Below are 68997 nucleotides of genomic sequence, written 5' to 3'. Positions count from 1 at the left end.
TCAAAACGGAAAGGGTAGGTACCCTCGGGTGACATGAATTGTCGCTGATTGGACTGGTGGTCCTCTGAATCGGAAAGACATGGCTTACATGTTTTCAAAATATGAGCGCTGTTAGTGACAACGCACGCGCTGCTATTAAAGAATATTTTAATGCACAACATGGATACGTGATACTACGGAAGTGCATTGCATTCACTGGATAAAAAAGAAATTACACACTATCTCGTAATTACGAGAAAAGATCTCATAAAGGTGCCTCATTGTCCGGGATCAATAACCTTAAGTGAAACGTTTTTAAAACACAAAACACATATTTTCAACTGTAGTAAGACAGACAACGAGCTACAACCTAATGTTCATCACACCGAGCTACAACCTAATGTTCATCACAACGAGCTACAACCTAACGTTCATCACAACGAGCTACAACGGAGCTACACCAACAACATTAGTGTTTACTAGGACTTTTTATCATTTCTGGGATTTTTTATTAGGAATATTTATCAATAACTTCAATATGATACAGTACTGCAGTAACGCTATCTACACTTCAAAATCTAGTGCCCGACTACATCGGTTTGTACAGTAAAGCGTACAAACCGGTGCCTCGGAAACTCAGAAATCAAATAATAACCTCTTTTCTAAGATACATATGCAGATTTAGAAAAGTCATTAAATAAACAAATCAAATTGTTTTCTGACAACTTCACCTGATTCTTGTTCTACATGTTCCCAGCTACTTCTGGGGTGATTTTCAAGTTCTTTCACTGCACCTGCACCTTGTACGGTAAAGCGTCACTGTGAAGACGCTTTACCGTACAAACTGATGTAGTCGGGCACTAGAAGTAGGTAGCTGGGAACATGTAGAACAAGAATTGTCAGAAAACAATTTGATTTGTTTATTTAATGACTTTTCTAAATCTGCATATCTTAGAAAAGAGATTATTATTTGATTTCTGAGTTTCCGAGGTGCACTTTAAGGCATCATGAAGCACTCACACGCTTTACCGTACAAACCGATGTAGTCGGGCACTAGATTTTAAAGTGTAGATGGCATTACTGCAGTACTGTATCATATTGAAGTTATTGATTAATATTCCTAATAAAAATTCCCAGAAATTATGAATAGTCCTAGTAAACACTAATGTTGTTGGTGTGGCTCCGAGGATGGCTTGTTGTGATGAACGTTAGGTTGTAGCTCGTTGTCTGTCTTACTACAGTTGAAAATATGCGTGTTTTGTGTTTTAACAACGTTTCACTTAAGAGTTATTGATCCCGGAAGTGCCAATATCTTTCTAACTTTACCGAAGTGCAGTGGCCAATGAGGCACCTTTCCTTATCTCGTAATTACAAGATCTTTTCTCGTAATTACGAGATAAAGTGTCTATTTTTTTTTTTTTATCCAGTGAATATCATGCGTTTCCGTAGTAACACGTATCCATGTCGTGCATCAAAATATTCTTTAATAGCAGCGCATACGTTGTCACTAACAGCGCTCATATTTTGAAAACATGTAAGCCAAGTCTTTCCGGTTCAAAGGACCACCAGTCCAATCAGCGACGATTCATGTCGCCCGTGGGTACCTACCCTTTCCGTTTTGAATTTGCTAATGTGTTATTTGATTTGCTATTGTGTTTTTGAATTTGCTGCTGTGTTATTTGATTTGCTATTGTGTTTTTGAATTTGCTGTTGTGTTATTTGCTTTGCTATTGTGTTTTTTGAATTTGCTGTTGTGTTATTTGCTTTGCTGTTGTGTTATTCGATTTGATGTTGTGTTATTTAATTTGCTATTGTGTTTTTGAATTTGCTGTTGTGTTATTCGATTTGCTGTTGTGTTATTCGATTTGATGTTGTGTTATTTTATTTGCTATTGTGTTTTTGAAATTGCTGTTGTGTTTTGCACTTCAGGGCCACCGTACAATATGAACATAGTATGTTCAATATATGTTACTGCTACTGGATGCTTGAATTTCCTTCGTAAAGTATCTATCTATCTATCTATCTATCTATCTATCTATCTATCTATCTATCTATCTATCTATCTATGCTCTCATTACAGGGATGGGTGTGGTGCTGTGGAGCTGTCTGCACACACCTGAAGCTGATCATCTCGAGCAGTATTTACAGGCTGGCCTCCTGCATGCTGCTGCCAGATTGTCACCGCGTCGTGGTAGATCAACTAGGCTCCTCATAAGACTTTGTAAACTGAGATTTATCTGAGTATTGACTTTTATTTCTGTCTCCAGACTCCAGCTCTTCGCCCTCCTCACCACCAGGCTTCTGCACCAGTCCGCCCCAGCCTAAACCCCTCGACGGCCTCTCCCTACCTCGTCCCCGGCTCAAGCTCCCCCCGTGAGCTCCCCTGCCCCTGCTGCCTTCCTGGCGCCCGTGGCACCCCCCTGCCCCTTTTTCCCGTGGTCTAATAAACGGCTGCTTATTTGGCAAACTCTGCTCCTTTGCATTTTTGGGTCCACTACCAGCGAGACACAACACTATGAGGAATAATGAGGCGTTATTTGGAAAACTTGCTTTTATAGCCAAACATTTGTGTTACAGAATCGGTTATTATTGGCCATAACCACGCCAAACCACGCCATAACAGGTCCCACTCTCCAGCCTCCACGTGTGCCATACTCCATCCACACTCGCTCACACACGCGCTCCGGGGGTGAGTTAAGGAATGGGGAAGAATGTGGGGAGTTGGGCTGAGAGACAGTCATTGAATCTGGGGGCGTGGCTGTCCTGTTCCTCCGGGAAGGTGTGGAGGGCCCAGGGTGCTGATGAGGGCGTACATCACCTCTGTATGGGGCCAACTTGTCTCTGTGGAGGGCCACCCGTCTCCCCCTTGGCGGCAGCTGGACCCTGTAGACCACCTCACCCAGCTTCTCCAAAACCTCACAAGGCCCCACCCAGTGGCCGTCTAACTTGGGACATCGGCCCTTCTTTCTCTTTGGGCTATACACCCACACCAAGTCCCCAACCCCAAAGTCATAGTTTCTTTTCTGTCTCATGCCTGCTTTCTGCAGCTGGTCACGTGCCGTGCACAGGTGGCAGCGGCGACAAAAGTCCTCGACATCTCTCCTCATCTGACCCCAGCAGAAACCCTGCCGGACGCGACGGAGGGTTTTTGAGACTCCAAAGTGCCCCGCCCCAGTAATACCATGAGAGGCTCTCAGTGCTCTGAGGACCACCACCTGCCACGTCTCTTCCCCTGTAGCTGGCTCCTTCCAGGCTCTCTGGAGCCCCCCCTCCTTCACCAGTAGAGCCCCAAACGTTGTAAACAGTCCTTTAGTGGCAGGGGAGCATCCAGCAACCTCGTTCCACTGCGGCTGTTGTCCTGACTCAGCATCCTGCTCCTGCTGCGCTCTCCATTCAGGTGAGTCAACAACCTGCATCTCTCTGCAGACAGGCCTTTTTCCATCCTGCATGGAGCCTTGTTCCTCCACACCTGCTGTGGGCTGCTGATCAGGGGCGGGGGGCTGTTCAACAACTGGTATGCGGGATGTGGGGAACAGGGGCGTAAGGGGAAAAGCTTGGGGCTGGGGGTCTGTGCCCCGACGTTCCTCAGCTGCTCGAGAGGTTGGCAGGTCTGGCTTTGGGGCCTGGGTGGGGAGCACCATTACAACTGTGGGCCCCCCTGGGAATGTCAGTGTGTTCTTCCCCAGGTCTAACAAACAGTGGGCAGCCCGCAGGAAGTCCAGTCCTAATATACAGAGGTCCTGGACCACTGCAACCCACACTTTACAGTTCACTGAGAGCCCCCCCACTCGTATAGCCACCACCCCTCTTCCAAGCATAGGGGCTAGCTCTCCAGTCACTGTCCGCAGCTTCACCACAGTAGGTTCCAGCTGTATCCCTGCTGGGACCTGGTCGGGTCTCATCAGTGTTGCCGTGGAGCCGGTGTCGACGAAAGCCACACATAGGGCCCCCGCCAGGGTGACTGACCACACACCCAACACACAGGAGAACCCCGGCGCGGACGGTTGCTGCTGTGCTGCGGTTGCAGTGACGCAGCATGGACTAATTCTGTCAGCTCATCTGTTCATGCCGGCTTTGCTTTGTCTGGGCCCTCCTGCACCACAGTCCTCACCACAGGGATGCCACTGCTGTCATCACTTGTGGTCTCTCCGACAATCTCTCTCTCCAAGGCCAGCTCGAGCGCCTCCTGCAGACTATGAGGGTGCGCTAGTTGGGTCTGTATGCGCAACTCTCTAGGAGTTATGGCCCGGATGAACTGGAACTCGCTCACACACGCGCTCCCCCTCTCACCTGCTCCCCCGCCCCCATTTAGGTGCATTCACGGACCATGGGAAAACACAGAACTGACATTGTAACACACAACACATTACTGCAGGGTCGCTACACTATTTTACAGCGTAAATTGCAAGTCAGACTCAGATTTAGCTGATTCATGAAATAAACAAAGCCAGAACACAACAGGCAGAGTATTAGAGTTCAGATAGTAACGTTAACGTTATGTTTTGTTTGTCCTGTGCTAGTGAAGGTTCAGTGGCATCAACCTGGCACCCTGCGTAAGCATCGTTAGGGGAAGGGGGGCGACTCGCTCCACTGTTTGGAATTCGAGCTTGGAATTCAGTCTTATGTAACCTGCCTCAGCTCTAATAGTGTGGTGATAAAGGCTGGGAGATTCAGAATATTTATTTATCAGTGTGCACTAATTTACCTTATGGACCAGTGGCTCAGAAGACTAGACCGAGATGAAAAAAAAAGGAGTCTCAGCAGTGAGCATTGAGTAAGCAGAGTAAAGAAGATCACAACCACAGGTAGGTTTTTTTCCTGTGTTATATTGCATTGAAATAAATAAAAATAATAATAATGTTTCGGTGTATCACACACAATGAGATGTCAATCACAAGGGAAAAAAACACAGTCTCTCAACAATTCTATGTTCTTTTTGTTGGGTGGCTCACCATAACCACTGCGGCTCCCCCTCTACCTTACAGAGATGGAGGAAAACCCAGCAGAAGAAGAAGTTGTCTTGCTGATCTCATCACAGGATTTCAAAGAAAAAGAACCCAGCCAGAGGCTCATACACCAAACACACACACTCCAGGCAAGGCAGAATACACGGCTCAGTCCAGGTTCCGGTTCTCCTCTGCAACTGTTGTTAAAAAAACGTTCTGCTCGGCAACACACAAGGAAAAAATGGTACTCACTCTCTGCGTTGCTGATAAAAGTACTTACGTGGTGGAACATCTGGCTCTCTTGTACAAAAATCGCTAAAGTCTGCAGCAGAAGCTATGCATGCAGCCACCTCTACGAGGGACCGGCAGAGAGAGAGAGAAAAAACGCCACAGCACGTACACCTTGACAGCGTCTGATTGGCCGAGGCCATGTGAACTCTTTATGTCACCTGAATCTTGTACACTTTGAGAAAGGCACACATTGAAAATAAAACACACATATAAAACACTTTTTAAAACAGATAAATAAATTTGTGCATATTGATATTTTTTATGTATTTATTGACCTATTTATGATTTTAATCATTGATTCTATTTATGTAAGATTATTACAAATCAACTATTTATTTATTTATTTATCTGTTTGTCTATTTATGTGACACAAAAATATGAAATATTAATTTATTGTTCTAATTAATTAAATGATGACTGGACTTTTATTAAGAGCCTGTTAATCTGGGTTACACCCTCCCCTTCTAAAGGTGTGTATGTTCCATTACACCCACATGACTATGAATTGGCCTTGGGGTTACTTGGGGGGTGTCTGTATAGCCATGGTTTTGGAGTGCATCGGCAAAAGCAAGGCTGAGGCCTTGGAAGAGGGACTGAACTGTAGACAGCAAGGGGTTTCCCAGTTGACCATACTGTAGTCGTTCAGGTTGTTCTCTTAGCCTCTGCGAACACCTGGGAACATTGTCACTCTCACTCTCTCCCATGATGACCGGAGAGGTTCCTCTTCCAGGTGTCCCAGCTGCAGTTCCCTCATTGGTCCTGTCCCTACAGTTCTTTTATGGTGCAAGAGTCAAAATCTCGGCCCTCGTCACTCAGAAGCTTTTCCGGAAATCCATAATGCACCAGGAAGTTTTTCCCTTAAGCAGTTAGCCACAGTCTGTGCTTTTTTGTTTCGAGTTGTTATCGCGTCCGTCAGTACCAATATATCTTTTGTGTTGCTCTGGTCAGGCTCCACCAATAGAAAGTCCATGCAGACCAGCTCCAAGGGCCTGCTGGCCATGATGTTACACAAAGGAGCTGCTCTTTCGTTTGGAGTCTTCCGGCGCATACAACGTTCACTCATCTTGATCTTCTGCTCTACATATGCGGACATTCTAGGCCAATAGAATCGAGGGTCTGCTCTATGCCTAGGTGACCTAGATCATCATGTAGGCCTCTCAGTGCTGTGTTAAGTTCAGTTGGTAGAACAAGCTGGCGTGTGACTCGTCCATGTTCTTGCCATGCTCTGTACAACACTCCACTTCTCAGCTCTAGATGCTTCCATTCTCTGAGCCACAAAACAAGATCAGGGAGCTTGTGTCTCAGGGTAGGTGAGGGCATGTCTCCAGACTCCTTGCGCTTGATGACTACTCTGAGATCAGGATCAGCCCGTTGTTTTGCCCCCATCTCCTCTTCAGTCTAATGACCAATAACAGGGAGTCCATGATCGTCTTCCTGCTGGAAACCACTGGGCAGAGCATCGGAGTGGACGGCGAGAGACTCAACAAGTGTGACTGGTGGACATGTGGAGTCTTCGTGAGACCACTTGACATCATGCCTCTCACATATGGCCTTCACCGCATCTAGAAGAACAACATCAGGGGTCTCCTGATCCTTCAGGTAATGCAGAGTGAACCGTTCAATCCTTTCACGTTCTTTCCTCAACACAGCATCATCCTGGAGCTCTCCATGTGGTCGACGAGAAAGAGTTCCTACTCTATACTTGAGTTTGAAGTTGTAAGTCGATAGAGCTGCCAACCACCTATAACTTGTGGCGTCCAACTTTGTGGAAGTCAGGATGTAAGTTAGGGATTACTGTCAGTGACAACAGTGAAGTCGGTACCATACAAGTAATCATTAAACTTCTTAACTTAAAATCATTAGCTGTGACAGCCCACTTTAGAGCAAGAAATTCCAATTCATGAGCAGGGTATGTCGCCTCACTCTTTGTCAGTCCTCTGCTAGCGAAAGTGATAGCCCTCATCTGTCCGTCTTGTTCCGCACTGCCGCACTGAGCCCTGTCGTGCTTGCATCAGTGTGAAGAATGTATGGAAGTTTGGGATCTGTGAATCCTAAGACAGGTGCAGTAGCGAGCTTGTCAATCATCTCCATCTCCTCAAACGCTCTCTGACATTCTGGAGTCCACCTCTTCCCAAAGGATTCCTTCGGATGGAAGTACAGGTGAGTTTTTTCTCTTCCTTGACTGTGTTTCCTGAGTGAGGTAATTTAGAGGTTTGGTGATCTTTGAATAGTTCCTCACAAACCGTCAATAGTACCCCGAAAAGCCCAGGAAAGAACGCAGCTGCTTGAGGTTCTCAAGTACTGGCCAGGTCTTTAAAGCCTCGATCTTCTGTGGATCCATCTCAACCCTGTGCTGGGAGACAATATGTCCAAGATACTTAACGGAGGTCTGGAAAAACTTACACTTTTCTGATGACAACTTTAAACCATACTCTTTAAGTTGGTTGAGATCCTGTAGAAATCTTGACTTGTTGCTCCAAGGTGTCAGAGAAGATTATGAGATCATCGATGAAGACCAGCGCCTCCCAGCGGTTGAGATCTCCCATTCATCTCTCCATCAATCGCTGAAACGTACTTGGTGCATTGGTAATGCCCTGGGGCATTCTATTGAATTCCCAGAAGCCCAGGGGGCATACGAATGCTTCTGTTTTTCAGCCTCTTCGATTTCGACTTGGTAACAGCCAGATTTTAAATCAAGGACCGAAAACCATTTCCTCCAAGTTTGGTAGAACGTATGCATCTCTTATGGTCTGTGAGTTGAGTTTCTGGAAGTCGATGCACAACCTCACAGAACCATTTTTCTTCCACACAACAACGATGGGAGATGCAAAGGGGGACTCAGACTCATGTATGACACCAGAATCTAGCAGCTCTTGAAGATGTTTCTTGACTGCATCTACATTGTGTGGATAGATGGGTCTGGGTCGGTGCTTGAAAGGAGTGTCGTCACTCAGCTTGATGTGATGCTATACTTTGTTGGTATGGCCAAAGTCCATGTCGTGCTGAGAAAAGACTTTGGGCATGCTATTTAGCAGCCGTGATTCGCTCTTTCTACTCTAATGGTAAAGGGGAATCCCCAAAATCGAACTCCATCCTCTTGGTTTCAGGAGCAGTCAAATTGGCTGGGCTCCTTCCCCATCACCTGCTGAACAGCATGAACCTCAGCCAACACTGTCCTCGGAGGGATAGTGATGTTGTGTTGAGTCTCATTCCTCAGCAGGATTGACATTGAGCAAGGGTGTTTGACAGGTAAGGTGCACAGAGAGCTGGCAACCAACAATCCGCCAGGAAGGGACGACACAGATGTGGCCTCTACAACAACCCACTTATCCCAGTGAGCACTACTTATGTGAACCTGCCCTTCCACAGCAACTGTGCCACCCGCTGGTACTGGTACCAGCCCAAGAGCTCCAGTACTTGCCTGCTGTTTCCGTACTTCAAGGATTTTGAAAACCACTCTGTAGCCAGGAAGGAATGACTGAGGGCGACAATCGTGCTTTTCAACATAGTTGGAATAGAGGACGTCTAATGAGTTGGTGCCGATGAGGATTTGGGGCACACTGTTCACATCAGGGACAACTAACACCAACGTAGGGACTTCAAATTTCAAATCAAATTTTATTTGTATAGCCCAAAGTCACAAAGTACATTTGCCTCAGAGGGCTTTACACCCTCTGTCCTTAGACCCTCGGTTCGAGTGAGGAAAAACTTGCCCACAAAAAACCTTTAACAGGGAAAAAAGGTGGAAGAAACCTCAGGAAGAGCCACAGAGGAGGGATCCCTCTCCCAGGTCGGACAGACGTGCAATAGATGTCACGTGTACAGAACAAATCAACACAAACATACTGTACAATTACAATGACTGACAAAATGACAATGAATTACAATGAATGATACAATGACAATTAACTACAATGAATGATAAAATGATTACAGTAACAGATATGGTAGCAATAATGACAGTAATAATATATATAGTGGACGTCATGCAGGACCACGATCCACGAGAACCTGATGGACAATAGAGCACATCAGTCTCTTTGCCCAAAAACTCTTCTGGAAACATGAGGTTGAGTTCTACGTACCCAAGGTAAGGCACGGCCTCTCCATTGGCTCCTTTGATTTGCAGCTCTACATTCAAAAGATCATCTAAGAATTTCAAGGAATGATGGGACAGGTGAGTCTGGAAAAATGACAGTGGGATAGTGGTCACCTGAGGGTTTTAGTCCCTGTTTGCCCTGCAACAGGGGCTTCTAGTAGTTTAACTGCTGGATACCAGTGCCACCATTTTGTTGATCCCATTGCTATTGTTTCTCTTTTCCTTAACCATAAAGGGATTGTGTTCACTCTCACAGTTGAGCGGAAACAGTACCATGGACGGGGCCTACTGTTTGCTGTTGACCCTGAACTGGACTGTCCGTTCACTCTCTTGTTAGGTGACTGATGTCGAGCTGTCATGGAGGAGTCTCTCGAGAATGCAGGAAATGGTATCTGATGACGAACTTGGGCTGGAGTCACCTGTGCTTGAAGAAGAGCAAACTGATGTTTCAATGCTTTAATCTCTGTTGCTTCTAGGTTGTCATTTTTAGATATATGAGTGGCTTTTTTCATATCAGCTACCTGTGCTTGAACACCAGCAATCTGTTTTTTCAATGTGCTGATTTCAGTCGTGTCAGGACAGTTGACTTTGGCTCTACATGGAGTTGCAGTCTGCATGACAGCGACCTGAGCTTGTATCACATTAAGCTGTTTCTTCAAGACTTCCACTTCAGTAACCTCTCTCTCAGGTGTAGCAGGACTCCAAGCAGTTAACTGTTGCGCTGCAGCTCTGAACTTTGGGACAGCAGGGCTTGGCTTGTTTAGTCCAAGGTGTTTTTTCATGCGGTTGTGTTTACTTGCCTGTCTGTCTTCCTTTGTTCTGATGAGAAGCACTAGTTCAGCGAAAGAGGGCGGTGCATTACTTTTCCGCTCCAGCTGGAGATCAGCGATCAATCCATCATTCCAGACATGGAGGGATCTGTCAAGAAAAAATCAACATTCACTTTCCAGGTATCATAGTCAAGTTCATTGAATTCATTGAATTCCTGACACATTCATGGTGATTACTTAATGTGTAACTGTAGCACTGTCATCGTTACCACTGGCTTTGATGGACCCTGGGTGTTGAGTGTTCAAGTTAGCAGCCATCAGTCAGGCTGCGACTGACTGTTCACACTGGTCAGTAATGACGTTACCTGTGGGCTCTGAGCAGCGGCCTCGAGCCTTTGCAAAACTGGTGTTGATGCTGCTTGGACATCACCTCTCAATCCACACTGACTATGCCTGGGTGAAGGAGACGGTGGGAACACCGCTGGCAAGCTCCTCACAATCTCAGGTCAGACAGATCCAAGTAGGAGAGAAGGCTGTGGCATGACCTGTGATGACACTGTAACATTTTCAATCTGCTCACCAGATGCATCAGAAGTGTTCAATTGAGAGTCTTCAGCTGGTGCAGTGTCAGCAGATAGATTCACACCTTTCCCTGCACTTATCTTCATTAGTTCTGCTTGGAGTACACTTTCAAATGTCTTCCCAGTTTTTCACTTTAAGATACCCCTTGGTGGCACTACTGCTAGTAGTGCTAGTGTAAACACTATCTAAGGAGCACTCCTTAAAGGTAACATTTGCTGAGCTCTGATACTCTTTCGGCAAAATGGGTCTAAATGTTTGCACTGCGGCACTATTTGCAAATTCCACAATGAGCAGAGATGATACTCTGATTTTGGATCATCAATAACTAGTACTCTGTTAATAGAGCCATAGCATTTTAGGTGGCTCTCAAGCTCCTTATCTACTTCAGTTTAAATTAACCCATCAACAATGACTGAGTTACGAACATTTATCTTTTCAGCTTCTACTATATTCATTGTGCTATGTTGCTTACCCTTTTTACTCGTGTAACTCAATAATACTCCACTTTTTCCTGGCTGGCTAGCTCGCCAAGTTTCTGTAACCGGCCTCAGGCTGGGAGACTCAGAATATTTATTTATCAGTGTGCACTAATTTACCTTATGGACCAGCGGCTCAGAAGACTAGACCGAGATGAAGGAGAAAGAGGTCTCAGCAATGAGCATTGAGTGAGCAGAGTAAAGAAGATCACAACCACAGGTAGGTTTTTTTCCTGTGTTATATTGCATTGAAATAAAATAAAACACTCTTTTTAAACAGATACATGAATTTATGCATATCTTTTTTTAAATCTATTTATTGACCTATTTATGATTTTAATCATAGATTCTATTTATTCATTTTATGCAAGAGTATTTCAAATCAACTATTTCTGTTTATCTATTTATGTGACACAAAAATATAAACTTATTAATTTATTGTTCTAATTAATTAAATGATGACTGGACTTCTATTAAGAGCCTGGTAACCCGGGTTACACTTACATATTGTACCTTTAACCAGACACAAACAGAAATAGAGAATTGGATTTGATGTTTAAAGGTAATTCAGTTCACAGCGTCCTGGACTCATGACAGAGGAGATGGTGCAATGCTGTATATCTGGAGAAATGAGATGACTTACTTTGACTAAGTACTTTCATAGTAACAGAGATACTGGGAATAAAATAATAACTCAAGTTCTACTTACTAGCTTTTTCTGTAGCTTTCAACCACGTGTCATGGTCTGTGTATGTACATTTGTACCTGTGTGTGTGTGACCTGCACTCTTGATCAGTTTCATCCAGTCAGTTAGCTGTTAGCTTATCCTTGTTTTTCTTGCAGCATCACTGTATGTCAAGAGAAACTTGAAACTTTGGTTTTATTGAAGCAAACAAAAATGGCTTAAAATTTGTTTATGAATGAACAAACATGGAATAAACTTCAGGAAGAAGTTATTTATTGTTATGACTACTGTTAGAGCCAAATCAACACATAATGCATGTTAACACAAGGAGAACCACTCTATTTGGCATTTATGCCTTTCATTTGATAATAATGCAATTCTAAATGTTGTTAGTATTAATAGGTTCCTTTCTTTCTAATGATTCATCAAGTTGACAGTTTTACAGTCCATGTTACAAGTTGTACTGCTTTTAGAGCACTTTTTCTGGAGGTTGAAAAATCTTCAAGGTGTTGCAAGATTAATCAAAGTGATTAATGTGAGACGAAAGGAAAACATTTTCCTAGAATAAGACCGTTCTTCCTGACTTTTCCCAACAAAGTCTGTATAAAGCCTGACTCATTGGGAAGTGTCATAGCACCTATTTACCACCATGGTCCTCTATGTTCAGTGCTGCACTACTGTATATACATACAATAAAGTCTCTCTTAGTAGGCGTTCAGACAGGGACAGGCAAACCGGACGCTGGTGGCTTTTTTCAATTCATTTCAGCGAGGGTTGTGTGCTGCCACAAAAAAACGTAGCCGGCGTCCGGGAGAGAAGTTGAGCCAGATTTAACTTTTGGAAAACCAGAGCTCCACGTCACGTGCCGCAAGCCAATCAAATCAAATTTTATTTGTATAGCCCAAAGTCACAAAGTACATTTGCCTCTGTATAGGGAGTGACACCCTCTGTCCTTAGACCCTCGGTTCGAGTGAGGAAAAACTTGCCCACAAAAAAACCTTTAACCCTAACCTTTAAAAAATGTGGAAGAAACCTCAGCAAGAGCCACAGAGGAGGGATCCCTCTCCCAGGACGGACAGACATATATATATATAACATATTGTACAATTACAATGACTGACAAAATGACAATGAATTACAATGACTGATAAAATGACAATGAATTACAATGACCGATAACAGACACACCACTCATATAGCAGAATAGATTATTTCTTTATTGACAGGATTCTTCTTCCCTCTGTCACAAAAGTTGAATATTTAACTATAGTTGAATCAGACCATGCCCCTGTGCTTAAATCTTGCATTTCCTCTTTTCAAAATGGAACAACTCCCTTGGAACTTCCCTTGGAAATTAGACAGAAATTTATTAGCTGACTACTGAACCAAAAAATCGATGACTTTATAGAATTGAGACAGAAAAGACAGAACGACTCCTATTAAAATCACGAGGTTACGTCTTTGAACATGGCGAAAAAGCGGGTCGCCTTCTAGCTCACCAACTTAATTGCCGCTCAGCTTCTCAACATATCCCACAGATCAGGAAAGACAATGGAGAAGTAACTGTCGACCCAGAGGAAATTAATGAAACATCTACCTCATTTTACATCATATATACATCAGAAACCAGTGAGAACAATACCAACATGAAATAATTCTTTAATGAACTTCGGCCCCCTACCATAAGTGCAAAACATCGGAAGGAAACTGAACTCCCATTGCAACGTATAGAAATCATCAATGCAATAAAAGCAATGCAAAATTGTAAGACGCCTGGCCCCGATGGGTACCCAATAGAGTTCTATAAGAAGTTTTCTAACAAACTATCTACAATTTTACTTGACATGTTTAATGATTCCCTCTCTCATGGGTTGCTTCCAGGTATGCTGACTGAAGCATCAATCATCCTCTTGTTAAAACAGGGTAAAGCTAACACGGAATGTGGTTCGTACCGACCCATCTCCCTCCTAAATAGTGATGTGAAGATTTTAGCCAAAGCTCTTGCCTTGCGGCTGGAAACTGCTCTGCACTAGATGCAGAGAAAGCTTTTAATAGGGTGGAATGGGAATATTTGCTTGAATGTTTAAAGAAATTTGGATATGGCCCTAATTTTATTTCATGGATTAAACTCAAATTATATACCTCACCTAAAGCATGTATAATTACAAATGGTAAGCAGTCCAGTATTTCCAGTTGTCAAGGGGGACCCGTCAAGGGTGCCCTATTAGTCCACTATTATTTGCTTTGGCTATAGAACCCTTATCTATTATACTAAAATCACTGCCATCAGTGAGCGGAATTCATAGGGGGGGAGGGGAGTATAGGGTATCCCTATACGCAGACGATTTATTGTTATATTTATCAGATCCTATTTCAAGTGTACCCCATATTATCCATGCCTTAAGCAGATTCGGTACATTTTCTGGATACAAATTGAACCTTGGTAAAAGTGAGTGTTACTCTGTGAATGATCTGGCTCTTCAATTACAGGACAATAATCTCCCGTTCCAGATGTCTAGAGGCGACTTTAAGTACTTGGGCATTAATATTACAAGAGACATGCAAAGGCTCTATCAAGAAAACTTCTGTCCGCTATTTGATAAAGTCAAATTAGATCTGAAGAAATGGAAATCACTTCATCTCTCATTTGCAAGGAAAGTGAACTGTATTAAAATGAATGTTCTCCCCAAATTTTTATATCTGTTTCAGTGTATCCCACTCTTTCTTCCCAAATCTTTCTTTAAATCTATTGACAAAGGCTCTTATCGCATTCATATGGGATGGTAAGAAACCTAGAACAAGATTGGAACTGTTACAGAGACCTAAATCAAAGGGTGGGTTAGCTCTTCCAAATCTTTGTCATTATTATTGGGCCTCAAATGTTCAAAAAATTATTTACTGGCTCCACACTCCTGACACAGATTGGTGCCACCATGAAGCTGCTTCTTGCGTCTCGACATCTCTTGGAGCCCTGGTTGTTTCCAGTCTTCCTCTCTCTGTCTCAGATTTTACCACCAACCCTGTTGTGATAAATACCCTCAAGATATGGTCTCAATTCAGATGGAATTTTGGGTTCAACTGCTTTCTCCACATTAGCCCTTTACATAATAATCACCTTTTTCCCCCAGCCAAACTAGACTCTGAATTTAATCTATGGCTAAGACAAGGCATTTATGAGTTTAAGGACATGTATATAAACGGTGTGTTTGCAAGCTTTGGTAAATTATCATTAAAATTCGGCCTCCCTCAGTCCAGCCCGTTCCGGTATTTCTAGGGCCGCCATTTTCTTCAGCGCCATGATCCCAACTTTCCATATATACCTTCAGTTTCTGCTTTAGACAATCTACTAGAAACCCCTTTCAGAATCAGAATCAGAATCAGAACAACTTTATTTATCCCGAAGGAAATTAGTGTGCCAGAGTTACAAGAAATAAAGAAGTATAAGCAATAAAAGAAGTATAGGCAAAAAATAACAATAATAAATAATAGAAATACAATAAGAAATGCCATATGAAACAAGTGATAAGATAAGGAGTGCAAGTTAAACAAGAGTATAAAAGTATAAAAATATTTCACGTGGTATGAGAATTAAATATGAAATGTAGTAATATTGCACATTATAAACAGTGTGTTGTAATATTGCACATTAATGAACAGATAAGAAATTTACAGTAAGTGGGTGAGTTTTTTTTTTTTTTTTTTTTTTTTTATTAAGATTCCCTGCGGCTGAAGGGAGAGGAATTATAAAGTCTGATAGCCTCAGGTAGGAAAGATCTCCTGTGGCGTTCTGTGGAGCTCCTCGGTGGAATCAGTCTACGGCTGAAAGAGCTCTGACAGGACGTCAGTGTGGCATGCAGGGGGTGATCAGCATTGTCCATGATACTGAGGAGTTTCCTCAGCATCCTCCTCTCAGACACCTGCACCACAGACTCCAGTTCAACACCCAGGACAGATCCAGCTCTCCTGATGACCTTGTTCAGTCTGTTAGTGTCGGTTGTCTTGAGCCTGCTGCCCCAGCACACAACAGCGTAGAAGATTACGCTGGACACCACCGAGTGGTAAAATATCTGCAGCATGGTCCTGCAGACGTTGAAAGATCTGAGCCTCCTGAGGAAGAACAAGCGGCTCTGACCCTTCTTGAAGATGGCGTTGGTGTTCACAGTCCAGTCCAGTTTATTGTCCAAGTGGACACCCAGGTATTTGTAGCTGTCCACAATGTCCACCTCTGTGCCCTCAATGGTGACTGGGTTCCGGTGGGTCCTCTGTTTCCTGAAATCCACCACTAGCTCCTTGGTCTTTGTTACATTGAGCTGTAGGTGGTTAAGTCCACACCACTCCACAAACCTGTCTACTACACTCCTGTACTCCTCCTCCTGGCCTCTTCTGATGCAGCCCACGATGGCAGAGTCGTCAGAGAATTTCTGCAGATGGCAGGACTGCGAGGAGAACCTGAAGTCCGAGGTGTAGAGCGTGAACAGGAAGGGAGACAGGACCGTCCCCTGTGGTACCCCCGTGCTGCTAACAATGGTGTCAGATGTGATGTTTCCCAGCCTCACGTACTGCGGCCGGCCTGTGAGGTAGTTATTAATCCAGGCCGCGAGTGGAGCATCCACCTGCATGTCCAGAAGTTTTCTGTTCAGCAGTGCAGGTCGAATTGTGTTAAAAGCACTGGAGAAGTCAAAGAACATGATTCTCACAGTGCTTCCTGCTTCCTCCAGGTGGGTGTAGACTCTGTGCAGCAGGAAGATGATGGCGTCTTCCACTCCTATCAGGGGCTGGTATGCGAACTGCAGGGGGTCCAGCGAGGGTCCGACGACTGTACGAAGGTGCCTCAGGACGAGCCTCTCCAGCGACTTCATGACGTGCGATGTCAGGGCCACTGGTCTGTAGTCACTGTGTGTGCTGGGATGCTTCTTCTTGGGCACTGGAACCAGGCATGAGGTTTTCCACCGGTTAGGGACAACCATCTGGGCCAGGCTCAGGTTGAAGAGGTGTGAAAAGATCCCGCACAGCTGAGAGGCACATCTTTTCAGCACTCTGGGGTTAAGTCCGTCAGGGCCAGCAGCTTTCCTGGGACGAAGGTGACTGAACTCACTTCTCACCTCCTCAGCGGTGAAGATGACCGGGGGGGGAGGGGATGGTCCCAGTGGGGGGCAGGAGGGCTGAGGTGTTGACGAGACGTCGTTCAGGGGAGCCGGAGAGGTGCGTGGGGGAGGGGGAAAAGTCGTTGATGTTAGAGGTGAGGGCACAGGGGGAGGAAAGTCCTGAGCGGAGCTGGGGGGAGGGTGGGCAGAGGCTCCTTCATCAAATCTGTTGAAAAACAGGTTTAGATCGTTGGCCTCATGCAGGTCTCCTTCCATCGTCTGGCTCAGATGTTTTCCATGACCGGTGATGGTTTTCAACCCACTCCACACCTCCCTCATGTTGTTCTGCTGGAGTTTGCTCTCCAGCTTTCTCCTGTAACAGTCCTTGCCCTCTGCTATCTTCTCCCTCAGCTCAGTCTGCACCTTCTTCAGCTCCTCTTTGTCTCCGCTCCTGAATGCCGCCTTCTTCCTGTTGAGCGTGTCCTTGATGTCCTTAGTCACCCAGGGTTTGTTGTTTGAGAAACAACGCACAGTCTTGGTGGGGATGATGTTATCAGTGCAGAAGATGATATAATCTGTAATGCAGTCAGAAAGCTTTCCGATGTCCTCTCCCTGATCTTCGCAGAGTACATCCCAGTCAGTCGTCTCAAAGCATGCCTGAAGAGTCAACCCAAAAAGGCTCATTTCAAGAATTCATGACTGTATTGCCTCTTTTAAAAATACAACACTTGTAAGGATCTAGAAAATTAAATATAATACAATTCAAGGTTTTACATCGTACTCACTACTCTAAAGCAAAACTGGCAAAAATATATCCCAACATAGACACAGACTGGGACAGGTGACAGGTGTCATAACACTCCTGCCAATGTAACTCATATGTTTTGGTCATGTCCGTCCCTGACAATTTTTTGGTCTGCAATTTTTAAAACTCTGTCAGAGGTGCTCAACATCAGTCTCCAGCCCAACGCTACAATGGCTTTATTTGGTACCACAGACAGGAGACAGGAGACAATCAGGAAAAGGCATAAAAACATAATTGCTTTGACAACCTTACTTGCACGCAGAAGAATATTACTCCACTGGAAATCCAGAAGCCCACCTAAAGTGTCTTGGTGGCTGAGCGACCTGATGCAATTTATACAACTAGAAAAGATTAAATATACACTCAGGGTTTCTAGGGATAAGTTTTTCTCCGTCTGGAATCCAATGTTGGCATACTTAAATGGACTCAAAACTATGCCTCCTTAGTGTTACTGTGCAGCAATGTCACTTTACAGTAAACAGTGTGTGGTTAACCTATGGCTAACATCCTCCTCTCACCCACTTTTTTTCTTCTTCTTCTTTTGACCTTTTCTTTCAAGTGTCCCTTTTGTTCGTTAATGGGTGGGTGGGTGGGTGATTTGTGTGTATTAGTTCTAGATAAGTACAAAAAAGAAAATATGTGAGCATTGTTCTGAAATTTGTGTTTTGTTTTGTTTTTCTCTCTCTCCTCCTTGTGCTATTTGTGTTTATTGCCAATGCTATGTATTTGTATTGCCAATGCTAAAAAAATGCACTGGGACATGAACAGGAGACTCCAACATGATCAGGTGGTGCAGGTGTTGTACAGTCTCACAGCAGCAGGGATAAAGGACCTGCCGAACCTCTCCTTCTTACACCGTGGGTGTATCAGTCTGCTGCTGAATGAGCTGCTCAGAGACCCCACAGTGTCATGTAGGGGGTGAGAGGGGTTGTCCATGATGGATGTCAGCTTAGCTAACATCCTCCTCTCACCCACTTCCTCTGTGGAGTCCAGAGGACAGTCCAGGACAGAGCTGGCTCTTCTAATAAGTCTCTTGAGCCTGCTCCTGTCCCTGTCCATGCTGCCCCCTCTCCAGCAGACCACAGCATAAAGGATGGCTGAGGCCACCACAGAGTCATAAAAAGTCCTGAGGAGAGCCCTGTACACTCCGAACTCCTCAGCAGGTGGAGGCGACTCTGGCCCTTCTTGTAAAGTGTGTGGGTGTTATCAGTCCAGTCCAGTTTATCATTTAGGTGAAGACCCAGGAATTTGTAGCTCTGCACCACCTCTATGAAGTGGGATGTTTTCCTCCGGAAGTTGAGATCATCTCCTTCGTCTTGCTGGTCAGCAGACAAAGTCCCTGATGACCGTCCTGTATTCCAGATTGCTCCCCTCAGATGGCTGTGTCATCAGAGAACTTCTGGATGTGGCAGTGGGCGGTGTTGTGGGAGAAGTCCGATGTGTAGAGGGTGAAGAGGAAGGGGGAGAGCACAGTACCCTGAGGGGCACCTGTGCTGCAGAGCACCACGTCAGACACACAGTGCTGGATCTTCACAAACTGTGGTCTGTTAGTGAGGTAGTCTGTTGTCCATGCAGCCAGGTGTTGGTCTACTCCCACACTTCCCATCTTCACTCTGAGCAGTGAAGGCTCGTGAAAAGCACTGGAGAAGTCAAAAAACATGACCCTCAAAGTGCTCCTGCTGAATCCTGTGAATACATTTAAATATGTTGTTGTATTGACAGTGTACATATTGAATATTTATATTTATATTATATTTAAATGACATGATGTCACTACTGTAACTGGATATATACACAGATATTGTATCTATCCACTAAAATAGTTTGTGACGCATGAAATTTAAACAGCCTCACAGCCAGGCACCACATCTGGTCCCATGTATTAAGGAGAGACAGCTAATATTAACTACCCCAGCTCCTTTCTATACACATCACTAAATGTTAGAGCTGCAAATGACTAGTGCTGAAATAATATGAGCAAAAAAATAATGTCTGTGGGGAATCATAATGCTAAGCAAACTAATGAGTCCTCCCAAATGATGAATCCTGCAAATCAACTTACAGCCGAAATCACTAATGCTTAATACGGAGCCCCTAAAGGGACATGGTGAAAGAAAAAAAAACGGAAGTGTTTCTAGTGCGCACGAGAAACTTTCTAGTGCGCACCAGAAACTTTCTCGTGAGCACCAGAAACTTTCTCGTGCGCACCAGAAACTTTCTGGTGCGCCACTACAAACACTTCCGTTTTTTTTTCTTTCACCATGTCCCTTTTTTTCTTTCACCATGTCCCTTTAGGGGCTCCGTAGCTTAACAACTAATGCTGAAACAATATATTTAGGTATACAATCAATAGCACAAGTTCAGTGCTGCCACAGATGCCACTCTAATGCTGTCTCTACTCTTTCCACAAATGTGTGCTAAAATTAAAGTTATGCAAATGTAATAACATTGACATGTAAAAAAGTAAAGGGAATTCAAATTAAGTTTGACTTTAAAGAGCCAACAACCCTCAACCAGTGTTTTAGGGGAAATGTTTGTATTTTAGTAAGAAACATAATGCAGCAACAGCAGGAGCGCAGAGGCTGATGCTGCAGTTCACACTTGCAACAGCAGAGGACAACAGAGCACAGATGGTGCATATGCTGTACAGCAGTCTTTGTGAGAGGCACCTGGCTGCAGACCTCCACTGTCACGCACCTACCTCCACTGTCACGCACCTCCACTGTCAGGCCCGGAAATGATGACGTTTTTGGGGGGGTGGGGAGGTGGAGAGGACATTTTGAGAGGGTCATTTTCATTTTCAGATGAAAATTACCCTTTTCATTTTCAGATGAAAATGATTTTCAGATGCCTCACTGAGCCAGGTTGGTCCGTTGCTGCGTTACGTTACCGCGTCCGCCATATTGGATGTGGCAGATCTGCCCGTAAACTAATAACAGGAATGGACTGAACTTCATAAAGCGCCTTTCTAAAAAGTTCTTTAAGTTAATGCTCTTATACACCCATTCACACACACACTAATATATCTGGGAAACAAACAGGCACCAAAAACAACGTATGTAACTTTTAAAGTGATGATTATAAATGTTTACTCCTTATGTAAGCACCAAACCAAGTATGTATTTTTCTAATGCTGAGTGTTTACAGCTACTAATGTGTGTAACACTGTTACTGTGATGATAAATATTGAAATATTTATATTTAACATTTAATCTGTGTCTATAATAACCAGATCCCGAAATAGTTTACTATAAAAACAATATATACAATAGACCGGGAATTGAAAGATTTTATGTCATTGTTTACTAATTAATTAATTTGTGAGGAAAACAATTCAACCGGAAGTGCATTCACAAATTCACGATTTTATTTTGAAATGTGTCCCTTGCATTTCCGGGCCTGACAGTGGAGGTGCGTGACAGTGGAGGTAGGTGCCTGACAGTGGAGGTCTGCAGCCAGCATCTCTTGGGTCTTTGTACAGTTTTGTGACTCCAAGTTGCCAAGTGAACCATGAAGCTGTATATCAACCAATTCAAATTCAAATTAGTTACATAAAGGGAAACCGCCAACATTGTGCAGAGCCTACTCTTTACTGTACTGTAGTACTTCACTGGCCACTTTTTCCTGTTGCTCTTCTCAATTTAAAACAATTGGCACTATCAAAAGGTCTAAATATTTTTTTGAGATAAGAGGGCCTTCAGACAACCTTTGTTCTCTCACCCTCAGCACAAGCACTGGGTCCACCATACATACAGTCGTATATATGTACAGTTTACATACCCTTACAGAATTCATGGTTTCTTGGCCATTTCTCAGAGAAAATGAATGATAACACAAAATGTTTCCTTTCACTCTTGGATAGTGGTTGGCCAAAGCCATGTATTGTGAAATATCTGTGTTTACTCTTTTTAAAGCACAATGACAACAGAAACTGTCCAAATCACCCTGATCAAAAGTTTACATACCCTTGTAATTTGGCCTGATAACCTGCACCTAACTTGAAACAGTTGGGATTGAATAGTTATTAAAGGTAACTATATTCACGTGTGATCTGTTAGCTTGTAATTAGTGGGTGTGTATAAAAGTCAGTGAGTTGCTGGATTCCTGAGAAACCCTTGTATCCCTCATGTGGTGCTGTTCTGATGTCTTGGATGCAGAATCATGGGAAAAGCAAAGCAATTGCCAAAGGATCTGCGAGAAAAGCTAGTACAACTGTACAAATCAGGAAAGGGATATAAGAAAATTGCCAAACAGTTGATAATGCCTGTCAGCACTGTTCAAACACTAATTAAGAAATGGAAAGTAAGAGGAACTGTAGACAAGCAAAGTTTCCCCCACAACTGCAAGGAAAATTGTTCGGGATGCGAAAAAAAAAGAGCCTCAAATAACATCAGGTGAAACTCAACTCTCCCTCGAAGAATGTCATGTGGATGTCTCAAGCAGTACTGTAAGAAGGCACTTGAAGAAAAATGGGCTGGGTTCCGGTGACGTCACCATCCTGAATGGCAGCCTGAAGTAACAGCTCCCTCGCGAAAATAGTTATTTCGCCCCTTTAGACCGGCAAATACCAGATCTACAGATATTGCTCGAACAGACAAAAGGGGCAAAAATGGGGAAGTCGCGTTTAAATAGAGAAGACACCACCGCAGAAACTACAAATGCAGAAAATCCGGGGAACAGCTCTCCTACAAAAACACAAGATGGCGAAGCTAATGCTAACCCAGCTTTCTCAGGTGACGCCGCAAGTCTGGCAAAAGTTTTGGAGGAGATTCGGGAATTCCGAAAAGACACAAAAGAACAACTGAACGATATTAAATCAGAGATTACCAGCGTTAACCAAAAAATAGCGGAGGCAGAGGTACGAATTGAAAAAGTGGAAGACCGTGCTCAAAACATGGAGCAGGTGCTGAATAAGGTCCAGCTACTGGACCAAGAAGGAAGATCCCGACAGGAGAATTTAAGGATTTACAATGTTCCCGAACGAGCCGAGGGATCGACTACGATAGACTTTGTGGAAAAACTACTACGGGATACGCTGGAGATAGACCCAGCCACGGCGCTCGACATCGAGAGGACGCATCGGGCGCTGGCACCAAGACCCACCGGAGACAGACAAGACAAACCGCGGTCAATAATAGTCAAATTCCTACGCTATAGGGCTAAAGAAGAGATCCTACGCAAAGCCTGGGAAAAGAAGAAGGTTTTTCTGAACGGGAGGCAAATATACTTTGACCAGGATTACCCTCAAGCAGTACTGCAAAAGAGGAAGGAATATGCAGAGGCGAAGCGGGTGTTAAAGCAGAAAAATATCCGCTTCCACACTCCGTTTCCGGCTAAACTACGAGTGTTTTATGAGGATGAAACACGTCTGTATGAGACAGCGGAGGAGGCGACCACAGACATGAAGGACAGAGGGCTACCAGTCAGTGTGATTACACCGAAGGAGAGCCTGGCTGAGCAGTTGTTTCGCACCGCGTGGGAAACAGCGGGGGGACCGACTCGGCGAGGGACAGGTGAGGAACGAGAGAAAAACATCAAGGAAAGACTGCGAACCTTCAGAAGACAAACCACACCCTTTTCATAGGAGATACGGTATAAGTACTGACTGAAATCTAAAGTGAGATAAAGCTAAACAGAACTTAAAATATGCGGTGCTACATTCACCTGTAAATATGTGCATATAGCCTATATTCCCCAGTTGGATGAGAGTATAAAAACGAGGGATGCATACACACTTTTAGTGTAATGAATAGAGACATTTTTCCTCCTTTCTCCAAGTGCCATAGTGGGGGCCCTCAGCCCACAGTTGGGAGAGGCTTTCCCTCACAGCTAGACGTTTTTTCTAGCTCAGTTCAGGGTCATCTACTAGAGACCCCAGCCTTGGAATCACAGTTGTGTTTCTTTACTTGTTACTCACGTTTGATGTACTGGATTGTTCAGGGAGTAGACCTACTAAATCTCACTCTGCTTATCTTGTTGACACACAATGAATACGCATGGCTAGTGACAAAGTAAAATTTATCTCGTTTAATGTCAATGGGCTGTTAAACCCAATTAAACGCAGCAAAATCTTATCTAAAGTGAGGGCAGAACAAGCCCATATTGTCTACTTACAGGAGACCCACCTGACAGATAAGGAGCACCTAAAACTAAAAAGAATGGGCTTTACTAAATTGTTTTTTTCTTCATATAAATCAGGACATAGGAGAGGAGTTGCAACTCTCATTTCAAGCAAACTAAATTTTGAAAAAGTATCCGAATTGGGTGATAAAGAGGGCAGATTTATTTTAGTAAAGGGAAAGATAGATGGGAATCCAATCACCCTTCTGAACGTCTATGCCCCCCAGGGAGTGATATTAATTTCTTTCAAAAAATCACTAATATTATGGTAACAGAAACAGAAGGCCTTTTGATTTGTGGAGGGGATTTGAATATACACCTACAGCCAAAGTTAGACTCCTCTAGTAGGAAAACTCATGATATGAAATCCCTATATAAGAAAGTAAATACACTCTTTGAGGAGGTAGGCTTAATTGACATATGGCGAGACCGTTCCCCTAACAGAAGAGACTACACTACTCCACTACTCTGCTCCTCACTCTCTCTATACAAGGATAGACTATTTCATAACATTTGGCAAGGATAAAGATAAAATACATACTTGTGGAATTGGGACGATAGATCTAAGTGACCATGCGCCGATATACCTATCCACTGATTTTGACCTACGATTAAAAAATAACACATGGAAATTGAACTCAAGCCTGTTAAATGATCCATCTTTTAAGACACAAATTAAATCAGAAATTAGTCTCTTCTTAGAGCTCAATGATACCGGAGAGGTCTCACCTCCCATATTATGGGATACTTTGAAGGCTGTACTAAGAGGAAAAATTATAGCAATATCATTATTCAAGAAAAAAAATAGGAATAGAAAACTAGAGGACCTAAAAAACAAATTAAAGGAACTAGAAGGAAAACATAAAATTGATTCAGCACAGGATACATTAAGAGAAATTAAATACACTAGGAACGAAATTAATAATCTGGCCACACAAGAAATCCAGAAGAATCTCATGTTTCTGAAACAGAGACACTATGAAAGCGGCTCTAAGTCTACAAAAATATTGGCGTGGAAACTGAAAAAAAAGATAGCCGAAAATACAATTCATAAAATTAGAGACCCAAGAACAAAAGTGATTAGAAATAAATTAAATGAAATTCAGGAAGCTTTTGAAATATTCTATAGAACCTTATACTCTGAAGTCCCTGGTGGGACTGTAACTCAGATTGACAGCTTCCTGAACTCCCTAGACCTACCCAATCTAGATGAGGAACAAAACCAAACAATGACCGCGGACATAACTGAAGAAGAACTAAAAGCTGCAATTAGTAGGCTTAAATTAAGCAAGTCACCAGGATCTGATGGTTACACATCAGAGTGGTATAAAGAATTTAAAAAAGAACTAATATCCATTCTACTTCCCACATTGAATTGGGTTTTGAAAAAGGCACAAACGCCACCTAGCTGGAAGGAGGCAATAATCTCAGCCATACCAAAAGAAGGCAAGGATATATTAGAGTGTGGATCTTTTAGGCAAATTTCTGTTCTTAATGTGGACTATAAACTATTTACGTCCATCATGGCCAAACGATTATTACCAATTACCAATATTAATACATAACGATCAGACAGGTTTCATATATAAACGCCAAACCCAAGACAATATACGAAAGACACTTCATATTATGGACCATATACAAAAAAATAAAATCAAAGCCATTGTGATAAGCTTAGACACTGAAAAAGCCTTTGATTCGGTTAATTGGATTTTTCTCTACAGGGTATTATATAAATTTGGCTTCCATGATACAACTATTAAAACTATACAGGCACTATACGACAAACCTACCGCTAGGATTAAGATCAATGGATACTTATCAAACAGATTTACGCTAGAAAGGGGTACCAGACAGGGCTGCGCATGGTCACCATTACTCTTTGCACTATATCTGGAACCACTAGCTCAACACATTAGACAAAACAAAGACATCAAGGGAATCACTATTAAAGGGGTGGAATATAAATTGGCCTGTTACGCGGACGACATTCTGGTCTACCTTGGACACCCAACGTATTCTTTACCTAAATTGATGCAATCAATTGAACAATACAGCCAATTATCAGGGTACAAAATCAATATAGGTAAAACTCAGCTACTTTCATATAATTATAGCCCACCAGAAGAAATAAAAAGTAATTACCCCCTGGCATGGCAAACAGAGTCTTTTAAATACCTAGGCATCAACATACCAAAAGACCTTACAAAATTATTTGAACAGAATTATCTACCCCTACATAAAAAAATAAAAGATGACATAGCAAGATGGAACTTAATTCCTTTCTTTAGCCTCAGCTCAAGAATTGACTCTATCAAAATGAATATATTGCCAAGATTTTTATATCTATTTCAAACCCTGCCAATAGAGATTAACCTAAATCAATTCAATGAGTGGGATAAAATGCTATCTAGATATATATGGCAAAGTAAAAGACCAAGGGTTCGCCTCAAAACTTTACAGCTGGCTAAGCAGAGGGGTGGATGGGGCTTGCCGCACCTCAGATATTATTATATTGCAGCGCAAATGAGAGCAGTGATATACTGGTGTAACCCGTCCTACATTGCCCAATAGAAAAACATTGAGGAAAAAATGCTGTCCATTCCCATTCAGGCAATTTTAGCTGATAATAATTTACAAACCCACATAAATAACATTGATAACCCATGGGTGAAATGGACCCTTAAAACATGGAAAAATATCATAAAGGAACATAAACTCGAGACCAAAATCACAGCTCTTAAATGGTGTGCTTATGATGCAGAGTTTACACCTAATAAATTAGATTCTAGATTCAAGGACTGGATAGCTAAGGGTATAACGGCCCTATGTAGTATAATGAAAGATGAAAAATTGCTCAGTTTTGAAACCCTTAAAAGGACATATCTATTAGAAAACCAAGACTTCTTTCGATATCTACAGTTACGGCATTATGTTGACACAAAAATGAAAAATGTAACAAAGACAAGCACACGCCTGATTGACTTGTTTATAAAAAGCCATAACTCAGAAACTATTGATAGAATTATCTCATGCCTGTATAAGAGTCTAATGGATTTGAAACCACATTCAACTTCATATATCAAAATAAAATGGGAGAATGAAGGAGGGATAACTATATCTGAGGAAGAATGGATGGCAATATGGAAGTATCAAGGGACGTGTACTAGCTCACAAAAGTGGAGGGAATTCGGCTGGAAAAGCTTAATTAGGTACTTTATAACACCACCCCAGAAGTCTCACTATGACAACAATTCTCCTGTATGCTGGAGGAACTGTGGAGATCAAAGTGCAAAACACTACCATATATTTTGGGACTGCTCTGTCCTGAGGAACTACTGGAGAGAAATACGCAATGCCCTACAGGATATCTTCAAATGTGAAATACCCTTTGAGAGTAAGACTATGTTTTTTGGACTCATACCTAAGGAATGGCCGAAAAGAGACAAACATTTAATGAATATATTGCTGGTGGCCTGCAAAAAGAATATCACCAGGAAATGGTTATCACCAGAGAGCCCAACCATAAATACATGGATGGATATTACAATGGACATTTATAAAATGGAAAAGATAACAGCTTTTGTTAATCACAAAATGGAGAGATTTACATCTTACTGGGAAAACTGGGTCAAATATGTCACACCCCATAGACCAGACTTTATTTTCACAAACAAGTAACAAGATGTATGAGAAAGATCACTCCCTACCAGTACACAGTTCTCCTTTATTTCATTTTTTTTTTATTCTCTTTTTTGTTTGTTTCACTATACTAACTTGGCATTTAAGGCAGACAACAGATGTAAGAAGTCTGCTCATATGACGTATATGCTATGAATGTCTATGTCTGAATGTCAATAAAAAGAATAAATTACAAAAAAAAAAAAAAAAAAAAAGAAGAAAAATGGGCTGCATGGTAGAGTTATCAGAAGAAAGCCACTTTTACGCAAATGCCACAAAGAATCTTGTCTCAAATATGGCACACTGCACAGAAATAAACCCCAAACCTTCTGATGAAACCAAAATCTAACTTTTTGGGAAAAACCATACACGCTATGTTTGGCGAGGCATCAACAAGGCCTATGATGAAAAGTACACAGTTCCAACAGTGAAACACGGTGGTGGATTCCTGATGTTTTGGGGATGTGTGAGCTACAAAGGCACAGGAAATTTGGTCAGAGTTAATGGCAAGATGAATGCTGCCAGTTATCAAAAAATACTGGAGGAAATTCTACACTCCTCAGCCTGGAGGCTGCGCATGGGACGTACTTGGACATTCTAGCATGACAACGATCCCAAGCATACGGCAAAAACAACCAGTCAGTGGCTACAACAGCATAAAGTGAAGGTTCTGAAATGGCCATCTCAGTCTCCTGACCTCAATATTATTGAACCACTCTGAGGAGACCTGAAACGTGCTGTTCATGCAAGACAGCCCAAGAATTTACAATAACTGGAGGCTTTTTGCCAGGAAGAATGGGCAGCTTTACCATCTGAAAAGATTAAGAGGCTCATTGACAACTACCTCAAAAGACTTGAAGCTGTTATTGATGTTAAAGGGGGAAATACACCGTATTATGAACTGGGGTATGTAAACTTTTGATCAGGGTAATTTGGGTAATTTCTATTGTTATTTTGGTTTAAATTGAGTTCTCACATTTGTTTCACAATAAATGGCTTCAACTGTCCACTAACCACGCATGGAAAAAAAGGTTTTTGTGTCATCATTCATTTTCTCTGAGAAATGGCCAAGAAACCATGAATTCTGTAAGGGTATGTAAACTTATGAGCAGCACTTTATACATAAACACAACAAACCTCATTGAACATATGGAGGAGAAATGATCATACTTTAAACAGACATTAGGTCAAACAAAATTATTAATTAATAACAATTTCTTAGAACATAAAACTCACCTGATGTGTTCATTTGTGTTCATTCTGGCCTTAATGAATCTTAGAATATATATTTATTGATCCTTTTAATTCCAAGAAAATAGGCTGTTAAAGTACATCTGTCATTCTCTGCCAAGGTGGACCTCTACTTTCAGCTTTGCACACTGACAGAGAATCATGTTCCCACTCAGCTGATAAGTGAAACACAATCTAAGTGTGTAAAATACTGCTGACACTGACCCTGGTGAAGACCTTTGTTGGTAGGACATTTAAAATACAGTACATGCTGTAAAAAAGGAAAACAACCCTACAGTGTCAGTGTCAACTGGGTTGTTTTTTAAGGAGACTCTGCATTTTAGTTTTCTGTTGAGACCATATTTTACCCATGCAGTGAGCCCTCCACAACAAAATAAATGACCCATTCTACCACTAATTTTGAGCCTGTTTACACATGCTATTGTTATATGTCTTGGGTGATGCTGTCACAAGTAGACAGCTCTAAATATATCAGTTTACACCTAGCATTAGAGGGAGTCTCCACACGTGTCTCGAGTGACCACTTGTAATCGGATCTCACCTCTGTGCTCTGTGCAATTAAAACAAGGACATCATTTTAGTTTGAGACCAAATTTATTGTTTTTAACTAGCAGTCAGCTGGGACAAACAAACAACGACAATGTATTTTACACAAAGAAAGGAACTTGCATTTGCCCATATATAAATAATTAAGAATTTGTTTTAAGTTCATTACATTTCTCCCAACTCAATATCTGACTTTCTAGTCTTCCAATCACTCAAAGTGCTTTACACTACATATCTCATTCACCCCATTCACACACATTCATACACTGATAGCATTGGCTGCCATGCAAGGTGCCAACTGAGCTAACCATTCATACACATTCACACAGCCTTCAGGAGCAATTTGATGTTCAGTATCTTGCCCAAGGACACTTCGACATGCAGACTAGAGGGGATCGAACCGCCGGTCTTTTGATTAGAGGATGACCCACTCTGCCTCCGATAGTGCTGTTAGTATGTGTTCACAAACACATGCTGCTTATCTTGGCAGGTAAGAGAGCCTCTAATTTGCATTACAGTAAGAGAAATGGAAATCAGTGCAGTTTGTGTGTTGTCTGTTTTTTTCAATGTAGCCCAAGATGCATTAGCATTTACACTACAAAAGATGTGTCCCAGTTCACTTCTGCAAGTGGTCTGAGTAATCTGATCACCGCTTTACACCTCAAGTATCCTGCAGGATCTTGTATTCAGGTGCAAGGTTAAGTCTAGGCATCACAATTTACAAAGACAAAGGGCGTTGGTGCCTTTTGGAGGGGGGAAGCTATGTATCACTATTTACAGAGACAAAAGGAGCTGGTGACCATATTAAAAAGAGGGGAGGTTGTGCCTCTCCAGTGACTGAAAAAAAGACATTAAATTTACTATTACAATAGTAGTTTAACTCACCTGATTAATTCAGAAACTATGAACTCTGCAATTCATTATTTGAGAATTGCTGTACAAGGCTGTGAACCACAGCCCACTCAGTTTGGTCAGTGGGCAGATAAGTATTAAAGAGTGCAGTGTGCTGAACACAAAGACTTGAACAGTAAATTTCAAACAATTCATTTTATGAATTCACAATAATCACATAATCTTTTATTTTGTGTTTCATCTCTTTTTTGCCAAATGACTTACTGTCACCTTCCATGAACCACAATATACTGTATGTATTATTAATACAATACTAATATTTCACTTTAAATATTAATTGTCAATACCGGTTTGTTGTGACATCCTTAGAATTAATTATTTGAATTATTTACTTGAAGTTTGACAAAAAAGCCAAAATTGAGGAGAAAAAAAACACAACTTAGGCACAGACACAATGCTAAACTTCATTCATTCATTTTGTTATTATTGTTCAATCACAATGACAACTACAGCATGCAGATAGATGTGCACTAAAAAACACTGGGTCAATTTTTAATCAAGTACCAGTGGGGTGCCTTGACCCAGTGTTATTTTTATATTACTGTTGGGTTACTAGATCAAAGTAGCATTTCTGATGGGTGGCTTTTTACCCAATGGCATTGCAGCATTGCAGAGTTGCTATATTGATCCACCACTGGGTCAAGTGTGTGTTTTAGATACCAGTTCTTATACTAATAATATAAACTACTAATAATTAATACTAATAATAATAATAATAATAATAATAATAATAATGTAATAATTCAAATATCAAAGCACTATAAGAAGTAGTTTAGATGGTTTAGAGGCCTACCATATGACTGTAACAGGAAATGTTCAGCTGAATGGTCAATGAGATGTAGAACAGTATGAGGTACATTAATGTATATAAGTGACCCAGGAGGTCAGAGCCATCCTATGATGGGAATTGGGAGAGCACTAATGAACTAAATTACTGTTTTAATCAATGTGGACTGTGGTCCTATCAGCAGTGTGGACCTGTGCAGAGACATTGATTACACAGATCAATACATTACCTCATACAAGGTTCCACTGGTTGACATCCCAAGCTCTGTTATTAAAAGGTCTATGGGGTCGGAGAGGGAGACATTGTGCATTGCTGCTATGCCACAATAGTGCTACAGTTTTCTATCCTGCCCATACTTGCTGTGTGGTTATTATTTGAACTGAAATGGTGAAGGTCTTGAAACCAGCTTCTGACAAACTGACCCTCTCCAATACAGGGTCTCAGTATTAGTTCATATGCAGGAGAACTGTCATGATGTCAGTCAAGTCATGTCAGTTAACTCAGTTAACTCTTCAATGAAAGCAGCACTCTTGTTGGCAATAAGTAAGACTGAAGCTTTTCAAGCCTGCAGCAGTTGTCCACATTGTCCAGTTGATCCAGTGTTAAATATGGCAATCAATTTACAAATAATCCTTGTTCTTGAAAGCACATACGCGTCTGATGAATCATCGTTTGCCATTTAAGCATCATGTACAGTAAGCAGCTGTGAGTCTGTTATCACTCACTGACTAATCTGTATCTCCACTGTGATTTAAAATCAACAATGATAACAAATTCAATTCAGTTTTGCACCAAATCATAACAGACATTATTTCATGACACTTTCCATATAGTACAGATATGTACAACAATTCATCATAGTCATATGAGATGACAGAAGAGAAACAGAAAAAGTCTGGTGAAGAAGCCAAGTTAGTAACATGCATTGTACAGTTGGAAAGGGAGAGTCTAGACAAGTCTAGGCCTAAAGCAGCATAACAAATGGATGGCCCTAACTATAACCTCTATCAAGAAGGGATGTCTTAAGACTACTCTTTCAGATGTGTAGAGGGGGTCTGCCTCCCTAACCTTTCCACAGAAGAGGAGCTTGATTGCTAAAGGCTCTGGGTCCCATTCTACTTTTGGAAACTGTAACCCAAAGTATATATATATATAGGCTAGTTGTGTCCTGGACCGACCCCTATCCATAGAGGAATTGGGGGAGAGGAGGAAAGTTGACATCCAACATGAACAACTCCTCTCACCCCCTGCATTAGACTGTGGGGGTCCAGACAACTAGTTTTAAGACAAGATGCGCCTGATTTCTTCAATGTTACGTAGGTGAAAAAAGTCAGTCCAGCCCTGTTGGGATGGGGTCTAAGAGACAGGTTGACGGCTTAGATGAAGAAATCAGTGGAGATAGTTGGTGAAGGTTGATGGGAGCACAGAATTTTCAAGTCATTACTATTGAGACTAAGAGGAATACATGACTTAATGGACTGTGGCTCTGGCTACAGTGCTGAAGAGAAACCTGGGGTTGTTCTTATTCTCCTCTATTAATTATTAGTAGTAGGCTGCTCTGGCATTACGGAGAGCCTTCCTGTATGTTTTGAGATTATCATGCCAGACTAAACGAGATTCTTCCAGTTTGGTAGCATGCCATTTGCTTTCAAATTTCCACAGCTTTGCAGTAATTCATGGGGGGAATAAAGGTAGCAAACAAGTCCTCTGTTAAACAGAGACATGGTATTGAATTACATGCTGATGGAATCACTTTCTTAAATTTAGCTACAGCACTATGAGATGGCTTGTAAAGGCTTGTAGTCAAGTAATATGAATGAAGTTTTTTGGCACTTACAGCTTTAGGCTTCACTTTACAGCATTTAGAGGTTGCCGTTTGCCCACTACCCATTGCAGGCTAAAGTGGTAGCACATAACCTTCTGCAAGTCTCTTAGCTGCTTATATCACCCTGCTTAGCCCCTTCACAGCAGAAGTTGCATGTTGACTTGTGCAGAAGGCTCACTCTCCACACCATGACACACCTCTCCCTGTCATGGTGACTCCTCTTGTCAAAGACACTCCTCCAGTGCTCTGTGGCTCCAGGCTTCCGAGGCAGCTACATCATCTAACTACGGGATGAGATGGTTTTGACATTTTCTCATATTCCCCACTGTTTGCCATCATGCCTCTTTGCCATTTGTCAATACATATCACACATCAAACATAATGAGCCTGAAGCTCCATATGGAACTGGGACATGTTCACCCATATACTATACGCTGTACTCTTGATATTCAGCTTGATTGAGTAAAGACATTGCCAAAGGAGACAGTCTTCAGGATGGACGCTTCGTTAGAGACTGCTTCTGGCTTCATTCATGTGTGGTGATTCTTGCAAATGCCATTAGGAGGAGCCAGAAAAAACTGATTATCTGATTGATGTACTACTGCCAAGATATACAGTTTTAGAAAATATGCAAAGATTTTTTTAATTTTTTAAAAATTACATACTGTAGGTTTAACTTCTCACTTTGCTGCAGTGATGTACAGGTGCACTCAAGACATATCCTGTGGAAGGTGTGGTTGCAGGTGAAACAAAGCACAATTGCGACCACACCCAAAAGGGATGATGGCTGAGGTTAGAGTTGAAACAGACCTTTCTACCAGAGAGAGCAGAAAAACACTGCTTACTCTTTAACAACAACAAAAGACGGTCTTAATCTGCTTCATTCTGTTTCCATATACTGATGGTGCTATAGATAAAAGGAAACCTGAACCCAGGGCCGGTCTTAGCTATGGGCAATGTGGGCGACTGCCCAGGGCGCAGTCTCCGTGAGGGGCGCACGAGCGCCCGAAAAAGAAAAAAACCTCGGTAATTTTCTATACCGCTCATCAAGTTAGCGGGGGGTTGGCAAAGCGCTGATTCAAGAAATTCTTCTTGACGTCCACCCATGCGCCCGAGATGGGCCGTGCGCCCTAGTCCTAGATTGCCGCCTGGGATCAGTCTGTCCGCCGCCCCCCTCCGCTTTGCCAACCCCCCGCTAACTTGATGAGCGGTATAGAAAAGAAGAATTTCTTGAATCAGATATTACTTCTTCAAGCTTGCTTGATGGCATTCACAGGGTAGTGAGTTTGTAGTCCATAGTATCAATATAGTGTTTTTGGTGTATATATACATGTAAATATAGGATTTCACACGGACATCCATTTTATGGACAATGAAGGGCAGTGCACATTACTATATTACATGTGACAATCTACAGCTTTTATCTATTTTAGTTAATATTTAATTGAAAGTTTAGAGGTTTTACACTGTTAAGATGGTGGGGTACACCATAAACAAGTCACCAGGTCATCACAATCTGAATGTGGGACTGACTTTTAGTGGTTGGTGAGAGCTTGGTGAAATAGAAGGCTGAAAGACAGACGCTGAGCTGGGCTGACTGCTGCTGGACTAGTCAGTGATATCAGCTGCTGCTGGGTCTGGTTCTGGTTCTGGGCTGACTGCTGCTGGACTAGTCAGTGATATTAGCTGCTGCTGGGTCTGGTTCTGGTTCTGGGCTGACTGCTGCTGGACTAGTCAGTGATATCAGCTGCTGCTGGGTCTGGTTCTGGTTCTGGGCTGACTGCTGCTGGACTAGTCAGTGATATTAGCTGCTGCTGGGTCTGGTTCTGGTTCTGGGCTGACTGCTGCTGGACTAGTCAGTGATATCAGCTGCTGCTGGGTCTGGTTCTGGTTCTGGGCTGACTGCTGCTGGACTAGTCAGTGATATTAGCTGCTGCTGGGTCTGGTTCTGGTTCTGGGCTGACTGCTGCTGGACTAGTCAGTGATATCAGCTGCTGCTGGGTCTGGTTCTGGTTCTGGGCTGACTGCTGCTGGACTAGTCAGTGATATTAGCTGCTGCTGGGTCTGGTTCTGGTTCTGGGCTGACTGCTGCTGGACTAGTCAGTGATATCAGCTGCTGCTGGGTCTGGTTCTGGTTCTGGGCTGACTGCTGCTGGACTAGTCAGTGATATTAGCTGCTGCTGGGTCTGCTGTTGGTGACCTGGTTGATGATTGGCTGTTAGCAAAGTTGTCGACTCTTTCTGATCAGAAGTAATGTAATCAGAACAAATACTCGAGTACAGCTGAACATATTTACCACAGATTACAGATTAGACAGTTAGAAAAGGTCGTTTCAGTGAGTGTCTGAGCTTAATAATAAAACTGGTATTAACTTGGGAAAATTATTATTTTTTTTACAGCTATTACACACACACACACACACACACACACACACACACACACACATACGCACACCACAGATAGCAGAGGGGGAGGGCTGCGGTGATGCTGAGCCACTCCAGTGAGTCCAGTACGGGGGCTTGACGTAAGAACTGGGAGGGGCGGGGCTTGTGCTTCGTGTTGAGTCTCCAGTGGATCATCGACAGAGCCGGTCTGTGTCTTTCATTCATCACCGGAACTGTGCAGTTCGTGCATCAGCCGTGATACTGTCTCCCATCCCGTCTCCTCCGACCAGCCACACCAGGGACACCGCCGCCAGCCATCATCCGCGGTAAGACCCGCAGAGCAGACGGCTGGAGAGCGGCTGCCGGTTAGATAACGGATGGCTCCGTGCTGTCCTATAGATTGTCTAAAGGGAAATTACCAGCCTATAACATCCCTATATGGATAGTAGAGCGCGTGCGGTGTTCAGTAGGCCCACTGGGTTCATTGTGACGTATCGGGTTTTTTTTTATATTGTTTGATTTTAATCTGCAGTGCTATTATGTAATATACTTCAACGTGTTGTAGGCTTCTCAATCATGACAGGAGTGTGACCTTGTCGGATTATTTGCTTTCTTCTTCATCTTCTCGGCTCGGTTATCGCGGTGGTATCACTAATGACGACACAAACCACTGCTCAGTATGGAGCTGAAACCTTGAAAAATTCTTCTAGCGTCACAAATGTTCCTGGACTCCAACATGGTACTGCTGGTGCCATTTGAACACACTGCATACAGCATATATAATTATGGCAGCATTACAATATGGTAGTAATGTCATAAGATCATATTCACTGTAGTCCAATTCATTCATCATATGTGTTTAGCTGTTCCTGTAATACAACATACGATAATAATAACAATATTAAAAAATCAGTTAATGAACTACAAGACTGTGCACAATTACAAAGTAAATACAAAAGACAAATATAATGCAAAAACACTGAAACAGATTCTGTTCTGATATTTATTTTGGTTGTCTCAGAGGGTGGACAAAATATCAGAAACACCTCATTCAGTGGCAGGTGAGGATGCAGTCTGCAAACCAGTCAGTTATGCTCAACTGCATCCAGACTGGAAACCAGTCAGTCCAGCTCAACTGAATCCAGACTGGAAACCAGTCAGTCCAGCTCAACTGGATCCAGACTGGAAACCAGTCAGTCCAGTTTAACTCGAACCAGATAACCTCATAGTGAGATTAGAACCTATTTTACGTTCTTTATCACATTAAAGCTGATTAATGAAACAAGTTGATTAATCAATTAGTTAGTTGGCTGATTGAGAGAGAAAATGAAACTGCAAGCTCATTAATCAGCTTGTTTTTCTTGTGTATTATACATCAATTAATATTACCTAATGCATTTATAGATAAAACAAGATGAAAAACCAATGGCCTCACCACCATTACACATTTTTACACAAATTTTTGATTCTGATTCTGAAAAATCAGGTTTATCTTCTGTGCATCATAAACTCTCAGGGGTGCATTTTCACCCTCAGATATACTTAATTTGGCCAACAAAACAAAAACACCTTATGGCAGGTGAAGATGAGGATGGAGTCTGCAGATATTAGGGATGTTTCTATATTTAGAGTTCTATTTTTCAAACCCTTCAGCTACAGACACCAGGGCTTAATTTGTACTAGATAGGCTGAAACATGAACCTCCCAGACTGGGATTGATGTCATATATGGTGTTACTGTATTTACCAGTTTTCAGCATGTAAATACGTCTATGTTCATTTTATCATACTGAAATGAGATCATGACAGACCGTGAATACATACCTTAGTTGTTAGTTATGAGAGTATGAGATCTGGAGAATTTTTGACTGACTATTAATAGGACTAGAAAGGACACCAGATCTGAGAAGAAACTGGTGCTGAAATGGCACAAAAGTCCAATATTGTTACTAACACATTCAAATCTAGTTAAAACAGTAAATGAAGTTCAGCATGAAGCCCACAATACTGCCAGTATAAAAAATGGTTTGCCTTTATTCAGTTTATATGGTGTGAGAACGAGCATGATGGTTTACTTTAAGGTCATAATGTCCATTCTGCAGCAGTGCTGTGAAGGTATCAAAGGTCTCAGCTATTCTTTAATTGCTGAGCTTAATAATAAAACTGGTATTAACTTGGGGAAATTATTTTCTTTACAGCTATTACACATACAGATCTAAGCATACACAGAAACATACACATATTGAATTCAGAGTTCAGAGATGTCAGAGCTGTGTGTCTGCTGCAGAGCAAAGTGCCCTGAGCAGTAAGGGGTCATGTGCCTTGTTCAAGGACACACTGGGAGTGCCCCCGGTGTGGCACCTCTCAAGCCTTTAGAGCAAGTCCCAGGCTCAGTAGGGTCTTAGTCTGGCATACTGCACATGTTAACACTTTTTGACAAAACATTTGTGTATAAGGATGTGTAAAGTCAAAGTCTCACCTCTTACATTGTGTGTCTATCCCCCCCCCCCAGTTGTGCTAGATAAAACAAGGGATCGCTAGAGTGAGTAGAGTTCTGGGGAATTTTCTGGGGACCATGAAGATTCATGTCAGTCCATCCAATAGTTGTAAAGATAATTCACTCTGCACCAGTTCCAGTTGCTGTAGTGCAGGAACATTTAAGTCAGAGTTATGAAAAGCCTCTAGTCATTTGGACTAGTGCATCCATCATAAAGAATTAGTAACATACTCTAAAACACTTAATGTACACAATTGAACATTTATGTAATATGAAGACGTGTATCTGTGTACACATTTTGTCCTTTCCTCAGCCACATTTGCAATGCATTCTGGGAAATGTCTTTTCACACTTGATTTGACTATGCATGTGGAAATGCTCCATTTGGTGGACCATCTGGACTCTAGATAACCACTACCCCTTCATACTAAATAAAAATGGGACACACTACACTACATGAGAGTGCACAAAATGGAGGGACAGGAACAAGCATACTTAGTTTATCAAAATCTCAATGATAATCATCTTTGTGTTGTATTGATACAAGATACCTCATAAAATTGATATGGCAAATAAGTCATCTGTCATTTTGTCAATTTTTCAATCCTTTCGAGTCTTATTCTGACTTTGGGTCTTGTTTAGTTTGATTTTTTGTGAAACACAACAGTAGGGAAAAACATTTCACATTATATAAATCATCATTCTTACTAAAAGTAAACACATATTCTATAACTGAACCTCTTAACTGCTCCCAGGGCACTGCTATACGGCGGCCTTTTGTGTCTATAAGCCCTTTGTGTATATGGTTGTATATAAGGCCTATATGTGTAAAAATAGTAAATAAGTGAATCTTTTCTTCTTCTAATCCAGCTAATGAGAGCAGAATCTGTGGGTCGTAAAATCAAAACAATACGCTCAAAGAGGCTAAAAGAGAGGACATGCAGAGTTATTGAAAATTGGGTTTCTCAACATAAGCTCTTTCTCTCGCAACATTCTTTTATTGTGGAGACTGACGAATGAAATACTTTCTGTTTACTTGAAAGATCTTATAGCTGCTGAAGGGAGGGGAGGGGACAGAGTGAGAGAGCAAGAGAGAGAGAGAGAGAGGTTTGGATGTGATCTGATGTCCTTTGACAGTTTGGTATTTGGAATTGAAAGCGTGGAGGCATTATTGTATTAATCATGGAAGGGAGAGAAAAAATAGGAAAGCACAACATGGACATCCTATTCTTTCTACTTTTGTCAACACATTTACTCACACAGTCCAGCTTCTACGTGCAAACAGGGGACGGGGACATGGTCCTGCACATACTACGCTCGGTTTAGTTTGAAATGTGTGTTGTCATGCAACATCTAAAGTCTAATGTTATAGTGTTATGACTATCTGACTGATGCTTTCATGTCTTTTGCTTGTACTGATATGTTCACTGTTTTTGATGCTGCTGTCATATGTGGTCAGCAGCTGAGAAACTTTTTACAGGTGATGAATAATATGAATCCCTACTACTAACTTGTTAAATCTATGAATTATAATAGCACTACTAGTATTAGTTTGATTAAGCAAGAAATAGTTCAATAGGGATAGAGGCTTTACTAGGAGGGCATCACAGGAAAAGTGTGAATTTGAACACATGAAGATGTTGAAAAGGAATGTGTAAACAGGCTGAGATGACACTGTTACGTCATGACATTCCAGATTTCAACTTAAGACCCAATGACCTGGTGTGTACATTTTCTTGATAACAATAAGCTTCTCTTGTACTACAGTGACATTGGAGGCACAGAGCTAAGCATTATGCTCTCCAAAATGTGTGTCCTTATTCAGTTTGAAGGATGTAATCCAAAATAAATAAATTAGATGCATTAAAATATATCTGCATAAATCATATAAAGTGACAAGAAAAGTAAATGGCAAGCGCCCAAATAAGAAAAGAGTGTGTTAGTATGTAGTACTGACTCAGATAAGTTACACAAATGAAATGCTTGTGCATGGATCCCAACAGCTTGGGAACTAATACACGTCTTTTTTTACTGTGCAGGATTTCATTAGTAAACACAATTTTATGTCCGTTACCAACGGTTAGTAACACAAATCTATAAATCTGCCTTTAGTAGCACATGTGACTTTTCAGAGGGAGGGTCTTAATGTGACATTTACACACACACATGCACACACATTGTGGGTCACACTGAAGGGACATTGGAGATTAATGACTGTATAGGTGCTGCAGTGCAGAAGGGAGAACAGGGGGAGTAGGACAGGAGACGAGAGAGAAGGGAGGGATAGATTTAGGAAAGCAGGAGAGAAGCAGAGGAGGGGGAGGGAGGTAGGAAAGGGAGGGACGTGGGGGGTGTTAAGAGAAGCTGAAGAATGAGGCTAGGAGGAATTTAGGAGATGAGGAGGAGGGATTCAAAATGGGACTAAAATAGAAGGAGGCAAGGAAGAGGTGAAAGGTCAAGAGGAGGCTAGGAGGACGTGGAGGGTTGGGAGGAGGCAAGAAGGAGACCAGGAGGAGGTAGAGGATAACGTTGTCTGCCTGAGCAGCTTTATTGTTTGCAGATAGGTCTGACTCATGATGAACTACTGCAAAGTCAAATAGGGCTTCGTCAGTAAGCGTGCGTGCATGTGCATGTGTGTGTGTGTGTGCAGGATGAGAGAGATTCTTCACCTTACTGGACAGAACAGGTACAAAATACAAAAGATAAAACCATTCATGTTGTCCCCTCAACTCTCACTGACACTGTTTCATCATATTTATTACACCCACAGCTGTTGGTGGGTGTAATGACACACACATAATCCCCCACCCATCCCCCACACCCATCCCCTCCTCCCCCTTCACAACAACAGAATCCAGATCTCTGAAACGCCTGCTAAACAAGAAACCTGGTTTTAGGAACACCAGGTTTACACAGCCACATATACTTGGAATGAAGTGTTAAAGATGAAGTGTGTGTATTAGATACACACACTTCATCCATACACTGATACATATTATTCCTCTGTGCCACAGAGCTCCTTTGTTGACAAAGCCTGACTAGTTTTGTGCTAAACTAAGCTAGCTGGTTGCTGGTTGTAGTTCCATATTGTCCAGTGTGATCGATGGTACTTATACCTGTACTTATATCTCACCTTCCTCTTTCCTTCTGACCACTCAAGGCGATTTTACACAACACATCTCATTCACACATTCATACACTGCTGGCAATGGCTGAGATGCAAGGTGCCAACTGCTCATAAGATCAGGACACACTCACTCACTGATGGCACAGCCTTCAGGAGTTCCGAATCTGGGGTTCAGTATCTTGCCCTTTGACTTGTAGACTGGAGGAGCTGGGGAGTGAACCACCAGTCTTCTCATTAGTTGGTTAGAGGACAATCCACTCTGCCTCCTGAGCCACAGTCATCCTAATATAATATTCATAACTGTGTGTAACTGTCTACAGTAGCCCAGAATGGATAAACTAAACTAAGTTCCAGATAGCGCCTTTCATGTTTTGGCAAGTTTCATGGTCACTGTTGTTAGGGTTACACTGCTGTTTAGATGTTTTAAATTATATGATGTTTGTTCCTATTTATTACATGTCTTGAGGGCACTTCCCTTTATTGCTGTTTGGCTGAGACTGGCAGGATAAGGTAAAGTTCAGGTTAGAGGGATTCCAGAACAGAATGAGGGTCAGGGACAGGTCAGAGAGGCGAGATCTAGATTGGGGACATACTGGCTACTCGTTTAGATGCTATATATGCAAATTGTCTTAACAATTTGCAGGGGTTGAGACAGCCCGATTTTAGGGAAATGTATAAGAACCAACTGTCAGAGCTCCTCAGGGAACCTTTTTCTCTGTAACCCCTTTAGTGTGTTGCACTGTGAAACACTCCTCTTGTACAAGAACAATAAATTCAACTTAAACTTTGATGTTTTGAATCCGATCCTCCTTATTTAAGGGTCTTTCTTTAAAATTCCTGTAACAACTGTAGATTCTCATACATGCATGGAAGGATGGAGGAGAGTAAGGGCAACCCTACACACCTTTAAATTTGCATACACAAGAGTGGTATTAATCTAAACTCTCTACAACATAGAGAATGAACAAATTTCTCAAAACGTAGAAACCTTAAATAGAGTTGGGCTGATTTATTACTCTAGCTCTATTCAAGCCGTAACAGTCAAGGTTAGGTAGTTAGGATTTATGATGCTTGTTGATTATTTGTGAAGATTTATATGTTAGGTAAGAACAAATGGGCACTCAAATGTGTCACAGACACTGAAATGGGGAATTTTCATGGATTAAACCCAAAAAAATCTTTTGACTGAAATGTTTTTCCAGATGTAGCCAATCATATTCCCCATTTGCAATTTATGAAACATATTACATGTTACATTACTTGACACTTGCTGAAGAAATAACAATGATTTCAGCTCCACTCCACAAGTTTAAATACTTGACCAACAGTGTTTTACAGGAGGATGATCTGAACAGCTGTTCTACTAACACTTTTCTTTTTGTCTTTTCAATGAATCTATGAAATGAAACTGAAACTTCTGAACTGAAACATCAAACAAACAGCACATTCATGATTTTGTACAGTCATACTAACCAAAAACTTCTTATTAAGAAGTTTCGGGCGTCCCCGTAACCATAGTGACTCACGGTGTCAGAGGGGAGGGAGAGACACTGAATGAAGCCATTTACCCAGATATATTCCAAAGTAGTGAAAAAGAACTTTAATTTTAATTCTCAACTTTAAATGTCTTAAACACTGGATGAGGTTTGCAACCACATCATAATTTCAACTATAAATTCTCAGCTCCCCTAGTTCAGTCAAACTGTCAATAGGCAAAATAGTGAACCCCAAAAAGCTCCCGATGGCTGTGACGTTAGTGTGTGAATGTGTGTGTGTGTGGCTGAGCTCAGTATTATCATGAATGCTTTTGATTGATTCTGATGAGCAGTGCCACAACTAACAGCTGCAGACAGCAGACAGAATTTGGTGTCCAAGTTGTGTCAAATTGGACTACAGTCTTCCCTTGTGGACTCGCTGTTTAGCGGATTTTTTCAGTGTAATTGTGCATGCTTTTTTTTTACAGCGTACTGTACAGTATGAACGCGCATTGTGTTCTGCGTCCTAAATTGGCTAAGGGAGAACCGCACATGTGTTCTGCGTCCTGATTAACTAAGAGAGTATGGTACAAAATGCGTGTAAAAAGGTGTATAAAAGTGTGTGGTTAGGGGTTTTACGGCCTTAAAACATGTATAATAATTGTAAAACTTACTTTGTGGATTTCGTTTATTGCGGGTTATTTTTAGAATGTATCCCCCGCCATAAACGAGGGACCACTGTATTTGATTTTTTCATGATACAGAACATAAAATAAATGAGAAGAATAGAAAAAAGTACAATGGATATTATTTCCTGCTTTACCGCTGTGGTTTGCAGTTTAAAAGTGGTACACCATGAAGGGATAAGGGCTGAAATATGTGCTACCAGAAACTGAATTTCAATCATTTATATTTGAATTTGAATTGCTTAACTTGAATAATTGCATTAAAAAACTGAATTTGAATTATGTGATTCAAATTCAGAATCACATAATTCTCAGAAACATAGGTGCTGATTAGCTGAAGAGGCATCCTGTGTATCTGTGCTCAATTGCTCTGCCTCAGCTACCCGTTTGTCACTAAAAATTGAATTTGAATTGTGAGAACTGAAATTGAATTGTAAGGACTAAATGTTCAGTTCCAAACTAATACATTTCAAATTGCAATTCAGATTCAGTTTTTCAATGGAATGAATCAAATTGAACAATACAAATTCAAATTATGTGATTCAAATTCAGTTTTTTAATGCAATTATTCAAATTAAACAAATCAAATTCAAATATAAATGATTCAAATTCAGTTTCTGGTGGCACATATTTCAGCACATAAATGGAGTGCATACAAGAAAGCAACTGCAGCAATTGGTAAGCCCATACTGCCCTATTCTGCATTATGCATAGTGCCTCAAGTAACGCATTATTCATGACCAGTGCTACATTATACAGGTGGTGGCCTTAAACCATCAAGCACATGCTGAAGTGGTTCAGTGACTGCTCAGAGAAACCAATGATCAAAATGTGGTGTAATGCATTTTACATACATTTTAAATAGCTTCTTTTTCTTCTTTTTTTGTAGTTGATTACAATATCAAAATTAATAGCATAATACGGGCGATTTTCGAGCTCTGGTAAAAATGTTGCATTCCTTAGTTGTGTGAAATTTTAATTCCAAGCCACTATGCGGGGAATAAAAACATTTTCGTGCACGATTGACCGGAGCTCCTCTTCTAAAGCTGTCATCTTTGTCGGGTCACATGACCACCTTATACATCTACATTTATACATAGATATTTTTTGGCCTTTTCAACCTTTTGATAGAGACAGCTGAAGAGTGACAGTAATGTGGGGAGAGAGAGATGGGGAACAACATGCAGCAGGTCGGTCGACAAGGGCCGCAGGTTGGATTCGAACCCTGGGCCACTGCTGACCCTACATGGGGCAGATGCTTGCCAACTGAGCTAATCAACTCCCCTATACATCTTTTTTTCTTTTTTCTTTCTTTTATTTCTATGGAAAAGACCAATTCCCCAGGTCCAGTACCAGCCATAAAACATAGACCATGTCCCTTCAAGAATGGACCCAGCTGACATGGAAGACAGTGGCAGTGAAGAGAACTGCAAATGAGCATAAAAACATTTGTACATATAGTAGCTAAAAAGAGATCAAATACTCTGCTCTTAAAATAAATGAATATAAATAGAGATAAACACAAACTATTTTTGAGTGTTTTACTTGTTATTATGCCAACAAGTTCTTGTAGAAAAGTGTCTACCTTCCTTAATTATCATCACCCGGGAAGCAAGTAGATGAAACAAAAAGTCCAAAAGTCCAAAATGAATGATTAGAAAGTTGAAAAAGGATATTAGCTGATATACTTGGTACAAATGTCTTTTTAAGTTTTTAGCTCAAGGATTTTTTCTTCCCTCTTCACTAACTCTTTATTGAATGAAATGAAAAGGGAATAAATGCATTGTGCAGAGAAAATAGAAAAAACGTTTTGTGGCTGTTGTGAGTAAAACCACTTTCACTAAGGATCTGAGTGCTGTGAGTGAATTCAGGTTATAGCTATCACCAAATTTCATTGGCATAGTGGGCTACAGCTCAATAGTACTGTTGATCCCAAAGTAAAAAGGAGAGCATAATATTTTGATACAGGTCTAATCCCCATATTGAATATAAAAAAAATAAAAAATAAAACATGTCAATAACTGATTCACATTTCACAGTTTGTCAATCAGTCATTCAATGTGAGCCAAAGTTTTAAAGAAAAAATGGGGGTCACCTCGGAGTGGGATGAACTCTTTCAATACCAATAAATCTAAAGGTTGCCATTGACCATGACCTCTGTCTCTATAATTTCTGGCAATAGAGTCATCCATATTGCCATAATGAATGGCCACCATGTGCCCTGGAATGTGAAGGTTAAGATTTAACTGTACATCATTCCTCAAGGGCATTTTAGAAGAGCAGACCCCATGTTTTCAATTTACAGTCACACTAAGACATAATAGAGTGTGTGATCATTTGTCATCAACATGAGTGTGTCTCTGTTGCAACAATACTTTTTGGAGTTGATACCCTAAATAATTAGCTGTTGGTAAGCTGTGTTCCCCCTACTGGCATCATGCCATTAGCTTTGTTAATAAATACATTGGAAATTTCAGTTGTGGTTGATTTTATGTAATTAAAACAAATACACCAAAGTGACATGTATGTAACTCAAAAGCCTTCTGCAGCCTCACTGCAGAATATCATTTCAATTTTGGGGTTTGATGCATAGAAACATGTAGATTTGCTGCAATTCTGTGCATATGCATTTTATTAAGGCATAACAAATCCTACACTGAAGCCATTAGTGTAAATGTCAAAGTATATCGCATAGTTGTCTTATTTTCATGGCAACAAGCACAGAGTGATTATTGACAAATTTACCAACTAATCATTTTCTGGTGCCTGTGTGTCAATGGTTTGTTTCATGTATAGGCGGGGCTGCGTGGGAAAAATGGATCCTGCTATCGCGCAACAGAGTGGTATGCTTATGTGTTTACGTCAGCATGGAGCCTACTGGCATGAAGCACTGGAGCCAAGGATCTACCCAGGAGACATGAATGATTTTGGTGTCCATGTTCACATCCCTTGACCAGGATAATCTACTGAAGACATGGTGTGTTCCTTTGGTTTTGTATTATTCAGGTGCTGAAGAGACCTATTCTTTTCAGTATGATGGTCCTATCTGTTCTGTAGCAGCATACTCCAAATAGATCAGATTTGCTGTGTCATCAGTGTGTCGTAGCTATAATATCAATTTAATCTTTGGAGTTACACTATGTAATACTTATGATACTACTTCTTGAGATTTGAGTTTGTCTCATAATGTAATGCAGGCATTACTAAAACTCAGTCAATCATCAATCATAGATTGAAGATAAATATAAACACTCTCAGCTGTTCTTTGTGGTCATTGTTGGTGCTATTTTGTATTCTTCTTACCCCAAAACACTGTGTTTAATAAATTGTAACCATGACTCCTGACTGCTGTCATGTGAGCAAATGCAAAATGCTTATTATTTTTTTGTGGTAAATTATTTTGACTTTCTTGACTGTCGCCCTTGACTTTTCTTGACTTTGTTATTTGAATTTCTATTGTGTTTTTTCACACCATAACTCCAAAGATCCCCCACCTGGCATGGGCATCATTTAATGAGCCCAGTCTGCAGTGAGCATACTGGCATTTGCTCACAGTGGCGTATCTGATGGCAGTTTAACAGTCTAAATGTGCCAAATTTAATTTTGTTTGGAGTACACTGCCAGCCTTAGAGAGGAAGGAAGCAAGAGCATGGGAGAGTGAATAGGAGAAGAATGAATCAGTGAGAGAGAGAGAGAGAGAGAGAGCGGCAGACAGAAGCACAAAAACAAAACAGCATTGCTCTCATTGGCAGGACCAGGCCTCCCAGCCAAGCCTGACACCTCATCTCAAAGCATCAAAGCATGATGGAAAAATACCAGTGTCCACAGTGTGTACGTGTGTGTGTCTGCAGTGACCAGACAATGTTTTCACTACAAATGCCCTTACAGCTCACATGGCCCATTGATAGATTATTGGAACATGTCTAGCAGTTCTCTGTTAGCCTCTACAAACCAACAACTCCCCTAAGGGAGCTGCAAGAGAGTGCTAATATAAACACAACACAGACTGAGCTAATGAAAAAGGATTATAATAAAATAAGTGCAGTGACAACAACTAAGTAAGAATAAACAAAGAATGATGAAGTTACACAAATGTTTTTGTTTGTTTTTTTGTTTTTTGTTGTTTTTTACAAATGACAAATTTGATCCATTGTATACACGGAGATGAATCTTTATGTTGGGTAGTATTTTGGCAGTTGGCATATTATGTTCATAGTGCCTTTGTTGATGACTGTCTTTCCATAGACACTATGTTTATCGAGGAATGCCTTCAAGTAAGTACAGATAAGTGTGCAAGTATAGATGAAGCACTGAGCATTTCTGTACATTTCAATATTCCTGTGAAAGGTGTAGCATATGTTCCACCCCGTCTCCACCAGACACATTTCAGTCAAAGTCTGGAACTGATGTGCTTTCATTTGAATCTATGTTGCTATCCACACTTGGGATGCTCTTGGGCTTCACTTGCAGCCACACTCAGAAGCATGTGTATAGTGCTAATAGCTTACATTATTATCTTACCCCTAGGGGAGCTGTGGTTTAATAGTTTTAAGGATACTAGATCTTGAAATAAAAGTAATTGTCAAAACTTTAATTTTTTCACTTTTTTTGGATCAGCATATCTATCTCCATTTTTTATGGAAACAATTGTGCTCTACGAATGGACCAAGTGCTCTAATGGTATTATATAACTAGTATTCTACTCTAAGCTTAAACCATAGTATGCTGAACTAGATAAAATATTTATCATGCCATGTGAGCCTTTTTCAAGTTGAACACTTGGCATCTTGTGGGCATGTTAAATGAGACAGCTGAGTGAAGGGAAAGGGAGAAAGCCATGTTCAGACACAGAACTGTGAAAAGATCAGTGGAGCAGCTCTTTATTCATTTTTATGAAGTATTACAATCTCAGAAAAGGCTGGTGTTTGTCATTCCCAAGCTTGAAGAGGCCCCAGAATGTGAAGATGTGCAAATATTTTTGCTTTTCTTAAAGTCTTTCTGGAGATTCTGCACATAGTTCCTGTCATCTGCTGAAGCCACTTTATTTACTTGGGCCCTCAGTGCCTTTTACCACTGGGGCTTATTTTGTCTTGACTCTCGTTTTTCTTCTAGCCCCTAGTATGTCTCCAACCCTAACCCCAAGTATTCTTTATTTATGACGTTGTCACTTGTTATTGCACCAGCATCCTCAGACACTCTTGAAGATTCATGGTTCCTTTAATAGTAGGGTACATTTGTTGTGTAGACAGGATATTGCAGAGTCTAACATTTGCACTTTGTGGATAATGCTCTATAGCACTGATACTGCTTTACATAACTTCTTCAAATTGCTCGTTGTATGCTGTGTCATCCATGCAGACTGCACCTTGAGTCCTACAATGGTCGTTGACCCTGTGAGTTCTCTTGTGCTTTCATTTGTCTTGACTTGCTACCATTCCTGAGTCCATCTTCTGCCCCTGGCAGGATTTTTAGCCACCTCTTCTATCTGCCAATGGAACATTGTAAACCCATCTTTCCATTTCTCTGCCATAGCCTCTTTCTGCTGCTCTCTGGCATGACAATTGATTCTTGGAAGGCGCCATATGGATGTACTTATAGGTGGTTTGGCTCTGGCCTCAGTTAGACCCTTCTCTTTCCTGGGTTTGCAGTGTCTGGATGCCGGACTTTAAGTGGAATCTTTCTTTCTTGCTTTGTTAGGAGCTTCTAAATCTTGATGTTTACAGCTGCCCACCATTTACTACTTTACTGTGCAGATGGATATATGTGATGAGAGTCCACTCTTTCTGTCTCCCTTACTTCATGACTCCCATGTGATCATGAAATCCTTAAGTATAACGCTGCCATGTCTCTGTGTAGCCATCTGTTTGTTCTGCCCCTTCAGTTGCAATAATCCTCTGTCTCTTTGTAACCATCCATCGACAGTTGGGCAGATGTGGTCCATGCAGAAGAGGAGGCTAAAAGTAGTCCCATTCTTGAACCTGTATTCATAACGGTCTCTTTAAATAGGCAACTAGTAAGGCTGAGCCTAATGCAGAAAAGCAGTGTGCTGCCTTGGTATGTGCCTAACTTGATGTTCCCTTAGAATATTAATACATAATAAGAGAAGGTGTTGTTATTCACTTTCTTATATATCCATTCACCATTGAATTGAAATACATTTGTTGTCAATTTAGTGCTCAAACTGATATGCTGTCTTCCAGTCTATAGTGTTATTGAGTGCTTTCAGTCCCTAGTTTTATTGGGGGATATGTGAATGAATTAAACTCAGGTAAAAAGTAGCAGCTGGAGGCAACATTTGTGATAGTAGCTCATGGAGAGCATTGTAGAGTTAGCAGTGATAGCTTTTGAAAAGAAAATTTGGTCACTATTCAAAAACTATTGACATTTCAGAGACTATTGAGGAACCAGCCATAACTATTATATTTACTGTATACTACCATATATTTATTTTATTCTGTTGTATCTTATCAGATTGTATCACTTATCTTTTGTATGGCTCCTCATGGTATGTTGCATATTTTCATTTTACACAAGCTTGTTTTATTTGATTTGATTATGCTGTACTCATCTTATGTTAATGCATTGTGTCCCAATTTAATTAAATTCTAAATATTTCATAAGAGTGGGCATCTGGTTTTTGTTTTCCAAATTGCAGAGCTAACACCATCTTCACTGAACCCTGATAGACCCTCATACCACCTGCATACCTAACACACAAGTTGTTTTATGTATGTATGTATGTATGTATGTATGTATGTATGTATGTATACAAAGTATCATATGAGGATTAAGTAACAGTATTATGGGCATAGACATATCTGTTTGATGAATCATTTTATCGTGTCTCTTAAAATCTGCCAAGTTATGGACAAATACCAGTATTTGATAATGTGGAGTGGGACCAGAGGGTATTAGTGCCTGGATTAAGGAGCTGAGAGAATGGATTTACAGGATAGGTAAGATAGGTGCCGTTTTCAACTTCCCGTGTCTGTTGTCATTTGTCTATTTCTGCCTCACATTCTCATCATACTGTCTCATCTGTGCTTTATTCTATTTGTTTGTTTTTTGCTTTTTTGTCCATCAGATCTATTCATCTATCCTTCACTGCATATCTCTCTGTACTTATACTTACATCCTCTGGCAGTCTTTGCTCAGTGTATTAGAATCATGATGATGTGTCTCTACTGGTTTAAAGTGTCATAGTCAGTAGTTAAATTTTGGTGATGTTTTGTCTGCAGTGTTTTTCTCTTTCTGTCCTACTGGTTTAATTCTGTACCAGTCTCATCCTTTCCATTATATTTCTTTCTCAGTTCCAAGTTAATGTTGGCTATTTAATGGTTTTAACCAAAGCCCTCTGGCTTTTGGATGCCTACTGCCTGTATTTGAGAAATTATTTTTCTATCTGAATTCATGATTCATTATTACACCAAGCTCTAATGGCTGTTAAATACAGATGCTTCCCGAACTCTCATCTGCTCAGGTTTGGCCCTTCTTAATGTTCTCCATCCATCTGGACTTCAGTCTCTAATACAGAGCTGGTAGTGTAGGCTACATTGATGAGTGTGTTGGTGCTGGCATGGCACACATGCATTGATTGGCCTTTTCTAACCTCTAGGTCGGTAGGGTCCATTATAGCTTGTCTTGACACAATATGCTGATCCATAGTTGCTCAAGTCTGATGGATACAGAACTGAGTTGTGAGGGCTGTTATAAGGTAGCTGTGATCTCCTCATGACATCATAGAGTTGCATTGTGAAGCAACTACTTGATGGCACAAGAACAATTATTAGCCAGGATGAAGTTAATAAATGGGGACATGCTTCCCTTCCGCCATTCTGATTGTGCTTTACTAGTGCCACTTCTTTGCTTTCATTGACTGCTTACAGTATCTTTAATCCAAGCCATATAAACACTGTGAATGCACAGTATTTTCCTCTGTGTCTAGAGCCACTAATTTGATTATACATATCTATCTATATATATCTACTCAATCACATAATGGTGTCTGTATTTATTATTCTTGGGACAGCTCTTGGTTTAAGAAAATGGTAAAATGCTTTTACTCCTTTGCTTTAAAGTAGGATCAGGTTTTTGACTGGTCCACTTTTGACTGGTAATTTTTTGACTAGTTGAAAATAACATCCTGCTCTGAGAAATATAAATACAATCTACAATAATCTCTCCTGCACTTTGTATCTCATCAGTTGTTTCAAGATGAAGATTGATACCAGCCTGACTATGCCCCAGCTTCCAGAGACCCTGTCCCAAGCAGGCCTTCAGTTCACTGTGGCCACTGAGGAGGACTTTGATGAGATCATGGCTATGAGCCAGGACATCTATGGGGGCCTTGACTACCTGCCCACTAGATACACCAGCTGGCTGCAGGAAGCTAACCGCACAGTCATATTGGCCCGTAAACAGGGGAAAGTGGTAAGATTAATAAATGATGAATGATTTTTTTTTGGCCTTTTCAAGCTCAAAGTGTTCTCTTTAGCATATATTTACTTAATGCATATTATGCATGCTATACATAATATACATGAAGTAAATTTTGTCAACTTCCTTTATTTATGAGGGCAGAACATCTGCACATAAAGATGCGCCTGTGTACGCAGTTACAAGTTAAACTGTAATCAGTTATTTATGAGCAAAAGTAATTATTAGTCATTAATATTATCTGTAATGTCTTTACTTAATTTCAATTTGTAATCCTTTACACTGTTCATTACGGAAAAATGAATCACATCATTATAAAGTGTTAAATTTGATCCAAGTTTTTTGAAAGGGAAAATGGAAACTTTGGTATCCCAAGGTATTCCCAGGGCAGATGGGATATGTAATTTCTCCAGCATGTTCTGAGTGCCCAATCAGCATCCTAATCCTAAGTGGCTCCTTTAGACATGAAGGAGCAAGAGTTCTACTCCGAGCTCTTTCGGGATGTCTGAGTTCCTCACTCAGCCCCTAGGGGTATAAAATACATTTTGGCCACTTGATTCACAATTCGTCAGTCATCACCCATAGGCCATGACAAAAACAACATGCTTCTCAATATGAGAGTCTGGCACAGTGGTGTGGTACCACTGCTAGCTACAAGACTGTGTGTATAGTCGATGTCATTGTCCTTTTGATCATTTGTAATCTTTTTGTCCTTCCTTTTTCCTGTGATACTTGGTAGATTGCTCTAGAGTCTGTGTGTGTGATTGATGATGGGGAGACAATGCTGGTGGAAGGTCTCCGTGTTGCCCCTCAGGAAAGGGGCAAGGGTGTGGCAGGTGTTCTGCTGCGCTTTTGCTCTGAGCTGGTCAAATCCAAGTACCCAGAGGTCAAAATAACCCGTTTGACCCGTGATGATCAGCTTGGACCCAAGGATTTCCAGAAGTATCGCATCATAACCAAGCAGGTAACAGCAACAAAAGCAGACTAAATGTTCCTTTATCTTGCTCTACAATTAATTTCAATTGTATTTATATAGTGCCACATTATAACAAACGTTACCTTGTGACACTTTCCATGTAGAGCAGGTCTAGACCACTTTGTAATGTTATTCATTCAATCTATGTATTTACTTTTGTAATTCTTCCTCAGCTCACACATTGTATTTCTCCTCTACAGGGTATTCTGCTAGTGCGCTTCAGAGCTGAAGACCTCAAGCTTCGTCTGTCTGAGCTTGGTCTGGATGGGGACATCCAATCCACTTTGTCTACCTCCTCCAACTCTTCTCCAGTGCGTCTCGACCATACAGCTATTCATCGGCTATATCTGACCACTGACCTGATGCAGGAGGTCCTTCCTAATGCCACCATCATTCAAGACTGGCAGCCATTCAAGCTATTGCCCAGCAACATGGCCATTCTACTGAAGAAGGACATTGACTGGATGGTGGATGATCTGTCCAACCCTACTGTGGCCAGCCTCTGTACCTTCCCATTCAGGGTTCCCATTGGAGATGACTGGTAAGTGTCCTTTCTTTATTTAATGGCAAGAAAATGTATCTTCATATGAAACAGAGTACAAGTTATACATTTTCAAAATAAAGAAAAAAGTTTTCACTTAGACAACTGGTACACTTTTTTTAACCAGGTATTACCTGAACATTGACTTGTTTGGTAAAGACTTGGACCTGGCTCGGCAGCAGTTCTTGTGCCACTTGCAGCGCCACACCAGCACCCTGAATGGTCACGTGATGTGCCAGATGTTCCTGGATCCATTGCTCTGGAAGCCCATGGTGGAATTCTGCCATAACACCTTGAATGTGGAGCTGGTGAAGGAATACACTGAGCAATGCGTGGTGGAGTCAGATGTCATCTAGTTAAGGAAGGTTGATGGAAAAGAGTAGAAGATGAAGGAGACAGAAAGGAATGAAGGGTCCAGACAACAAAGAATGGACACAACTAAATTAGGCTTAACAGAAAAAAACCTCTGTATTGAGGATGTAGAAACCAAGCAAACAAAATGTAGTTTCAAGGCCAACTTGTACGCATCCAATTTAACAATACACAAAAAAATACAGGTTGTGGACATTAAATCATGAACACATCATGTAATCAGCTACAATAAGTCTGTGACAAATAGTACATTTGTAAGCATTGGTATCAGAGATGTGTTGATGCAACTTTACAGTCATTTTTAAGTATCATCTGAAAGGCCATAGATTTGCAGTTTTGCAGTTATTTTTTACATTATTGTAGCTTAAAATATTACTATTAATATTTAGTGTCCGTAAAAATCACAAAGAGGGGGACTAAATGGATACCTTTTAGTAGTAATTTTTATGACTCAAAAGGATTGGCAGTTTTTATGTGCAAAACGTAACCTAACCTAAGTTTATGATTTATTTATTTTTTTTAAAAAGAGAAAGAGAGAGACCTAACCTAAAAGTAGTCACAAGGGGAGTCAGCACTGTCAAAATTTATAATTTATAACTGAGAATTTCATTGAGTATTCAATATTTGGAACATTTCAACCTAACATTTTTACTTTACAACTTACTTTACTTTACTGTACTCTATATGTAACACTTCATAGACATAGAATAACCAAGATGTTTTTGTGTCTAAACCATCAAAACCTTAACCACGAGTAACCAGTAGGTGTAGTGATGTATTATCAAAAAATGGTTGAATTTGTGAAACAGTAATCTCAACTAATAAGATATTGAAATGTTACAAATATTCCAAATGCTCCAAAATGTTGTTGTGATAAGTGCTGATATAACTAGGCCCTAAGGCAGTCCAATGCAACAATACTACAAACTATAGCCTCAAAAGTGACCATAGAGTTAAATCATCACTTCATTAGACTGGCTTGAATTTAAGTTTTATCACAGTAATTACGGATGTTTTTAATTGATTATGTCCACTTTCTGTATGTCATATGACCTGAAAGAATTTAATGAGAGTGATGTACTTCAGGAAGCTTTCTTACACCGGTAGCAGTGATGTAACCTAAAACCTAAAAACAGTTATTCTTTGAAGAAAAGATTTAAATACCCTTAGGCCATGTCAAAACTCTAAACCCTTTCCATAAATATGAGCCTTCTAACCTTCAAAATCTGTTTATGAACCGAGTTGGGTTACTAAATCTGCACAACTCTGAAGGCACTTTATTAAAACTACACAGACAGGTTGTGTCTACGTTAGAATAAAAAGAATAGTTCAGGATCAAATAGGGGTAATTTACAGATCCCATCCCAAGTAGTATCACCTTAGAGACATCAACAACAAATCTCAGCAGAAACAACAAACAAAGCCTGTTAGTGAAATTAACATGCTCAGTCACAGGCTGACAATTTGTCCTTTCTTATCGTCAAACTTATGTTTTAGCTTTTTGCGTCTTTTCGTGTGTGTGTCTGTGTCTGTGTGTGTGTGTGTGTGTGTGTGTATCTGTATATATATATATATATATTATATATATATAGGTGCGTGTATGTATTATATATATTATATATATATATTATATTATATTATATATATATATATATATATATATATATTATATATATATATATATGTTACTAATTTAATATTTCATTAAATGCTAACAATAAAATATTAACAGAAATGATTAACTTCTGAAGTTGTAAGTAAAATCTAGGCTTACTTTTGTAGATCGCTAGCATAATGCCAAACACAATGCTAATGCTTGAAAATGTTTAACAGACTACTGTGTGCAGTTTACTACTGGCTTCAGCTAAAGCAGGGAGGAGCAGGGAGAAATACACTGTTATATGTTCCAACCATCACTAATATTAGCTGACAAAAACCTTGAAAAATAATTCAAAATAGTGACCACACAAGACCAGTTTTCAGAGCAGGTGCAGTCATGTTAAAGAAAAACAAATTTCTAGTTCATGGTCTAAACATGAATGGAATATTGTGGATTATACCATGGCCAAGGACAATACTGATTTCTGCTGATTTGTGTTAAAAGACATCTCAAATGTAGTTTCAGAGCAGCTTCATTGCTTCATACAAGTCATACAAGTAGACTCTTCCAGTTTGTGGAACTCTAATTTGGGAATTAATAGCATTCTTCAAAACATATTTTCTCTTTTCGTAAGGGATTTTTTGCTTTTTTTTTTTTGCATGAAACTAGATGCAACTAAAGCAACAATAGTTTACAATATGTTACCAGTTAACTTTCACCATTAAAATAACCCTACAACCAATGGCAATTTTAGCTCAAATTGGTAGCCATGCTAACGACATTCCATCAGCCTCAGATATGACTTTTGCTTAATGCTAGCATGCTAAACACTGATGGTAAACTGAATAAACATTAAAGAAGCTACACATCATCATTTTGTCATTGTGAGCATGTTATCATATGTTGACATTAACATTTAGCTCAAAGAATTGCTGTACCCAAGAACAGACTTAAAAAGCTGCTAGGACTGCTGTAGATGTTACTTTGATAAGTGGCCATGGTATAAGCACAATACAGACACTCCATGTGTCACCATATATAAAATAGTGAACTTAGGGGTAATTACTCTAGCATTCACAACATTCTCTGGCCTTCACCTACATATTGTCCATTATTTTCTTATACTAGGATACCTGCATTATCACATACATAATATGTGATCCCTACTAGTGACATCCTAGTATGCCCCCAAAATGTTGTTTTTTTAATTCTTTAAAAAACCTTTTTAAGTTCTTCAAAATGACATCCATAGCACAGCACAGTGCGTGCGCGCGCACACACACACACACACACACACACACACAAACATGCTTATATATAGGACACATGGACTATTTGTATGTGACAGACAGGAATATCTTTTTGGAAAAACCTCTCTGTTGTCTTACAAAACGGAAATGATTGAAGGCAAGACACTTTAAAATAAAAATAAAAATAATCATATTTTAGGAAGGACATAGCATAATCCTTAACATACTGCAGGGAGCATAATTATCTTTTTACTTAATTGTTTTTAACCAAAGAAAGTCACCACTCATCTAAACTTATGCCCTACTTTTTGCTGCCAGGAGTGAAGTGAAGATTTGGAAGTTTGGAATGTTATTGGAGTAACTATTTTCACAATTTCCCTTGTGATCACAGTATTCACAACATTCTTTGTGATATATTTCTTCATAAAAATCATTATTGTAACACAGAATTATTATCTTGGCACAACATAACACGAACCTTGTTCTTATGATCAGCTTATAATTAGTTAACATATGGCAAGACTGCTACAAACCTTTGACAGTAGCAGACATAACATCATTTGTCATTAATTTGGCAAATGATGTTATGTCCTCCCCCCGGCATCATGTATAGTATCCCTGTAGTCCTGTAGTGTGACTTATGTGATCTTGGGCTTTAGAATAAACTTTAAGACAGGCCTCAGAATTAGGAAATAAATCAGGACCCACCTTATTATGGTAGTTGATAGTGTGCTTTGGGAACTCATATTCTGGTATTCCAAAAAAAAAAAAATAATACTAATTTCAATTACTGTTTACCACAAACTTGGTGGTAAACAGTAATTCTGGGGCTTTTAGGAACCCCTGGGGTCTTGGGCTCTTGGGCAGTTGAATGCTTTACCCAACTTTAAATCTACCATAACTGCAGTAAAGCCCATGTAATATATGTAATATCCCTATGATATTAAAAAAAATCATAGTGTGCCTTTGGTGTTGAATAAGAAGACTAGTTTGATTAAACATTTTCTACTAGAATATTCCTAAATTACTAATGGAAGAGTAGTTTTCCAGTGGTAGGTAGGTAAGTAAACAGTTGTGTGTGCTTGCTGATTATAGATCATCATCATCTATCCCTTTTCATGATCATAGTCACAGTGGAGCAAGTTAGTCCATACGTACTTTTCATTAGGCCCATCCTCCAAATAGTTCCAGTTTATAAGGGTATGTATTCCTGTCAGCATGTTCTGTGTCTGTACTGGAGTCTCCTCCTGGCTGGACATGCCCAGAAATCCTTTAAAGTGAGAAGTTAAGGAGGAGATCCCCAAACCCTCTCAACTGTCTCAGTTGTTCCACAACGAGTCTTTCTGTGAAGAAAGCTCTTATAGAATGCTTGTGTCTGCAATACCATTCTGTCAATACCAATCAATCAAGCTAAAAGTAGATCAACTGGCAAATGAAGAGCTTTGACTTGAGTTGTTTAAATTACGGTTGATGCAGCACCCATTTATCTGTTGATTTCATGTTTCATCTTAATATTCACAAGATGCTGACTTATGGTCCTTGACTTGTGGCAGTTAGTCTCTCTCAAACCAAAGTGAGCAATGACCATCATGAAAGTAGGTAAAGGCTGGAGTGTAAATCAACCAATAAATCCAGTGTTTGGCTTTCAGGCTTTAGGTCCCTCTTCACCAATAAAGATTGGTAAAGCATGCTGATGAATGCTGACACAGCACCAATCTGCCTATTGATACTGTATTCCATCTTAACCTCACCTGTAAACAAGACCCCAAGATACTTGAACTCAGGTTTCTTGTTGGCAGCTAAACACTCCTAACTTGTAGTTAGCATTTTCTGGTAGAGTGCCATGACTTCAGATTTGGATGTGCTAATCATGTGTGAATATGATTTTTGTCTAATGATCATGAGAAGTCAGTGGGACAGGTTTTGTTAACATTGCGACCATGAAAAAGCACTGTTCATTTTGAAACCATGAAATCATTTTCTTGTGATTTCAAGAAAACAACAAAAAAACAAAACAACAATCATTTTAAGCTATGCGCTGTTTGTATGAAGATGATGTCAAGGAAGATAAAGCTTTTAAAAAGCATTGATGAAATAATGTACATATGCAGCCATCCTCCACCCTAAACACACACGCACACACAGTAATAGTTAATAGTAATAGAATAATCTCAGAAACAATTCAGTACAATTAGCTGGATATTTTCTTCACAGTCACACAGACCCTTTGTTAAGTTTGACTGCTGGTAACAGCAAGTAAGGTTATCATTTAAATATGATGAATATACACATTAACTTATTTTTTGTTGTTGTGTCATAATACTATGTCATACATGTAACACAGACATACATGTAAATACTGATACTGTACCATTGTGCTGAAAAGTCACAGGAGCTTGTGTGATGCCAGAGTGAAGACATAATGTTAACACTTGAATGGCCAAGAGGGCTTATGATAGCCTTGTTCTTATGATGAAGAAAAAATTAATTAAAATAGTGGCCAGTCATGAATTTATCACCTGTCAACCATCACTAATCACCTCAATTATAAAAAAAAATAAAAAAAAATAAAAATTCAATGTTCATTTAATGCGCCCTGCTGCCACTTTTAGCACCATATCCGCATGCTATGCTTGCATGATATGAATGCTGATTTCATCAACCTTAATGTAGGCAAAAGAAGAGGTATGTTGTCTGTCCACTAATCTACTAAATGGTTTAGATTTTAAGATTCTGGGCCACTTTTTTGTCATTTACAATTCAATAATATATTATAAAACTTGTTGCTGCTTTCATCCATCTAAAGGCAACAGTATGCTTCAAATGAGGTTGACAGTTGATACCTGTTACAAATGGCTACACTTGGCGACCCAAAAAGCCTGCATAGCATCTCTTTCCAAGAGTTTTGTGTCATTTGCAAGACTTTGTACTCTGTAATGGAAAGGGGGTTCCAGACGCTTAAGGTACTTTGTTTGAAGCCCACTGAGTTTTCTGAGTACCAACAACAACCTCATGAAGCGGCCTGGTCAGTTTCAATTTGGCTCCTTTTCCTCCAAACCTGATTGGATCTTAACTACACGCAAAGCATGTATCATGCCTTATTAGCAGAACTCCAGCCGGTTGAACATTTTACCCAGTAGAAGTGTGAGGGCCCAGTTTAATTCCTCTGGTGCCATCAGTCTAAATGTTTGGCTTCGAGCTCTGTGAACTTGTATCACCAGAGCATTTTGAGATTCCAACAATTTTTTTCAAGTTTCTGCCACTGAGTTCTGCAGATTGAGATCAATCCAACAAATGTGGTTTGAAGAATTTCAGTGATCACCATTTTAAATTTGATCAAAACTGCTTCTACATACTGTATAAAAAAGAGATAATTCAATCCAAGGCATATCACTTTTCTACAGTATCAGCGACTACATTATTTGGACTCTGCCTGATGCACTTCTGGTTAGTTATTTTGGAATTGGACTTGGTATAAATACATACCCCAACATAGTTCACTTTCACATACAGGATGTGTTAGCATGACAACACGCCTCAGATTAGCCCTTTTTATACCATGTACCAAGTCATACTTTGATAAGGGTTTATACATTTTGACTAATGGCTTCAATAATGTCAAGGTCATAGGTCAGTAATAATGGCAACATTTGGGTTACAAGATTGGGAGAAACTGTTTGCTGTACAGTATAACATCTCCCAGCATTATATATTTTGTATTTGAAACAGCTCTTTAGCACAATATTTTTTAACAATTTGTTAAGCTTATTTAAGTCTAAAACTGCTGAGTTTCTAACTTATTAGTGTTATTGGTTCATTAAAATCTGCAATTTCTCATTGCTTTAAAAAAACACCAATAGTGGTGTGTTTTTTTTATGTTGTACCCTACGATAACATTTGTCATTTATCAGTGCCCTCTGGGAAATTACCATTACAAATCACTGTGCACTGGACACAAAAATATTCACATGACGTTTCCTTATCTGCAACCTCTGTGGTTAGGGTTTAGTTAGGTTTGGGCACAAAAACAACTTGAATAGTGTGAAAAACAACTATATCATCAATATTAGGAAGCCTTCATCAAAACAAATGTGGTTTTGGTCATGAATTATGATGAATTAAAGAAGTAACCATATAGGCCATTTAAATCTGGAGGTGGATATTCTGTACACCAGCACCAACAACAAACCAACCATAATCAAAAAGTCCTTGTACCATTTGTTTATTACAGCTTTCTGATTCATTAATAAATTATTCATTAACCAATAATACAACCATTAGTAACAACATCTAAAACTTGTCTAATAAAGTAATATTTATAATGGGTTTATGATACTATACAGAGAACATGGGAACTCAGTCAATTAAGTCAGGGAGACTAACACAGAGGATGCATTTGGTGAGGAGGAAGAGCCCCCAAATTGACCAGGGAAGGTATGTTATACATGAAGTCTCAGATTCCAGGTATCCAGAGTGCTCAATGTCTACGCTTAGAGTTTGTTATACAGAAAATATAGCACACACAAACATACAAACATACAATCTGGCCAGTGGACACTCTGTATTCTACGCAGTATTTCTTCACTGGATGTGCTTGAAGGAAGCTAGAAGAAGTGCCAAATTTGCAACTGCTAAATGTATGGTATGTCAATTAGCCCCTGAAAATTTATGAAAAGGCAGCAAATTTCTTTCTTCTTGTTTTTGCACCATGAGACATTTAGTTGAAAACATATGAATGGATTAAGTGTCTGTCTTTTTTCCTTACAGTAGCCCCATAGTACTCAACAAAAGTCAAACATGATGTCATCAGTGGTTGAATGTGACTCTGAATTGAATTATTGAAAGGTTTTTGGTTACTTTAGCACTTTGTTTGAAAAATGTGACAATTGTATACTTTGTATACAAGTGAATAAATGCTAACACATTGTGCTGCAAACCCTATAATTATTATAGGGTTAAGTGTTATATTAATGTATGTTTTATGAATTACTGTACAAGCCATTAAGTTAGTGGATAAAGCAGCATGCACTTTAGTTGTCTTTGGCAATAATAGATAAGTCCCCATATCCTGTAAAGTAGCAGTTGACTTCAGTAAAAAAACAGATGTTCTTGTCACACATCTTAATGTCCAGTAACAATCACACAGTGTCATGTGAGATAACCCTTTCTCTGTTGGTTTGACAATGTTTCTTCAAAGCTCAACTATTTTACAAATGACATGTCCAGCAGTTTGTACATCAGTATACAGTGGAATTGAAAATAAGACTATATTTTATTCTCAGAAAAGATTAACAATTATATGATTATCACAATAAGAGCTGAAATGGCTGTGTTCTGAAAGAGTAATGCAGGTTTAGGTTAGTTAAGCCAAGAGTTAAAAAGTAACTAGGTACATTTAGTATACTAGGTTTTAAGTATATTATTTTATGTGAGTAATTCCATTTTGTGAGACCATATACTTTTACATTTCATAGAAGTATTGTCCTTTTTACTCCACTACATTAACCTGACAACTGTAGTGACTAGTTATTTTAAAGACTAATGTCGTTACATGCAAAATATAAATAAGATGCACTGCTAGAATTTAAACTAGTCAGTGTAATGTTAGAAATGTGTAGGCTTCAAAGATAATTTTATTTTAATATGCACTCAGTGATGCAAATCTTTATCTCTGTACATTAAATCTTTCTCTGTGCTTGATTTGTAGTGATTGCTTTATCGTGGCTTGATTGGTAATGCCTTGGACCTCCAGAAGGAGGAACATGAACAAACCTTCCTCATTTGTTGTATTTTAAGTAAAGACAAGTGACGAGTCTGTGTTTTCTTTCACATTATTTTCCTCTTTTTATAGAAATGTTTCAATATTTTCAGCATATATCTCCCCTTATAACCACAAACTGTGGTGTTTTGTTCATCAGTGGGCTTTTAGGGGTGTTGCTAAGTATACTTCAAATTTGATAGAGCCAAGCAAGCTGTTTCGCCCTGCTTCCAGTTTTTATGTTAAGCTAGACTAACCACATCTTGACTCCAGCTCTGTACTTAATACAGACTGAGGCAAATGTCTCACTCACAAAAGAGGTACATTTTTACTGTATTTTCCAACATCTTTAAGTATTCTCTTAAGTAAAGGGTATGGTGTCACAGTGGGGTACACTCTAGACAAGTTGCCAGCTTATCGCACGGCACATAGAGACAGACCATTCACACTCACATTCACACCTACGGCCAATTTAGAGTCACCAATTAACCTGTTAAGGTTCATGTCTTTGGACTGTGGGAGGATGCTGGAGTACTCAGAGAAAACCCACGCAGACATGAGAAGAACATGCAAACTCCACACAGAAAGAACCAGCCGAGGTTTGAAACAGGATCCTTCTTGTTGTGAGGCGCCATCATGCTGTCCCTACTAGCAGTATATTAGATAGTTATATCACATTAGTCCTAATACAACAGTAATATAACAATGTAAAAACATCCATAAGTATTTGTATGTCACTACATTTGACTGTGAATGCTTCTATGCTTTTAATTACATAAACTTCTGAATGCAGTATTATTCCATTGTAATACTGCTTTACTTTAATAATGGATTATCCCACTGTATAGTTCGGTCTATGGCTCTCATAGTTTGTTTTAATTATTATTATTATTATTATTATTATTATTATTATTATTGTTATTATTATTATTATTAATTTAATTCAGGTCACAGAGTTTCTTAAATCCTACACTACAAAGCACAAATCCTGAAATGGCAAACACATTTATTTTTGCTAAAACTGTTTCAGAATTAATGTGGAGCTAAATATTTTCATAACTAAAATATTTTTGTGATATTGTTTTTGGTAGATTCAGACAGTCATGATTAGTGACTGGAGATTGTGCTGAAAAATGTTTAAGAAAATAGTATACAGTATATTTATTTGTGGGAGTTATTGTCTTGTCTAAGACCTCCTGAAGAAATACAGTACAATAAGGTATTTTACTGACACTGGAGGGCAGCAATACACACCAAACATGTAAGAGGAGGGAGAAGGACGGTGTTAACACATGTAGAGTCTGAAAAAAAAAAAACAGGTAACACTGTTACAGTTTTTCATGTACACGTCACATGTTTTAAATCAACTACAAAACAATATTCCAATATTCCTTAACAGAAAAGAAAAGGGGAAATTACAGGTACAACTGATCATCCTCTGTGCTACAGGTAAATGCCAGTTCTGTTCAGACAGGTACATTTCCTATTTGTTTTTGTGGCTGATATCAGCTGGTGGAGGACAGAGCGTTTTACGCAAATGTTTTCTCCTTTTGCTCTTTGAGGGCAAACATATATACCAAGAGGAATTTGGTGAAGCAACAGAACATAACTGAACATCAATGCAATATCATCCTTCAGAAGAAGATTTTTTTTTAAATCTCTATAGCCTTTGTGTGGTCCAGCTTGCTGATGTTCCTCAATTCAATTCAGTTCAATTCAATTTTATATATCCTCAGCATTTTTATGAAGTTCAAAAGTTGAGTACATTCCTACTCATAGTCTGGTTCTTCATTCTGCAGTACTTACCAGCTGTGCAGAATGAAGAACCAGACTGTGGCTGCTCTCTCTTGATCCTCACCTTGATTGTCATCTAAATTGAGTCTTTTCAGCAGTCAAAAATGAGAAAAAAAGTTACTATTTTACTGTTGCTACAGCTTTATTGTTTGTTTGTTTTCTTTATATTTTAATCAAATACAGTTGCCCATAAAGTTAGAATAAAATATATTTTTACCTCTTCTCATGAAATGATTGTGACAGTGTGATTTATTCTTGATAGATATATATCCTCTTCACACTTTATTGATCAATCTCTTCTAAATATATCACAGTGAAATTAAATCACAATTAACCTGATGTGTATAAACAGGAATAAAAAGAGTAATGTGTCTGAAAACATAATGATTCCAACTTTATGGGCAACCATGTGTTTTTATTTGAGTTCTGTTTGTGGATTCACTGTTCTGTTTGATAGAGATTAGAACTTCTGGCTGTTGACAAACCTCAACACCTTCCAGACTGGAATTTCATTGATGGAACTTGATCTACAAGGAGACACATTTTATAAGAATGCATCATGTTTAAGTGACAACAAACAGCAATAAAATTAGGGCTGCAACGATTAGTCGACGTAATCAATTACTTCGACAATAAAAGTCAGTCGATGCGTCATATTATAAAACCCACTGTATGATCACATACTTTTAAAGAAAATATTTTTCAAAGATTTCAGCCAGAGCAAATCTCATTAACACCACTACAAGCATACACACTACAGGAAATGTACTATGGGAAGACTGCCACGGTAGCATAGAAGAAGAAGATGGGTTAAAAGTTAAGTCTGTCAAACTGAGCTGTCAGATCATGGCAGCACTACAGCGATGCATGAGCACCTCAAGCGCAAGATTTTCTTTTCAATTAAAATATAATCCAAATAATTTGTCTTAGTTATCAGTGAGTAATCAGACATAAAGGCACTTTTGTACTGATTAGTAACATATCGTCGCTGTCTTCTTCTAGTTGCCGAGGCAGGTCAGTGGCAGCTGCGCCACACGGAAAACCTCGCAAATTAATGCAGAAATCATATAATGGAAGTGCTACTTCCAGCGACTTCTGACTACTGTGCGCGCACACACACACAGGTGCTGATTGGCCTCAACTACCCGGATGTTTATCACAGAAAATTAAGGCTACGTTTACACGTAGCCGGGTATGTTGAGAAACGAATATTTCCCTCCCTCCGTTTTCCAAAATAACATCGTGCACATAGCATCGTTTTCAAAAAAGTCAACCCGCATAAATACGCCATCGAGCGCCGTCATAACTACGCCAAGCCTGTGGGTGGCAGTGTAGGAAGAAGGCGAATCCTCTGCAAGCCAATCAGAATAATGCTTCCATGAGCATCGTCATAGCAACAAGTAAACATTGGTCGCACTTTTGGCGCATCCGCTGCCTAAAACTCCGTTTATCTCAATTTACACGCAAACGCAAAACCGGAGTTTTCCAGAATCTCCACTCTCGCCGGAGTTTTTAGAAAGATTCGTTTTCAGAGGCGAATTCACCGTCATGACTGTCTGAATCTACCCGTTCGCCTAAGGCCCCGTTTACACGTACACGGGTATTTTTAAAAACGGAGACATTTCCCTTCGTTTGTACCTATCTTTTACACGCAAACGGTGAATTCGCCTCTGAAAACGAATCTTTCTAAAAACTCCGGCTAGAGTGGAGATTCTGGAAAACTCCGGTTTTGCGTTTGCGTGTAAATTGAGATAAACGGAGTTTTAGGCAGCGGATGCGCCAAAAGTGCGACCAATGTTTACTTGTTGCTATGACGATGATCATGGAAGCATTATTCTGATTGGCTTGCAGAGGATTCGCCTTCTTCCTACACTGCCACCCACAGGCTTGGCGTAGTTATGACGGCGCTCGATGGCGTATTTATGCGGGTTGACTTTTTTGAAAACGATGCTATGTGCACGATGTTTAAAAGTTTGAATTGTGAGAACTGAATGTTCAGTTCCAAACTAATAAATTCAGATTCAGTTTTTCAATGAAATGATTCAAATTGAACAATACAAATTCAAATAATGTTATTCAAATTCATTTTTTTAATGCAATTATTCAAGTTAGGAAATTCAAATTCAAACATAAATGATTCAAATTCAGTTTCTGGTGGCACATATTTCAGCCCATAGCCGAGGTATGATCTGCCCGTTCTTCTTTTTGTTACTTTTTTTATACTTCTATTGTAACAGCCACAAAAAACACTGAATGACAAAAGGTGACGAACATGACCTCATCAGCTCTCTGATTGGCAGTCAGTGTTCACTAATAACGGTAAAAATGTTTTTAATTATTATTAAAGACACCAAAAGTTGCGCGTGTTTAGTTTGAGGCTGTACACGTGATGCCCCAAGCGGCCGCTCGAGCACTTTTAGCACTTCCGCATTGGCTTCATTTCCCCGCCATGGAGATTGCCGGTTGGCATTCACCCAGACCTTCAGAATAAAACAATTGTTTTACAGCAACGTATCACAGCATTAGCAGTAGTAGCATTAATCTTCATAACTACCCAATGGTAAAACGATTACGAAATAAAATAAAACAAGATACATATTTTATGACTGCGGAGTCGAATCAGCGAGTTTTCATTCAATGAATTATTATTCTGAAGGGCACAAACAGGAAGTGTTATTGTTGCTCAGGGACAGTCAGCTGGTTGGCTGTACACGGACTCTTTGTGCAGCTGTCGAAGAAGAGTGACAGAAATATCAACAAAGCAAGTTGACACAGAGCTCGAAGGTAAGAGAGAACTCAATGAATTTAAGACGCCAGTTATTTTGTCCTGTTGTGATGAGTCTCTGTTACATTCATCGCAACAGCTTGTATAAGAATGTAAAGAAAAGAATTGTTGTTACGTGTTAACCACTAAACAACGTTGAGGTGACATTGGGACAAAAGGCAGTGTTTAATATCATCCAGTCCATCTGGAAACGAACACAGTGCTGTGGAGGTTAGCTGACAGACGCAAACTTACAGACACAGTGTTTCCAGAGACTGATGAACGTGGAGCCTTGAACTCTGCTCTAAACTGATAGCAGATGAATTACAAAGGTTACTCGGTAAAAGGTGTCTGGCTGTGTCGTAGTTTCGATACAACTTCAGTGTTACTTACTTACCAGGAATAATAAAATAACAGCCAGTTTCATAAACTGTGACCTTGGCAAAAGTTTGAAGTCTCATAGACACAGAAAACTGATACCAGAGAGCAGGTATGTAGGAAATATGTGTAGAAACATGCCAGAATTAATGAAGGTCTAAAACTAAATGTAGAGTCATGGACCCACTCTGGGACAGAGCCAGACAATGGTCTGGTCATATTGTGCTTTTCTTGTGCAATATTACCTCACCTCTAAAGCATGAGTGCACTTTACTGAGTGATTACACAGAAAGAGAATCCTCTGTAAATTGTAATGTCATTGTAATGGCCTGTAACTCTGTATAAGCTACGTATCCAGTTATGATAAGTTTAGGAAACTAAAATGCTGATTTTTCCATAGGTACCAGGATCACAGTTATACCTGTTATACCAATCCTAAATACAAACTCAACAGAGGTGTGACATGGAGATGTGATGTCTAGCTCCTCAACATATTTGATCAGCACTGCCTAGTTCTACAGTTTGATCTGAGTTTTGTTGACCTGGATGAACTCACTGATGAGTGCACTTTACTGAGTGATCACACAAAAAGAGAATTCTCTGTAAATTGTAATGTCATACAATACAACAGTCCTGTAACTCTGTATAAGCTATGTATCCAGTTATAAGTTTAAGAAACTAAAATGCTGATTTTTCCACAATACCCAAAACTATGTTGGTGTTTTTGAATAACAAGAAAACACACACCAACTCTGTACAGCTGTGTACCAGTATCACAGTTATACAGAGTGGTGTCAGAGTGTAAATAGTACAGGCGGCAACATATTTAATCAGTGACCACTTAAAGAATTTAATGGTTGAGCTTCTTGTCATGTTTAAGTTGTGTATGTTTCAACTTATTAGCATTACAAACAAAATTCTACAACATTTCTGCACCTGAACCTTGTTTTTCTCCTTTCATACCCCATAAATCATCTTATACTCCCAAATATATATTGTAACCCTTTGGGCCTGACCCGTACATTGAGAATCACTGGGCAATCCCCCTTATTGTATATAAAGTAGTTAAATTAGCTCCACCCCAACATATTGTTGCATCAGTATTAAAAATCTAATAATTAAACTCAGTCACAAGGACTGTTTTCTGCAGATTGTGTACTTTTAAGTACAATTTTCTGATAATAATAATTTTTTCAGTCCGAACAGAAGAAGATGGAGCATGAAATCGCTGACCTTCCAAGGGGCCCGCTGGACATCTACAGGAAAAAAGCCTCTTTCAACTGGAAGGAAATGCTCCACTTCATAGAGGGAGAGGAAACACTGGTATTCAAGGTAGCTCTCTGTAGTGAGGATCAAATCTGCACACTTTTAATACTTGGTTCCATAACTCTGTGTCCAAAACTGTGGCGGGGCTGCCTCAAAGAAAAGTTCAAGGGGGCGCTATGGAGCGTTTTTGCCATGCCCCCCAAATGATATTATGCAGCCGAATTGTGCATAATATTGGTCTTAACAACCACGTGAAGTTTCAGACAGCTCTGAGGAAGTATATGATAGCCCAACACTTGCTCAATTGAGTCTAATTTTTTTTCCGAAAAAAATGGCCATACAAATATTGTTGACTTGACGCGTCGTCACTGCCACGCCCTCAGATGAAAAGTTGTGATTTTGATAACTTTTCATTGTCAAGGCCTTAAGAACACACACACCAAGTTTCAAGCATATCGGATAAAATCCCTAGGAGGAGTTCGTTCAAATGCGACCCCTGGAAATGACCAAAAAACACGAAAAGTTCAACTTTGGCAAAAATTGGACGCCGTACGCTTCGCTGTAGCCCCGGTCACCAAGAGACTTTTTTGTGTGTCTGGGCATGTTACATACTCCCTCCAAATTTTGTACACGTGGATGAAACCTTGGCAAGGAGCACCGCCAAAAACACACATATAGGTGGCGCTGTCGAGCCATATGCGTACGTCCATGTGCGAGACCTCCAAAATACGTAATTTTGCACTCAACTTCGGGGGGGGGGGGTAGGCAAATTTTCGGGAGTTTTCGAGGGGATATGGGCCATCAAAAATGCGATTTACTTTTAAACGTTGTTAAACGTTATAAATCCAATAGGGC

General features: G+C 40.2%; 2 protein-coding genes across 3 annotated transcripts in view; both read left to right on the top strand.

Annotated features, from left to right (window-relative positions):
* The first annotated feature begins 35324 nt into the window (after positions 1-35324).
* On the top strand, positions 35325-53779 carry nat16 (N-acetyltransferase 16). 2 transcript variants are annotated; one of them, XM_027275976.1, is made up of 6 exons: positions 35325-35549; positions 45804-45984; positions 51212-51437; positions 52183-52407; positions 52620-52960; positions 53088-53779. In XM_027275976.1, exons 2-6 carry the CDS (start codon positions 45929-45931, stop codon positions 53314-53316), a joined length of 1077 nt encoding a protein of 358 aa, XP_027131777.1. In that variant the 5' UTR covers positions 35325-35549; positions 45804-45928; the 3' UTR covers positions 53317-53779. The 2 variants fall into 2 exon arrangements, with proteins under 2 accessions (XP_027131777.1, XP_010753035.1); XM_010754733.3 differs by lacking the exon at positions 45804-45984 and having other exon boundaries at positions 35327-35549.
* Positions 53780-66387: 12608 nt separating this feature from the next.
* acox3 (acyl-CoA oxidase 3, pristanoyl) overlaps positions 66388-68997 on the top strand; it is a 54356-nt gene continuing 51746 nt past the window's right edge. Inside the window, exons 1-2 of the mRNA XM_027275982.1 lie at positions 66388-66518; positions 68074-68208. Coding sequence (XP_027131783.1) covers positions 68089-68208 — 120 coding nt within the window. The 5' untranslated portion in view covers positions 66388-66518; positions 68074-68088. The remainder of the gene's footprint in view (positions 66519-68073; positions 68209-68997) is intronic.

This window comes from Larimichthys crocea, unplaced genomic scaffold (genome assembly GCF_000972845.2).
Source record: "Larimichthys crocea isolate SSNF unplaced genomic scaffold, L_crocea_2.0 scaffold27, whole genome shotgun sequence".
NCBI lineage: Eukaryota > Metazoa > Chordata > Actinopteri > Sciaenidae > Larimichthys > Larimichthys crocea.
This window is presented reverse-complemented; position numbering and strand designations above follow the sequence as displayed.

Excerpts from the sequence above, each read along its gene's own strand:
- nat16 (XM_027275976.1), top strand. The coding sequence starts at position 45,929 with ATGATTTTGGTGTCCATGTTCACATCCCTTGACCAGGATAATCTACTG. Across the intron at positions 51,438-52,182 it reads CCCGTAAACAGGGGAAAGTG|ATTGCTCTAGAGTCTGTGTG; the intron begins GTAAGATTAATA and ends GATACTTGGTAG. Across the intron at positions 52,408-52,619 it reads ATCGCATCATAACCAAGCAG|GGTATTCTGCTAGTGCGCTT; the intron begins GTAACAGCAACA and ends TCTCCTCTACAG.